The following is a 72089-nucleotide window of genomic DNA, read 5'->3' on the forward strand; positions in this document are numbered from 1 at the left end:
TATTTAAAATTATATTAATCTCCAAACATTAAATGTCTTTAAATAAATACAAAGCTAAACAAAATATTTATGACCTTTCCTTGATACTCATATAAATATATGGTAGAATTTTACTTTTTTTATTTACTTCTGCTTTATTGACTGCTCTGAACCCTTTGACTGTGTGGGCCATAACAAAGTATGGCACATTCTTAGAGAAATTGGGATACTGGTCACCTTATTTGTCACCCAGAGAACCTATATGCAGAACAAGAAGTAACAATTTGAACTGAATATGGAATAGGTGACATGTCTAAGACTGGGAAATGAGTACTAGATTGTATATTGGCACCCTTCTTATTCAATTTATATACTGAATATTGGCACCCTTCTTATTCAATTTATATACTGAATATTGGCACCCTTCTTATTAAATTTATATACTGAATGTACAATACAATATGTTTGGTGAGATGAATCAGACATTGGAATCAACATTGTTGTGAGAGATATGTATTTGATACCACGCTAATGGAGAAATGTGAGGAGGAGTTGAAAAGGCTGTTGATGAAGGTGCAATAGAAGGTACAAAACCTGATTTGTTTCTCAGCATCATAAATCCTCCAGATTATGAAATTTGGCTCTCTCAATTCTTTTGCAAATAGATGGGGAGGAATTGAAGGTAGTGACATATTTTACTTTCTTGGGCTTAATGATTTTTGCAGATAGTGGTTGCAAACATGAAATTAAAAGACACTGTTTTTGTGTTAAGAAAGATATGCCAAATCTGGAAAGGATTTTAAAGAGCAAATCCATGTCAACAAAGGTCTGTACAGCCAGAGTCATGGGTTTCCTAGTAGAGTAACATATTGCTGTGAGAGTTGGACTATAAGTAAGGCAGTATACCAGAAAAGTCAATGCTTTTGAACTGTGGCGTTATAGAAAACTTTCGAGATTTCCATGGACTATAAGAAGATTGAAATAGTACCAGGACTTAAATATAGGGTATACACTGGAAGACCTGATAGAAAAACTAAAACTTGAGTACTTTGATCACATAATATGAAGATAGGTTTTACTAGAGAAGACACTGATACAGGTAAATATTGAAGGCAAAAGAAGAAGGGGGCAGCACAAGATAAAGTGGTTGGACAGCATTATTGAAGTAATAAATCTTAACTTGACAAACAGGTCTGGAGTGCTAAATTCTTTGTGGTGATAAAGATTTGGATTCGACTAAATGACTAAGCAGCAAAAGCACTCAGTATCAATCCAGACCTTGAGATGGGGGGGAGGTATTAGTTTACTTGAAACTGTGGCTTATTCACTGGCTTCAGTATTTAAAATTGTGCCTAATCAGACAGCTTTCTCATATGAAGCCTGGTGGAAATCAATGTGTAAATATCTTTAAAATGATAAAAAAACTGAAAAGACATTCCACAAACTCATCACATTATAGACAGTAAAATTGTTTTAAGTAGTCATCTAAATGGCTATACAATCAAGTCAAACAACATCCTATAACTCTCAGAAAATTCATATATAGATTTCACCCTTTAAAAAAATGGATTTCATCTATCTTTCATACATCTTTTAAACCAGGTTTTGTTCAATAAAAGCAGTAAAGTTAGTACATAGTTGTTTTACTGTTCAAAGGGCCACACAATTTTATTGATACCTTCATGCAATTTTTAGGCTGGATTCAAGTGACTAGATATTGATTGAAAACTTGAAACAATTTCTGACAGTAAAAATACAAGTTATGTCAGGAAAGGAAAAGGAACCATACATAATACCTTGCTTTGATAATATCAGAAAAAATAAATTTAAATGCAAGCCTCTCTAGCCTAAAAGTTGATTTTATTAAACATTTCAAAGGTGAATTAATTATTTCATACACGGACAATGATTAACTGTCCCAATCTTAAAACCCAGAAAGTAGAGATTTTTACAAGGAAATTTCTATATGGAATTTTTATTATATGACGTGAAACTGCAAAAGTATTATATTTAACTACATCGCCATTTCACTTAATCGATAAGAAAATAGTCTTTCATTTAATCTAAAACTCATTTGATTGACATTATTTCATTGACATTTCATACACATAAGTTTTTTTGCAGGAGGGGGGCTTTGCATATTCTATACCATGTCACACTTTTCAATGAAATGAGCATCAATCAAATGTAGTGTCGATCAAATGAGTTTTAGATTCAATGAACTACCTTTTTTCTTTGTTAATAAAGTTAACTGACAATCAAATGAACACAATCCCTGCAAAATATATAAATCACAGGTGTAAAGGTAATTAAAAACAGTTTTCAACACATTTTATGAGTGTAAAATATTAAATGACTATTGTCAAAATAAAAATCAGATATTTATGAAAACATTGTAGTCTGAAAATTGTAATATATCTAAGCATTTAATTCTGTTTAATGCTCCAGTCTCTGGATGCATGTGAAGACATAATATCCCTTATTATGTGGTATTCTAGCAACAGCAAGGAAAGTTATTACTAAAAAGTGGAAAAATGCAACTCCAACTTTTCATGAAGTTTTAAACAGAGCCACTATTATTTGCCAGCAAAGAATAGAGATAGAATGAGCTCAAAACCAAGTCTTTGCTAAAGGAATGTGGTAAAGAAGTTTAGAACCGACACTGATTAGTGGATGTACTCTACCATGTAATAATTAAAATGTTCAACACAATGCCATACTGGCAAATGGGTAGAAGTGCCTTGCTATCCTCAATCTGGCAGGCTGTCAAAGCTAATGATTCCTCCCACTGCCTGTTTGTTAAGTGCTGTGTTACTGAAATTATAGACTTTTTTCCACAGTGCAGTATTCAGTAGAGTATCCCTGTATAAATAGTCTTTAGTTTTACTATTTAGAGGGAAGTTTGTGGTATTTGTCCATTTGGTATTGAGCTGACCATGCACCCAGTACTTGATATAGATCTGGCTATTTTTCTCCCCTGTCTTGATGGATTCAGATACAGTTCCCCCATCCCTCCCATCTTCCCTGTGTGTACCTAAAAATGAAACAAAAAAGTCCAAACATATGCCTAAGCCTACGGCTTGTGACTCCACAGCAGCCTTCACTTTTGGCAGGCTATCAAACCACTCACCTTCTGTTGCCTCCAAATCCCCTGGTGTTATGACAGTACCACAGTTGTGCTAATGAGGGTTAAACCCATCCTTTGGAGTTATATCACTGGCTGCTTCAGGTATGGAAGAAACCAAACCCTTTAGGTGCAGAGAAAGTCAGGGATGCAGAGTCCATTACCAGTGTTGATATATTTGCCTCTAGAGATTCTCCTAGTTGTGTAGTGCATGTTAAGAAGAGGCAGAAGACCCATCATGTGGTGGGACAGCAGAATCTGACTGATATTTCACCTGGTTAAAAAACACAAAAAGAAAAATCTAGAAAGATAGACTTCTAACTGTGTGATACCTTAAACCTCTTGCATCAGAGGCCTCATGGGATATATGCAAATCACTCCTTAAGGATATTAGGTGTTTCAGCTAAAAGTTAATTCAGAATGTCCATGACTTTTTCTTTTCCTTTTATTTTTAAATCTATTTATGGACAATTTCATACCATTAAAGTCAACCCCCTCTAGCTGTGGACATACATGTTTTTGCCTTCTTATGACATCATCAGCACAGCATAAGAGGAATGCTTGACCTTTGGAAACACAGAGTTATCATACCCAGCTGATATCCATAAACATTAGGGTGTCTACAAAATATCTCAACTAACAAACTAAAACAAGAGTAAAAAGGTCACACAGCTAACCATCTGGTTAAAAAACATAAAAAGAAAAAATCTAGCAAAGCTAGACTTCTAACTATGGGATACCTTAAACCTCTTGCATCAGAGACCTCATGGGATATATGCAAATCACCCCTTAAGGATACCAGGTGTTTCAGCTAAATGGCAATTCTGAATGTCCATCTTTGTTTTAGTTTGTTAGTTGGGATATTTTGTAGACACCCTAATGTTTATGGATATCAGCTGGGTATAATAACCCTATGTTTTCAAAGGTCAAACATTCCTCTTATGCTGTGCTGATGATGTCATAAGAAGGCAGAAACATGCATATCCCCAGCTAGTGGGGTTTGGCTTTAATGGTCTGAAATTTTCCATAAATAGACTTAAAAATGAAAGTAAAAGAAAAAGTCATGGAAATTCGGAATTGCCATTCAGCTGAAACATCTGATATCCTTAAGGAGTGATTTGCATATATCCCATGAGGCCTCTGATGCAAGAGGTTTAACATATCACACAGTTAGAAGTCTAGCTTTGCTAGATTTTTCTTTTTTTGTTTTTTAACCAGTTGGTTATCTGTGTGACCTTTTTACTCTTTGTTTTAGATTGATATCCCACCTGAGATGGTGGCCATGGCTAGATCCATTATTCCGGCAGTGCATTACATGGTCCAGCCCTGGATTATGAGTAACAGCAATGCTTCCAACAAATATCAGTCATCTAAGAATCCTTATTGTGATTGGGATGCTGAACCTAATATTTCTGACCTGTCTGAGTCGTATCAGTTGGATTCTTCTGACAAAGTACAACAGGACCCCAAGCAGAAGTTTCCTTTTTCTCAAATGCTGACTAGATTTAGGGATGTATTTAATTGGGAGCAATCATCAGCTGTCCCTGAGATTAGCAGGGTTTATGATCTTTTGGAGTATGAAGCCTCAGATTAGAGACCTTTCTTCCACTGATCCCAGCACTGGAGGGCATTTATAAGACAGCTTATAATTCTCTTCAGCTTATTAAGGCTCTGCCTAAAAAGGTATTTTGCCTGGCCTCCAAGACTCTTTGTCTGTGGACCCTACTTTTGTGTTCCCAGTGACCATGGACAATAGGAAAACTATGTCTTCTTCAAACCCACTCCCTCAGATAACAAATGGCTAGAATCCCAGAGAGAGAAGCTGACACAGTCCAGCATGGTAGCTTTTAAAGTGTTTATCTACCAGTGTTTTATGTGGAAGTTTGTGTTGAGATGTATGTATAGTTTTGAAGAGTTTGCTGCATTGTTACCTGTGGAGCAAAAGGACTATGTCAAGGATATTGTTTCCAATGTTTCTCAGGTGTCAAAACATGCTTTAAAAAGTGCCTTGGAGAAGCTGATACTAGTTTTAGAAATGCAACATTGTCAGTGGTGATAAGGAGGTGTGCTTGGTCGTACAGCCAGAATTTTTCTGATGAGATGAAAAATGAGATTATGAATGCTCCTCTTTAGCTTGGTTGTGTGCTTGGTACAGCAGCCAGTTAGATCCTTAAACACTGGGATGACAGAGGTAAATTTATGCAAGGAGTGTAAAACATGTTCCATATTCCCAAGTCCTGCTCCTTTAAACAAGATAATTTTTGGCAGCCTTTCAAGTAGAAGTCCCAGCCAATCAAAAGCCAAAGTAATTATAGAAAATGACAGGAAAAAAGCTCAGCCAAGCCTAATAAGAGGGGTTAATTTCCCATATAGGATAACCCCAGTTCAACTTCTGATGTTGTTCTCAAGTCTCCCACCAGGTGTCATGTCTTTAAAGTTAGCTCTCAGCAAGGCAGCCTGGCCATCATTGGTTTCCAACAGATGGGGGCTCAACATTGTTGACAGGGGTTGCAGATGGCAGTGGAAAGGATGTCTACCTCTGTTTGGTAGGGGGGGTCTCCCCTCATTTGCCAGACCAGACATTATTATTCCTTCCTATTCTTCCACGAATGCTGGACTCATGGATCATAGAGCTGATCCCTCCTTTGGAAAGAATGAGAACATTCTACTCCAGAATTTTCCTGGTTCCCAAAAAAGAGCTGTTGTGGAGGTCAGTGTTGAACTTTCCTTTCTGAGTACATTTGTCAAGGTCCTTAAGTTCAAGATGCTCACCCTACAGACAGTGCATCCCCTGTTGCTGGACTACAGTATTCACTCTGGACTTGAGGGATGCATATTATCCTATTCTTAGTGCTCATCACTTCAGGAGATATATGAGATTTGTTGTCAGGTTCACACTCCCAATACTCCGTATTGCCCTTTTGGTTATCCACTACACCTCAAATGTTTGCTAAATTCCTTACCTGGGAGTGACATACTGTTGGACTCTTGGCATTCACATTTTTTTCTGTACATTGGATGACTTGCTAATCTCTGAGTACAAGTGTTTGGAATCACTAGAAAAGGTCTTGGCCTTACTCTCCAAGCTAGGGTTCAAGTTGAATTTACTAAAGTCATGTCTGACACCATCACAAAAATTTCTCTTTTAGGGTGCTTAATTGACTCCAACAAGAAAATAACCTTTCTCCCCAAAGACAAGATCCTGCCTTACAAGAGAGTGTTTCTAGAATTCTTCAAGAGAAATGTTGCCTTGGCAAGAGAATTCCTAAAAATTCTGGGACTGACGGCATTCATGATTCTCATACCACTGGACTGTCTTCACATGAGAAAAATTCCGTTGTATGTACAAAACTATTGGACTCAGCATCTTCACCCCTTGGATTCCCATTTGCCAGTGCTAACCTTTTTAGACAGGAGTTACTATGGTGGAAAGAACAGCTGAGTAGTAATCCAAACCACCCCCCCCCGTGCCAGTGTAATTGGTCCAAATGGATTCGTCTGACACTGCTTAGAAAGCTGTGTTGATGGGGGTACAAGTGCAAGCCACTTGGGGACCAAATACACATGGGAGCGTGATTCATGCCTTGAAGGTCCTTCACCACCCATGGGCTACATTTCCTCTTTTAGTGGTTGTGGACAACACCATGGTTCCTCAACAAACAAGGGGGTATGTGGCCTTACCCTCTGTACATTTTGTCAGAGATAGCCTGGGAGCTGGTCTCTCAGTATTCTCTGACTCTTTAGGTATCATACAGTGCAGTGCAGAGCATTGTGGGAAACAGATTAAGCAGATCCTGGACAGACCTGCATGAGTGGAATATCAAGGCAGTGGTATTCCAGGATCTAGTTCAGATGCGGGCAGTGCTTCAAATAGATCTGTTCACCTCATTTCAAAACAGACAACTGGAAAAATTCTGTTCTGGATATCCTTGCAGCCATGCTTGGATGACTGACGCATTCTCTTTCATTTGGAAGGGAATATTCCTGTATGGATTTCCTCCCTTTCCACTGATTCACAATGTACTTCTGAAAGTTCAGAGAGAAATGCAAAAGATCATTATGGTGATATCCTATTGACCCCAGCAGTCTTGGTTCTCCCTTTTAATGGTATTGGCAAGGACAATTGCCACAATTCTCACACTCTAGATCTGCTCACACGGTCTCAGGGATGACTGGTGCAGCCCGATTTTTAGAATCTTCAGTCAACAGCCTGGATGAGTCAATCCTCATTCTGTTTAAGCACCTATTTCATGAGGATGTGCAGCAGGTCATAAAAGAAGCCTGTGTTCTTTCCAGAGCCTATTTCATAACTTGGATGCACACTGGCAGCTTAGGTATTATCTTAACAGAACTAAGTTATTTAGGAAGGATGAAAGGCTTTGTATTTCCTTTTCTGGGGCAAAGAAAAGTCATCCTCTCTCTAAGCAAACCATTGCATGTCGGTTGTCCTCTGGTATTGTTTTTTGTTATGGCACTATGGCAAGTCGAATCCAGGCAAGGTAAAGGCACATTCCACAAGGACCCTTTCCTCTTCAGTAGTGTATTAAAGGAAAGAATTCCAAAGTATTCTGTAGGTATCAACTTGGCCCTCTGTCCATACCTTTGTAAAGCACTACATGCTAGATACCTTTTCTAAATCCAGAGCAGGCTTCACAAGAACCATTCTTCAGGGGCTTTTGGACTCTTAACCTTCTTCTCCCAGGTTCAGTAAGCTTTGGGAATCTACCCATATGTTAGTAAGACAGTGTGTTTGTTGAACATAATACAGCTGCTTAAGTTCTACTTACTTTAAATAGCAGATATTTGTAACTTTACTGTAAGCATCCACCCTCCAGCCACCTATTGTTGGGTGTATATTGTTTGTTGTTGGAGTTGCGATGAACTTTGGTGAGCAACCTTTTGTTGTGTATGTGTGTTTTTTGATTTGGAACAGCAGGTGTTCACAAAGCTTTAATTTTTCATTTGCTCTTCTTGTTGGGCCTTGGGAAACTGAATGGGGCCTTAGAAAACTGAATGGGTCTTGTCTGCTGGTTTGAATGGCAGTCCTGGTCCTGCCAGTTGATTGGTCCTTCACACCCACAAACAGGCAGTGGGAGGAGTCCTAAGTTTTGACATACTGCCAGAGGAAGGATAGCTGGGCACTTCTGCCCATATTCCAGTAAGGCAGTGTGTTCTACATATATCACCTGTTACAGATAAGTAGAACTCATGTAACTGTACTTTATATCTTAATAAATATCAGATCAAGATGTAAAATCCATACATAAAAATACTTGTTGAAATGGTTAAAATGTTGCTGTTGGTTGTTTGATAATTTTTTTTGTTAAAACAGACATTTTTGTGGTGAAGACATTATTACTTTTAGATTCAGAATTAGGGTTAATGAGAAAAAGTTAAATCTCGGAGACAAAAATACTGTATGATGGCTAGTATTAATTGTCAGCAGTTATGGCATATTTGCCTGACTGTGACTCCTACTCTTTCCCTCAACCGTGTATACCTTAACTTGCTCTCTCCTCATGTTGATGTTGCTGCCATGCATTTTAAATAAGGCATGGTGCAAAATAAATAAATAAATAGAACAAATGACTAATAGCTACACTATGCATCTATTTCTTACAACAAACATTTTGATCAACTTAAACTTACATTAAAGCTTGAAAGGATATTGCTAATAAAGAAGGATTTTCAGGAACTTATGAAGGTTTATTGGGGATAAAAACAAGTCTTGGTTCTACCACCAAACTTTTGTTTAACTTTTCCTTTACCCTGCATTATCTCATTCTTTGGATGAGACTTTAAACTGAGGTCCCAGGTGCTTGGGTTGGTGGTAACTCAAGCGGATGTAAAAGATCCCACGACACCTATCAGAAAAAGTAGAGGAAGTTCCCAATGCCCTGGACAAATAGCATAAAATAAAACCTTGGGTATCCCCAGAAAAGAGGCTACTAGCCTTGTGGGACTAAAACAAAAGACAATTAAAAAATAAATGTATTTGAATTCTGACAATTGTATCCCTGTAGGAAGGTTTATTGGCATTACATCTCATTGCTGGATATTGTCTGCAGTGCTTCTTTTTTCTTTTTATATATATTACAGGATATGCAGCATGAGAGCGGTGTTACAACTATAAACACACTTGTTTTATTGTGGTTGTGTGTATTGATTTATTGCATGTTTACTGACAGGTAAACCAAGTGAGACCTGCATATTTTCTTTTTTTTTGCTGGTTACAGAGGGGCTAAACATTAAGACATACAGCATATTGGTGCTGGATATTTTGAATTTACACAAGTGTCATGAACTTTGCAAGCCAAGCAACTGCATTTCAATTACATATTTATGTCTGTCTCTCAACTTAATGAAGAAAGACCTTAGACTTTTCAAAAGTACAAAAATACAGAGAAACAACTGTACATAAATATCACAGCATAAATAAATAAATAGCTAAAAATAGCATAATATACATTATATCATATAACTGTAACTATTATTAGAGCAGTGTCACTTGCTCAGGAAGTTCCTTTTGACACAGGAAAGATCATTAGGCTAAGGGTTCAATTCCCACACTGGATGGTTGTCTCACAGTGTTAACATTTAAATACAGCACCGACGGCCTGCTACACTCCTGTGGTGTCATGCATTGAATGAGATGTTAAACTAAGGTCTTATCTCTCTTTGACACTTTGCTAACTTAGATGGGGAGATATGTTGTAAGTATAGCCTGATAAGCACCTTTGTGATTATTAGTTTCTGTTAATATCTGAATAAGGAATGTGTTTTTCTACTTTCAAGCATTATACATTTTTGATTTCACTGGCTAACCTCAATAGCAGACTTAGAGATAAAATGTTTTTAGTTTTAGAACTTCAGAACAGTATTTTGTGACAATCATCATTGGATTCAATTGGCAGAAAACCCATCCTGTCTAAGATGTAATAACACAAATAAAAATGGCAAAATACAAATAAAAATAGCAGTTATATTGACTTCTACACTGTTTTTTTAAGAGCTATTTTCTTCTATGATGCAGAGGGGCAGGCCCCCCCCCCCGAAAAAAACACCATCACTATTCAAGACAATCTCTAGCTAAAAAAAGACACCACACCCTGCTAATATTATAAAAATACCAGTCTCATGTGCCTAGCAGGCAAGCTTTGAGGTACAGGACAGCACACTGTAAATATGAGGAAAGCCGAAACACTGAAGAGATGAGGTCAGAATGCATGAAAAAGAAGAATCTTCCCTAACAAGGATACAAATCAGTAAAAAGAGCAGTGAAAAGAAGACAGACAATAAAATGCCCTGCAAAGAGTAACAATAAATTCACAAACACAGTAAGAGTAACAATACATTCACATGGCAGAAACTAAAACTAGTGGAGTAAAATGGATATACTGGGAGAGTTATGGTGTAGCACATCTGGGGTGGGTCTTCCATACAAGACATTCAGGGCTGGGAGAGATGGACCTTCCTGGGTAGCACCTCCTCCCCAAAACTTGCACCGGGTGAGACATCTGGATATCAGATGTTTAGGCAGTTTATATACACATCTACTGGTGTTGACTGCTCAGCGATTGCTTTCTTCTACTTCCTGAAATACTTTTAAACTCAAGATTTTCTGGTTTGTAGTTAGATAATTATCTCTCTATCCATGGAGTCAGGCCCAGAAAATATAATTTAGCCAATGTTTGTGTTTATTTGATTGTACTGAAGTCAAATTAATTGAATTCACCATTATTGATTACAAATTAAAAAATTCTGTTAATAGGAGCATTTTCATTGAGTGTAATTATAGCAGACATGGTTCTAGATTATTTCTTGGAAAAAGTATATGAAAGTTTCTCACTGGAGCTTATCAGGAGCTGGAACTAGTTACTAGCACACCACTAACAAAGGCATTTACATACAAACTGCAGGAACTCTTGATAAAGAAATTATCATATTTACTTATGACCTAATTAGGTATTTTTTTGCAATGTCTAAAAGTACTAGAACAAATGGAACTATGGTACAGCAAAGCAAGAAAACCAAGAATTATCCCTACTGCCCAAGTGTTTGTGACCTCAGAGTTGGAATATTTGCTTTGTGAGGATCCAGGAGGTTCAGCCCCACAAAAGAGGCGTTGGAGGCTTGCCTCCGAAAAAAATTAAGACATGAATAAATTCATGTTTTGCTTTTCATTTTAAAGCTGTGCATATTTGTAGTGTACAACAGGAAATTCATTCAGTGGCTATATGAACCCAGAGTACTGAATTTGGTTACTAGAACCAACATTTATCACTTCATATCATAACATGAGCACAGTGTTCCCTCTTTACTTAGTATTATTTAAAATATTTTATTCACAAATGTTTTAATTGGAAGACTGCAAAAATTATCTTCGTGAAACATTTACAAAAGAGCTGCCCCTGAAAACACCACACTTGGGCTGTAGCAAAGTGCAAATATAAACGTGTACCTCCTGAATAAAATCCATCCACCTACAACCCCTTTTTCACAATTTTGCACATGGGGTTGGGGTGTCACTTCAACAGTGACAATCATCTAGATCCAAGGTTTAGACTTCCAAGTGGCTAGCACTGCCACAGTAGTTCTTCCACACCACACACTCACAAACACACTCACACGTATGACCAATTTAGAGTGTCCAATCCACCTACTGCATGCCTTTGGAATGTGAGAGGAAACCAGAGCACCAGGAGGAAACCTATGCAAACACAGGGAGGACATGCAGACACTGCACAGAAGGCACCCCAGCCAAGACTCCAACTGGGGACCTCTTGCCATAAGGCAACAGCACTATTCAGTGTCCCGCTGCACCACTGTGCAACTCCCTGAATAAAATAACAGATTGTAATTCTTCTGTGTTAATGAATGTGAACTGAATTTCAGTGATAACTATACATTCTGACTTTTACTACAACTGTTAAATCCATTTCATTTGCCAACTATAAGGGCTTAAGTATTTCATCAGAAGCAACATTCTTAAAGGTTAGTAAGATGTAACTGCAAAATAAATAAATAAGACAATTTCACCATCAGTATGGACAAGATTCTAAACTGTGGTGGAGTCAAATTCTTTGTAAAGAATTCTATTTAGCTGCACCAAATGCAATTATTGTTCTGAATTGGTTTTGTTAGCAAATGCTCAAGGAAGTGATAATTCCAAAAGCAAAAAAGTCCAGCAAAAGTCCTAGAAATAAGGTGCTGTAAGTAAAACGAATAGATGCAGGACAAACCCCAAATCCAGTGGAAAAGTCAACAACCAGCAATGCAAAACCAAAAACGATGGCAATAGATAAGCTTTCCTTGAATCAAATGTACTTTATTCCATGTAAGCGCTTTCATAATGCAAAACATTCCTTCTTCAGACACATAAAATCTTTACACCTGATACCTCTCATTTGTATACACGCTTATTAAAAACCATCCAATCACATCATCCAGATTTCCCTCCAAACTACAAAACTAATTGATCTAAATAATTCAAATAATTTAAAAAGACATGTACATGTAAAACATTGTCAAATACCTATATACTACTAAAAGATCATGTTTTTAAATACAAAAACATTTCTAGTCCATATATGAAACATTAGACAAACAGTAATAATAATAAATCAATGCTTCAATTTCCTGTTTTTTTAATTGGTTTAATGGGAACCATATCATTCAGTCCTGACCCCCGATGAGCTCCTAAATGTAAAATCCATTTTAATTCATGGGATTCAGTCTTGTTAGATAAGTCACCCATTCTAGGGTTGTCATTTATCACCTGAAGGACCTGAAACATGAAAGTATGAGTATCCCCTTCTAGCAATATGTGCTTAGCTATAGAGCTGTGCTCCTGTCCTATCCTCACACAATATGTTTGGTCCCTAATCCTCTCTATGAGCCTACGGTTCATTATTTCTACATAAAAATCTAAAACACCTTGTGCAGTGAGCAATGTATACTAGATTTTTGGTGTTACAATCAGCAGTGCACTTAATCTGCCATAAATGTTTGGTATCAGTATGTCTAAAATACCTGGACTCATCAACATATATGCAAAAATTACATGCCCCACATTTCCGTGTACCTACATTCAAATCAGTGAGGGATTTCAGCAATCGTGGATAACATAACTGTTGCTTAAAGTTCAATCTGTTCTTATATGTATACCTAGGTTTCATGCCAACTATCCCGGTAACCTCTTCATCTGTGAGTAATATGCCAGTTCTTGCTTATAATCTGTTTAACCAAATGTACATCCTGAGCAAACGATAAAACTACAGGAACCTGCATTCCTTCACTTGACTTGCGAGACACCATCCTATGACCATCAGAAAAATAGGGTTTCCCCCTCCCCTGTCTTTCTTTTCTCACTCTTGTGCATGCACGTACCACCTCCTTCCTTGAATAGCCTCTATTAATAAAGGATTTATTCAGATATTCCAATCCCAATTCAAAATCAATATTTAAGGATGACAACCTAGACACCCTTAATGTTTGCCCTTCTACAATACTATTAAACATATGTGGTGGGTGCATACTACTTCTTTCCAAGAACCAAGGATGATAACATTCCTTCCTATGTATACGGGTACAAAACTGCATCCCCTCTTTAACAATTGTCACATCTAAAAAATCAGTTTTAAAGCCTGAACTCTGACAAGTGAACTTAAGAAAATCACAACTTATTTAGAACTTCAACAAAGGCATCCAGTTGTTCATGATCACCTTTCCATCATATAAAGAGTTAATTTACAAACCTGCTATAAAATCTAACATTAGATGAACCTCCTACTCTATTAAATCATTTTCCCACTCCATCATCATAAGATTTGCATATGCATTAGCACAACTGGTTCCCATTGCTACCCCAGATATCTGCCAGTTGTATTTGCCATCAAAAAGAAAGGCATTATACTCTAACACTATTTCCAACAGCATACATATGAAATCTACTCTTTATTCTTCGTATACACCATAATTCATTAAACACACTTTGACCATTTCCAAATCTTCCTTGTTCGGAATACATGTAAAAAGAGATACTACATCTAGGGTCACTAATAAATCAAATTTACCTTCCACATTATCTGTCATGAATGCATACAAATGTTCAGTATCTCTAAGTACAACCTGATAGTCCTGTAGAACCTTCCTAAGTTCCTTATCTAAGAACACAGAAATGGGCTCAGTAAGCCACCAAGCTCCTGCAACTATTGGTATAAACTTGGGCTTTAATGGGTCCTTATGTATTTTAGGGAAGCCGTGTATTTGAGTTATAATGGGACTCTCTACTGTAAAAAAATCAAACTTAATCTAAATTATTTAGATTAATTAGTTTTGTAGTTTGGAGGGAAATTTGTATGATGTGATTGGATGTTTTTTAATAAGCATATATACAAATGAGAGGTATCAGGTGTAAGGATTTTATGTGTCTGAAGAAGGAATGTTTTGCATTATGAAAGGGCTTACATGGAATAAAGTACATTTGATTCAAGGAAAGCTCATCTATTGCCATCGTTTTTGGTTTTGCATTGCTGGTTGTTGCCTTTCCCACTGGATTTGAAGTGATAATTCCACTGAGTTTCACAGCTCAGATGTTTTGATTGTACTGAAACATTTGTGTGAATATAAAAAATGGTTCTAAGTAAGACATGTTTTCTATCAGCATTTTGATCCTGCCAGGAAGACGAAAAAAGAGAAATGGAGTTTCTTTTGATTGGAACCTGAGGTATAATTTATTCATTTGGTATTAGAGTCACAAAAACAGTAAATGTTGGAAACTGAAATTAGTGATTTAAAATGGGACAGTTATGGTATGGCACATCTGGAGTGGGTCTTCTATACTACACATTTAGGGTTAGGAGAGATGGACTTTCCTGGGTAACCCCCCCCCAAAAAAAAAAATACATGGGGTGGGACTTCTGGCCATCATTTGGTATTAGTTTTATGACTAAATCTTGAAAAGCATTTAGCAACCCAACATGTCTTATTCACTGAGGCAAAAGCAGTTCTTGCAGTAGGAGTGTGTGGTACATGAACCTTTGACTTATTCACCTATTTAATGGTGACGATGTTTTTCTTTTTGCTGATTCTAAATAAGTAGTTGTTAACTTAATACATCCTAAGTCCATTAAATTGTAGTTGGTTTCCAGGATCTCATTTCATTTCTGAATATGGCATGGATTCAGAAAATATCAGGGCATACTAAAAATCATAAGAGCACAGAGGTCATTTAATCCACATGTGGTCCATGGGTGGTTTGTGCATGATTCAGTGATCAGATGCCTGCATATTTACTGCACTCATAGTGCACCACAATAAGCAGGGCTGTGGCATACCAGACATCTGTTCCAGGCTGCTGTTTAGTCTGTGGCATTAAAGCCATAGTCAGAAGATATCCATAAATGCATGTATACACACAAATGTATTGTGGCAGCAGCAGGCAAATTATGGGACTCAGAGATAGACTGTTTACAGTAACTCATATGTATTGTAAGACTCCATAAATATACTAGATGCATTGCCTTTTGACATCAGTGGCCTGGATGCCTTTTCGTGTGAAGTGACTTGTACATAACCCTGGAGGGAAGCCCAGTTTATATGTGAGACACTAATGATTGGCAATCTTTAGTGTGATCACTAGTGCGCAGCTACCAAATTTTGCCCAGGAAGATCAAGTTTGCGATATTCCGGGAACTTCTTTTCCCAAGAGGCAGAAACCGCAGAGTTATCATATGTATGTAGTGGGGAGATAGTGGTACAGGCATCACACTGGGGATACAGGGGAGTGTTCCACCTCACAAACATGGTTTGTTACTTATATTTTAATTGGAAATGGTGTTTGTATTTGAGTTATATCTCTTTTGTGTGATTACAGTTATGTACAGTGATCACAAAATAGTTCATAGTTTGTTATGGAGCTTATCTGAAAGATGAAGGTTCACTCAGGGAATCATACCCATGCAGGAATGATGAGTCCTATTAGTAGCCCAAAGTCATAAGCATCTGTGATTTACATCTAAGTCAGATCATTATTTCACTGACTCCATGTGCATGTGCAGCCCCAAAACAATTCTGAACAGCAGGGGTATACATTTAGGTTAGTCAGATTGTTACATCACTGATTCCATGAGCAGATACAGCTTCAAAACAACTGAAAGCAGTGATTTGTAGTCTACAACTTGTATATGAGCCATCTTGATGTGTCGAATGTGACATAGCGACTGCTGAACCTGGAAACACACTGCTTGTGCTGGTGTTGTGTCTGCTAATTGTATATCAGACAGGGTTGTCTTTACTTAAAGGTTTGCCATGGAAGGGACTGCAGAGTTTCTGCAAAATGCTGATCGGGCAGGTAAACCAGAGAGCGGCTTTCCATGACAGCTAATGAGGAACAGGTGCCTGCTGGGGGGTCAGTCATGGCCATTTTCTGTTAAGGAAATCTGAACTCTGAGTTCTGGTTTTAGAACAGTTTCAAAATAAGGAGCCTCTTGGGAGCTATGTGTGAAGAATGAAAACAGTCTAGAGGGTGTTCCTGCAACTTAGAGAAGGAATCAAAACTGTTGTCCTTCAAATATAAAAAAACAATGGAATTACACCTGTCAGTATGGTGAAGTGCTGAAAGAGAAGGGATGGCATCTGTATTTCTATTTTCTCTGACCAACTTTTGAAAAAATGCTGTGTATTTATTAAGAAGGAATACTGAAATTATTCATAGGTTCATCCTCTTTTACAAAGTGTAAAGCTGAGTAAACCATGTAGAAGCTCAGCCATATCACGCCGTACTACTAAGAGACTAACAATGTCCTCATATCCCCAGTAAAAAAATTGTGATCACCCATCCAGTCATCCAGTCTGGTTTCAAAGATTGCTAGAAAAGTACTCTGCTTGATAGGTAAGGGCAGCCTATTCCTGAAATGGTGGATACATTGAGTGAGATATCTGACATGCTAAATGGTGTTGTGATCTATTAACAAAATATAGGTTTTGGTCTCTAAAGTGGGTGTTTGCTTTACCACTGGTTCTATTTAGATAAAGGAGCTCAAAGAGTCCTGTGCCATTCATAGTACAGAAGGCTAAGCATTGATCACCCCTCCAAAAGTGGCTTTTAGTCTAGCAGAGTAATTGTGGTACTGAGACCTGAGATCTTTTTGGTGAGGAAACACTAAGGTCTCTCAAGCTGATGTAAGTGTTTAGGTGTTTAGCAAAATACATCCAGAATGGTGCATTGAATGATTGGCCTGGTAAGGGATCAATAAAGTGGAATTATAACTTCTTTTAACAACGAGGAGATACCACAAATTACAAGCTGTGCAAGATAGAAGGATTTCCTATCCATCACAGACACATGGTGGTCAAAGGAGGGTCTGTTACCAATACATATTCATGTCCCTAATGACCATGTGGAATATAAGTGGAATGCTGTCTGTATGATAAATACTAGTAGTGATGCTAGATATACAAAACTATGCTGCCTGAGGGTAAGCTCATGGTTAATGCGCTAAATATTTGTTCAGTCTATCCCTTGATGGAGAATTTGATATCGACTGAAAAGAGGCCACATTGTACTGAACTTTAGAAATGCTGTAAACAGACTAGATATTATAAACTTACATTTACAAGGCATTTTGTTGAAATAGATTAATAGTGCTTTTTTATTACTCAATTTTGCAAGACAAGCTTTTTATTCTTTGTAAGTAACTCTCAATTTAAACCTAAAAAAAGTATGTAAATTCAGTCTTTCTTTCTGAAATCATAAAACATTTCTAAACACAGTTTTTTTTTTTTTACAAACTATGAGTTTCCAAAGTAATCTGATTGCAAATGTTCTAAGTTTTCCATCTCTATCACAGAAAGGAATACAGGTCTTTTAGAGTAAATTGTTAACTCTTAATGTGGTAATTATTGGCTTGGATTATTGACAAAATGAGAAGCATAAACACCTATATGTTCATATGAAGATTTGCTCCAACAAAAGAGTTTCTTAAGGCAATGAGAAAGGTTGCTTTGAGAATAATGTTTTGTTGCCAATTGTTTTCTGTGAAGCTAAAATCGTATGCATACTAAAATGGTAGCTCCTATATTCTGTTTACAATGGAAACAAGACAAACTGAGGCTTTAATGAACTTTACTACAGCTCTTCATGAAGGAAGTGTGGCCACTGACCAACACCTGCTCGTCTTCTGACAGCTATGGACTGTACTAAACTAACCACCCCCCTAAAAACAGCGCACTATGGGGAAAATCAATAAAGAAAATTATGTGGACGCTTATCTGGTAACATTTGGCGAGATATGCAGCTACAGAAAACTGTCTCCATGCTGAGTGGCCAGGACACCATTCTCATATCTGACTGGGAACTCAATACTAGCTTATATGGACCTGCTGATGCACGCAACTATCAAAAACTAAAACAAAAAAATTCTCTGTAGGGCTGGGGATTCACCTGAAGCACTGACTTGAATTTCACAACTGCATAAAAAGTATGGGAAGATGAGTAAAACCACAAATGGCTAATTTAAGTGATATTTTGAAATTGTACCTACAGACTCATGTAAATAATGTAAGCAATATGGCTCATAAATTCATTTAAAAAAGGTGCTCACTAGCAACTAAAGAAAATGAGTATTCCTGAGTGAATCTAAATCTTCTGAACAGCTAGTTGCTTTATAGAATTTGTTTATTTAGTTGAAATTATAAACTCCATGCCAGACTTGCATGCACCAAGGTAAGCTTTTACTTAAATATGCTCATTTGCTTGCAATCAAGAAGAATGTGTTGATTTCTCATTTGGTTTGTTTTAAATGTTCTAGAAAAGGGTACATAGAAATATAATGCAGAATTAAAGACAATACTGCACCTTAAAAAATGTTACTTCTCGTCAACAAGCTCAGCTGTATGGGAATGCATGCCTATAGGTTCTGCAGAATATTTGATCAGCAGATATAGTATTCACAATTGCAATTGGCTGAACATTCAAATTTGTAAGGATTTTAAATATACTAAGCTTGTACCCTCATTAGAGGCACACAATAAGAGTAACTTAAAAATCTTGGATTTTATCTCAACAATTATTAATAGCTTACCCAAGAACACTTCATAAATATCTATTATTTATAAAATTCTCAGAAATTATTTTAGCAAAACAGATTTTTTTTTGGAATTTTTTTAAGTGAAGTTAATAGACAAATATTCCCAGAAAAAGATAAAAAACTTTGTTTACAGTCGGTGAAGGGATCCATATCTTCCCTGTTCTGGTGCGTATACACATGGACATTTTTACATAGATGTATTTTCACCCCACATAGACTAGCAACTATGTACAAAAAAGATGAAATGAAGTGCTGGAGATGTGGACACCCTGATGCTGACTGTATTTGTATGGTTGTTAATTGCAAAATAATTTCCCCATTCTGGTTAGACTTTAAATATCTTTGTAAAGCTCTATGGAATGACAACTGTATAATTTCTGACTCCCTTATCCTTTTCAATATTCCTGTTCCTGACCTGAAGTCATTCCTAAAAAACAAACATTTTTACTATGGTCTATCCTCTCTATAGCAAGGAAAACTGTTACTAAAAATTGGAACCCCAATCTACTCCTGTCTTTAAAGTTGAGTTTATTCATCTTATGAAATACATTTGTAAGAATGAGATTGCTACTATAAAAGCAAGGACTAACAACACAACTCATCATTTAATTGCTTGGACAAAATTGTCTAATCTGTTACAGAAATATTAAGTGTTCTCAGATGTATACTGCTTTTTAGTTGTTATGGATATTGTATATAATTTTTTTCTTGCTACTATACTGTTAAGTTATTGTGTTATAAAATGAATAAAAACAATTTGGAAAAAAATTTGATAATATTGAAGCATTGTCTACTACAACACAGTGTTATTGTTAAACATGCCATTGAGACTAATCTGCTGGAAGGAAGAGAGATACAAAAGCTAGCTTCAGGGTGCATGATTACCATAGTTAGGTCACAGCATATTTACAAACACAAAATAGCTAGTAAATAGAAAATCAAAGTAATATGTATACATGGAACACACGTATAAATGCAAAACCTATTAGTCAAAGTGTTACTCCCAGTACTTCTAGTGCCTAACTTAAAATATTATGTGATAATTGGCCAAGAGTTTCCCTAATTCAAAAAAGCATTGGAAGATATGGGGAGGGGGAAGGTTCAACTGAGCATATTACCAGAAATATGTAATCCCAGTAAAGAAAAAGGTGTAAGGCTAGAGGAAACAAAACAGACTAAGATTTTGTTCTGGGTAGAAGGATTAGCTGCATCTAATACCGAATCCAACCAAAAAGCTCTAATTTTTCATGTACTGCAAAGAGGTCAGTATGGCCGTTGACATTAAGGGGCAGAAAGATAATTAAGCACTAAAAGAAAGAAATTGGTGCAGAAACTGAGGAATAGATAGATGAATCTCATACTGAAGAAAAAGTGAACAGGAAATTAAATGTAATACTAAGCTACTCCCTGGTACACCAAAGCAGACAGCCAGTCAGAAATAGTAGGATTCTAAGGGTAAATAAAGTTAAATAACTGCCAAGGAAGAGCAGACAAATCTACCAGTACCCCAATGGAAGAAAATTATTTTTCTGTAGCCTTTTATTGACAATGAATTAGATGAAAGGGAGAACATTGTATTTAGATTTATATGAGCACAGGCCATAGCTTCCAATTCTTGTCAGATTTCAAATAGAAATAACTCTGGTCAGCTCCATGGCATACAGGGGTGAAGCTCTAATTATGCCACAGATGACCTGAGCTCAAGTAGTAGCTTGGGCACCTATTGGAGCTGGCTAGGAGGCATGGCTGTTCACAGGTATTGTTGTCTCATCTATTCTGGGGGATGGGAGGTGACCATGGTTTATCACAAGAGTGATGCCTAGCAGAGTTATCCAGTGGAGTTTGATCTAGATGAGACTATGCTGTCATGATCCTTTGCACCAGTGAAGCTGAGGGGAATTCAACATGTGAAGGCATGCTTCCTCTTGGTGGACAGCAATAGCAAGCTTGGGTGAGCTGAGAAAGTGATTGGGGAGTACTCATGATGGGGCAAGGGATGGTTACATCTTTGCCCCAGCAAACTGGACCACTTTCTACCACCCAGCTATCACCAGAGAAGGGAAGGTCTGATTGGGATTCCTGGAGGGGAACAAATGGGCCATAGGTCTCTTGCCCAGCTTGTGAATGCCCAGTTCCTGTGTCACCTGAATGAATGGACCAACTAGCTATTGGTAATGTCACCTCTGAGCAAGGTTCTGAGTGGGTGGAACATAATAATAATAATAATAATAATAATAATAATAATAATAATAATAATAATTTTGATTTAGCTGATCTCCAAATAAGTCATGCCAGTTTCAATAAGGCAAAGTGGGAAGGCAAAACAGTATTTACAGCAAGACAGAATGTAGCAAGAATAGTTGGGGAAACAAAATAACAGAACAGCCCCACTTCATACTTTGCAGTAAGAAGTGACCTTGTTCGTCAGAGAACCAAAGACAAAGAACCGATACAGAGTCAATTATTAGCTGTAAAGCCTTTTAGATCAACTATTCACTTTCTATGTGGTCATTTAGGAAAGGATAAGACAACATTTAGAATTTTAGATAGATTTTACTGGTCTGGAATTATGAAGGACCTATAGAATTTTAATGCATTTTGTCCAGAAAGTCAAAGGACAGCACCCAGCCAAGGGTATAAGAGCCATTTGATACCCTTATCTATCATGGAAGTCCCATTTGAAAAAAACAGTAATGGACATTGTTAGTCTGCTTATAAAATCAAGTACAAGCTTTCTATTTATTCTGGTAATTGTTGGTTATGCAACAAAATTTTCTGAAGCAGTGTCCCTGCAAGGAGTTAATGCAAGGTTCATAGCAAGAGAGCTAGTGTCCCTGCAAGGAGTTAATGCAAAGTTCATAGTAAGAGAGCAAGGACTGCTTTCTTATACAGCAGTAATATCCTGAAAAGAAAGAATCTTATTGATTGAGGCACTATATTCATGTCCAGAGTAATACATGAACTTTGTCAATTTTTAAAGTGAACCAGCTAAGGAAATCAATGTACCACCCTCAAACAGACGGACTTTCTGTGTTATGAAAGATTATACAGCTGTATAAGAGAAACTGGGACCAAGTGTTTCCGTGTTTTATCTTCGTTTTAAAGAAAGTGCCACAAACCACATATCGAGTCACAACATTTGAACTGTTATACAGCAGACACCAATGACGATTGCTTGGTATAAAAGGAGGAACATGGGATGAGAAAAACACCCATATAAATGTATGCAGACCTTCAAAACAAGTTAAGAACTATAATGTCTGTAGCAAAAGAATATATGACAACAGCAGAGGAGAACAACAGAGAGCTCACAATGAAGTCCTCATGTCAGAAAATTCAAACTAGAAGATAGAGTACGCACTGTTAGAAACAAGTTTCTTGAAAAGTGGTAAGGAGCTTTTGAAGTTGTAGAAAACGTGAATTCAATTGCAAGGTAAGACAGTTATGAAAATGGAAACCAGAGCACATGTACAACATAAATGTTCCAAAGCCTTGGAGAGAATCTGACATTTTTGTTGAAGGTTTGCTGCAGAAGTTAAAGCCTTCATGACAGTTAGATGGGACATTATCAATGTGTAATACACAAGAAGTAAAGGCATTTGTACTCAGGAATGCATATTTTCATAGCTGTCTGGCTGAATCATTTTATCCAGTGCAGCATGGAAACCGTGTTAAAGTAAAATTTGAAACCATACTGAATACCAAAGTCCCAGCAACAAGCACAAAAAAAGTACAGAACATGCTCAAACTTGTAGTCATGTAAGAATCCCTAAATTAGTGGAATTGCTCCATTGTACATGTTCACAGGCCTGATGGGTCTATAAGGTTTTGCACTTATGTTTGAAAATTAAAAAGCATATCTAAAATTGATTCATATTTCATTCTCCAAGCAGATGAACTGATTTAAAAGCTGGGCAAGCTTATAGTATGTCCGAATTTGGACCAAAGCAAATTTTATTGGCAAGTTCCACTAGTCCCAGAAGCTAGGGAAAATGGCATTTTCCATACCAGAAGGACTCTTCCATTACAGAATTCTGTATTTTGTTCTCCACAGAGCACTTGTAACATTCCAGAGGCCGATAGACAAAATTCTTAGACCCCTTACCAGACAGACAGCAGCCTACCTAGATGATGTAGCACTTTTTGAAAAACTGGTAAAGCTATCTCCATACAGTTTAACTTTTTGGACTCTCTTAACCAACATGGGCTGACTGCTAACCCAGGTAAGTGCAAATTAGGCATGGCAGAAATCCACCAGTCAAGCTATCTAGAAAGATAACAGCTGGTGAAACTGCAGACCAAGAATGCTGAAACAGTGCAAAACTGTCCTATGCTAACCACTTAGAGACAGGTTAAGGCTTTTTCGGCCTGGTTAATTATTATTATAGATTTCTTCAATAAATTTGCTACCATTGATTGTTTTCTGTTTGATCTGACCAAGGGTAAGGCTTTCTTGAACCTTAAGTAGATATTTGAAAAACAACCAATACTAATAACTCCAAACTTTTCTAAGCAATTGCTAGTGCATACAGATACTTCTATGGAGGCATAGGTTACAATTTATCTCAACTATAGATGGGGATGAGCAACCCGTATGTTAAGTAAGTTGAAAACTTAACAATAGAAAGCGATGCTATTCAGCTACAGAGACAGACAGATTTGGAGAAAAGAGAAAGAGAATGCCTTGCCACAAAATGAACCTCTACAAACTTAAACTTATTCACTGAGTATGGAATTTGTGTTAATTATTGAGTGTGCCTTTCTACAATGGCTTTATTTCAAAAAAGTTTGTAATTCAATAAAATTGTCTAGATACGCTTTGACCTTCCAACCATCTAATCTGGCTGTGCAGCTTTGCTGTAATTTATCTATATTTGGATTGGCTTAATGCTCACTCAATCCCTGAGGAGATAGCCAACATATTATAGCCTTTCTCTAAATGACATCATTTCTGCACTCCTCCAACAATTACCTCCAAGGAAGTCCTAAAGGCTTTTTCTGATATATAAAACAATATCTCTTTGTGGCCTGACAATTTGCCAAGGTGCTTCCTGGTCAGTATGAATAACTATTGCATCAACCTGTTCATGAATCTATTCAAACTCAGATTCTCAACTGGCTTTGAGTCAGAGGCATGGAGTACAGGTGGGGGTCACTCTCTGCCACATTGATGGATCCACCACTTATCCTGGCATCTATAGACCACTAAGCCATACTGGCCTTATCCGTATGATAATGAAATGCATCATTATGAACCTCATAAACAACTATAAACAACCTCTTTATTGGTTTGCAAAGGCAGGGTCTGCCTGCTTAATATAGAGGGCTTCTTTGAAAAAGCCATTGTGGCATTGAATGAAGGAAATCAAGTTGGCTGACAGACAAAACCCATCAAGTTAGGACTGGGGCCACATTGTTAACTAAAAGACTCATTATCAGTGGGCCCTCCAGGACTTGGTACTGGAGATGCTCCTATTTTTTGTTTACTTCTCTGATGTCAGAGCTGAGGACAAGGGACTTTGGCTGACTAATTTTACAGGTTTTTGCAAACTTAAAGCTTTAAGAAGCTCTTTAGAAGGTTTAGAAATCCTAATAGAGGGACTAACACTTGCAATCAAATAGCGCTAGGACCATGGTCTAAAGCCAGATGCTACGAAGTGCAGTATCATCTCCTTTAGAAAATATGCTTATCCAGGCACCTACCACATAAAAGACCCATCACCTCATCAATACATTTATTAGGAAACTGGGCATTTTTTAGGCAGTGAACTCTACACCAACCACCATCTATCTACAGAAAAAAAATCAAAATTCTTCCACCTAGCCCAGCTGATAATAAAAAAGTATATCTACTAGTTCCAATGATATTATCATATCTGTCTGCTCCTCATCATTGGGTTCATAATAGAATATAATGCACCCTTTGGCACGTACCTGTCCTGACACATGATGCACCTTGAAGGACCACAGTTTTTCCCCACTGAGAAAATCAAGGGTCTTAGCTCCATGACCTACACAATACATGGATGACATATGCAGTATATGTCAAAGCTCTGCCTCTTGTTTCTGTCTCATACAGATTTCTATGGGGATACCACTGCCTCAAATATTCCTATCCTGGGTGACCTGATACATTTTTACAAAACCTATAACACCACAGACACCCATACAAAAGACCTAAATGTTCACTGAGACATCTACAGAACCCGATGATGGGTTTATATACCGTTCCCAAAGAATTTCTGTACTCTAGAACATACTTTCTCCTCTTAATAAACAAAGTTAACTCCTTAAAACTTTTCTAATGCAGCTGGGCTGAATGGATGGGAAATCATAAATACATCCCAGGCTTGGCTCTGTAATAACGTATTGAAGGGAAAAACAAGCAGTGGGCTAGGCTTCAACCAATTTATCTAATAACATCTAGCAACAGCCTATCAACCTAAAATGTTAAAATCCAGCATCATCCAGGCTGCACTTAATTCAATATGACTGAACTCCCTCAGGATTACATCTCATTTGATGGTACCAGAACCAGTGGTTCTACATTGGGGTGAGGGGAGAGGAATCATGTTGCTTGTGGTGGTGTTGTGTCTGCTATCTTTATACCAGTTAGCACTGCCTTTAATAAAAGGTGATAATGAAAGGTAATTGGAGTTCCAGCAAAATGCAGAGAGACCAGAAAAACAGAGAGAGAGAGAGAGAGAGAGAGAGAGAGAGAGAGAGAGAGAGAGAGAGAGAGAGAGAGAGTCTCTCCATTGCAAATAATAAGAAGCAGGTGCCTCTTGGGGGATATCATGCTACTTCTTCAGGGAGTCAGATTTCTGACATTTGGGTTTAGAGAGAAATTTGAAAAGGCATCTACTGAGAGCTACATGCGAAGGACAAAGCCAGTCTGGAAGGTGTCCCTGAAACCTGGAAATGAGATAGGTGCCGTTGTCCTGTAAAAGAGAAACCAATAGAATTATCCCTGTGTATATGACAAATAGTGTTGAAGGACAAAGGTTGGTATTTATTTTTTGCTGGCCAACTTTGGAAAAAAAATGTGCATTCAGTATGAACAAATTCTGAAATGTTATTTTCTGAAAACAGGTCACATTGAACTGAATGTTGTAAACAGACTGAAGAGTATGTACTACATTACAAAAGCATTTTGTTGAAACAGACTAATAGTGCTTTTGTGACTGTGTTACTTTTTCTTACTCCACTCAGTTTTGAAAAAAAAAAAAAAGAAATGTTTTCTTCCTTGTACAGAAACCTTACTTTAAGACTAAAAAGCTAGTTCTAAAGAAAAAAACAAGTTTCTACAGGAAGCAGTAAGATCAGTGTCTTGCTTTTGGCAGATGAATGTGCCAGACATTTACTTTTGCAGTCTTCATTGTTCAATAAAATGGTGCTCTGTGGTGTTTCTCTCCATTATGTTGGGTACAATATATTCATATGCAGCTGTACTGTGTCACAGTGTAGAGTAAAGTGTGATCAGCCCAGCTTTGTCCTCCATACATTTTGCAGCGTGACCTGTCTACCTGATTGTTAATAAAAGAGGCTCTTTTAAATGTCTCATTCAGATATCACTGTACCAATCACATCTGTAGCTAAGTATTTCATATGTACTTCAGGAATGACATCAGTGCACTGTTACTGTTGGTGCCACAGCTGGTCTGAGCACTCAGCTGCATGTGTAACCTCAGACAAGGGCACAATGGCAGCACTATGGGGAATGAACTGCCTCATGGACTATGGCAATGCTGTTATTTGTATACTAATGTATGTTAACACTCAGATACACAGACACGGATGCACACAAACAGTTGCACATGTGCACACACTATTTAACTGTAGCCTCCAAATGGGCTTTGTGCCTCACAAATTCACAAGAGCAGCAGTCATTCCTCTGCACAAAGGTGGGGTATCTACAGACCCTGGAAACTACAGACTCATAAGTCTCACTTATCTCATATGCAAAGCCATGGAAAGAATTTTCATGGAAATGATTGATAATATCATAGGAAACCTCCAGACACTAGACACAACCCAATTTAGTTTCATCAAGGTCAGGTCATGCCTACTCAGCCTGGTGGACTTCTTTGAGAGGGTCATCAAAGCAATAGATGAGGGCAAAACTGTTAACATTGCCTACCTTGACCTGGTCAAAGCATTTGACACAATACCCCACTCGGGAATTATTGACAAACTAAAGTGGTTAGGTAAAAACCCTAATGTCACCCGGTGAATAGCCAGCTAGCTCACAGACAGGACACAGGAAGCTATATTTGGGGAGTCCACCTCTACAAAGAGGCCAGTCAAAAGCAGAGTCCCTCAGGGATCAGATTTGGGACTGCTCCTTTTCGGCATTTACTTCTCTGAAGTTAAGGCAAATGTCAAGGGCCTCTGATTGACTAAATTTGCAGATGATTGTAAATTAGGACCAGTCATAGAATTCCCCACTGACAAATGTTCTCCAGGAAGGTTTGATACAAACAAATAACTTGTGTCAGAGCCATGGACTTAAACTAAAAATGCCAAGAAGTGCATAATAGTATCCTTCAGGAAGTCATCCACCCCTGATAACTATCATATTGACAACACACCCATAAGAGTTGATCATGTAGTCAGGGACTTGGGTACACACAGACAGTAAGCTAGCCTTTGACCATCATGAGTCTGCAGTGGTGAAGAAATCATTCTATATTGTGCAACCTATAAACAAAGGTATGGCATCTTTGTTCAAGGAGGTCATGGTTCCACTGTTTTCAGCATTCATCTGACCTATGCATTGAGTACATTGCCCCCTTTGGTATGTACCTAACCAGATTATCCAGCAATTGCAAAGTCTGCAGAGTTTCTTCATTAAAAGAGTACTGGGCATAAGTAACATGTTCTATGCAGACTGCCTTAAGGCTATATCCCTGTATTCTGTCTCCTACTGGCTGTTGAGGGGAGATCTAAACCTGGCATACAAGGCATTATTAGACCCCTGCAATGATGGACCTCCTGCATATCTGGAAAACAAACAGCACCAGAATTACCCTTTCTAAAGAATTAAACTTTGTTTGTTATATAAATAGGACCTGCTGGAGAGACAGGTATGTATTCCAGAGACTACCCATTCTGTGGAATAGGCTCCTTATCCATGTGAAGCAGAGTTCTTCCCTAACACAATTCCTTATATATATATATATATATATATATATATATATATATATATATATATATATATATATATATGCACACACACACACACACACACACACATGCGAACACACATATTTTATATATATATGTGTATTGGTGTGTGTGTGTGTGTGTGTGTGTGTGTGTGTGTGTGTGTGTGTGTGTGTGTGTGTGTGTGTGTGTATGGGTCTACCTGATAACACCGACACGCCAAAACACCGACAACGAAATAAGCGACACGACAAAACCGAAAGTTCAAAAACACAAAACTTCACATGCCCGACAAACCACAATCCCGACACTCAACAAAAGAAATACCTTTCCCGAAAAACTCACACACAACACAAGCACACCAAAAACATTACAAACCTACACTAAACCTTACATACACAACTATCTATGCACTAACCTTAACCCAAACCCTAACCCTAAGGTCCATCACTATCACACACTTACCTTACCCGCACCCTAACCCTAACTCACTTAATCCACCCCAACCCTTAAATCTGTCACTATCGCACACTTACCTTACCTGCACCCTAACCCTAACTCACTTAATCTGCCCCTAACCCTCAAGTCCGACACTATCGCACACTTACCTTACCCACACCCTAACCCTAACACATTTAACCCGCCCCTAAACCTAAAGTCCGTCACTATCGCACACATACCTGACCCACACCCTACCCTAATGTCTGCCACTATCACACACTTACCTTACCCACACCCTGACCCTAACGTCCGTCCCTATCGCACACTTACCTTAACATGTGGGTTTTCTCAGTGTCGGGATTCTCAACTTTCGTTCTTCTCCGTTGTCGATCTTCCAGTGTCGGTGTTGTCATTGTTGGCATTGTGGACTTTCGGCGTTTTCAGGTAGACCCGTGTGTGTGTGTGTGTGTGTGTGTGTGTGTGTGTGTGTGTGTGTGTGTATATATATATATATATATATATATATATATATATATGTGTGTGTGTGTGTGTGTGTGTGTGTGTATACACACACACACACGGAGACAAAGAGAAGGACAGATATACAAGCATGCATGCTTATATACATACATACATACATACAATAACTGTGATTAACTTAAGTACTTATCAGATGAACAAACAGAAGCAATGCTCAAACACATCAACGATTAAAATGAAAAACAACTACACCAAATGTGTTTTATGCAGAGGTGCAGTCCCCTACAACCTAATGAGGGGACAACCCCCCCCCACCAGATTTATTCATACCAACTCCAAGACTGTACAAACTTGGTAATGGGTGAAATATCCAATAAGGAAAGAAAAACTGAAATATCCAATAAGGAAAGAAAACTTGCTGGGGCACACTTACAAACTGCACTGACAGTAACTGAGTTAAAGTAACTATGATCACAATCTAAAGAAGCCCACATAGCAAACCCCTTACAAACCCTGTAGATGTACACCAACACACAACTCCCCATTCCATTCCCAACCGTACATGTTGAACGAAACTTACTACACATTTGAACAAAATTATGTACCTGGCCAGCATTCTAACTACCTGTGCTTTGATAAAATATTGGACAACTATATATATTATATATGATTTAGCATTGTTTGACACAACAAAACATCAGCCACAAAAAGAGTGGCAATAACAAACTTAAATTACTTAACACCAATACCATAATAGTGAAACATGATCACAACTACAAAAATAAGTGCTTAAAACTAAACAAAATAAAATGCAAACACAAGGAGAAAGACATAATACTGTTTTCTGTACCAAATATGTTTTATGCAAGGGTGCACACTCCTACATTCCTCATGTGAGGGGGTGTGTTTCCCACACCCTTTCTACCTTATATACATACCAACTCTGAGATCACACAATGGTGATTAATGGGAATATTCTTGCTCCACATTGTAGTGCAATCTTTCACAAGAGCAACATATCACATTCTTACATTCACCTACACACACCAAGCATACACACAAACCTTTCCCCCGATACTACATTCACCAGAACAATAGCACTCTAAACACATCACTTACTACTGATATCACCAGCATTAAAAACAAGCAAACAAACAAAAAAACACACACACACACAAATCTCAGCAACAACAGAAATAAATAAATACTGGTAATAATTCAATTGCCCCAACTATCTTCTACACATAAAGCACATACTAATCACTAACCACATTTACCTCTAACATCCTATCCCCACAGAACCAAAAAAAAAACACACATTCAACAAACTGGTACAACTATCCATTCATTTGTGTGCATGTGTGTGTGTTTGTGTGTCTTCATTGTTTGTGCGATCCATTTAACCATCTCCGCTATATTAAAAACCAAGAGCAGTTTATGTTCAAATTACTATCTGTGTCTATTACCTAGCTCTAAGATTGCATTCTAATGTATGGCTTACAAGTGATGTAATGACTTTTTATGTCGTGGAATCTTTGTGACAAGTCACACAATGCCTAATTATAAAGCCACTATTGCCACCTGAACATTTACACATTTCTATACTTATTTAATTTTTTATTGCTATGCATGTGTTCATCTTATTAATACCTGCTAAACTACACCCTTTTCTGCTTTTTGTGTTTGATAGAGAGAGGGGGGGGACTGTGTCAAATACAGAAATCATGGAGAAATGGATGGAGAGAGAGGTGGCAAAGAGAGAGACAGAGAGAGAAAATAGAATAACATGAATTTGTAAAGTCAAAATAGGAGGCAAAATGTGTTTTATTAATACACTGTATACTGTATATACTAGAATACAGGGGCTTTGTAATCAGGCCAGAAGTGCTAATTACTATACCATATGAATTTCTGTGTTGTTATCTACACTGAAGAGCTGAAAACCGCTTCATTAAAATATTCTCCAAACATGCTTACTTTTTTTTTTTCAGGCAAGTGTTCTTGCATCTAGAATGTTTCATGTCATATTATCATAGGCATAACATGATTAATTAGGTTATGAATTCACAAAAGACTGAGAAACTACAGTAATAATGAACAGAGAATCAGTATTAGAAATGTTAGGAATTAGGATATATTGCTTGCAGTACCATTACACATGGCTATGTAACCATGGGATGGATACATGCTGGGAATGAGTCGATGAAACTAGACCCAAATTAAAAAGAAAAAGAACTCAGGAGTATTACCTTGAAGTGATGTGATTTTGTTAGCACAGACTCATTTACTATTTGCAGCACAGATCCCATCTGTTCAGCTGCACAATTATTGTAAAATAATTTTAGGGAAATAAAATATACCCATAATTTCTTTAAAAAGGATGCTATTGACAGATGGTAACATACTAACTTATTACATTTACAAGTTTTTTTTTTTTTTTTTGCAAAATATTGTTTGGTTTAGTTTGCTTATTCATTTTGTATGGAACAATGATTTTAATGCACAACCTAGATGACTTTATGGATGCTGCCAGCAGAATTCCTGTTACAGAATGAATGCTGTTTTGAAGTCATTCACTATTTAAATAACAAAGAGTGTTATCTATTATTACATAGAGTATGTTATGGCTATAAATTTGCCACCACTTTGAAAAACCTTGCCATTCCCTTTTGCCAGCTGTTTGAATCTCCCTGTATTCAGTACAAAATGCTGGTCCTTGAATATGTAATTGCTACCTCTACCTGGGTGATGGGCACCTCCCATGACTTCTAGGGACTACCTGACAACTGCAGAACAGCCATTTTAATAGACTCAGAGTAATTTTCCCTGAGAGAAGCCTTAAAAACTCCCTAAGGAGAGATCATCAAGCAGAACGGTCCCTGGTGGAGGATTTATTAACAGACAGGATAGGGAGGTTGATTAGCCTCTGTGGCAGAACAGACATGCTGTCAGGCGGGTCTCTTAATCCAATCAGTTACCTGTCGGAAGGAAACTGTCTGTTTTACTGAATGGAGCACTGAACTAACTTACCCACAGATCTGCATTTCTGTTGTCTTTATTCTACTGAAATTAACAAAGCAGTCTTCATTCATTTGGGTTTTATGAAACACTGAAACTATCAAAACAGGAATTATTTTAAAGTAGTAAACATTACCTTAATGCATACAAATCAATAACTTTTAAACATTTATTGTATTATTTATTGATTTTTTTTGCCAGAGACAAGATATTAGAGAGAGTCATCCCTAATTTTTTTTTTTTTTTATTATGCTTTACCTGTCAGACTTAATGGATATTTTCCATTTTAAGCCAATGGGCACTAAAACAGAAATAATATTTCTTTTCCTTCCTTTCTTCCCTCATGTTGTCTCTTCCTTAAATTCTGCTTATACTTTTTTTATTTATTTCCTTGTTTTAAGAAATAAAGCATCTCTCACAGTTCCCACAATAACACTGTCTTGCCTAGCTAGATGGATACTTTATTAATGGCATGCATTTGCTGTTCAAAGGGTTAGACTACGGTCTACAACAGATCGAAAGTATTTTATTCTATCAGCACGTGATATTGGCATTATATGTGCTATGTTTTTTGCCTTACATAATTTTAAGACCTAGATGAAAGAGTGAGATCTGCTCACATGAGGTTTGCTGAATTGTGTCTTACACCTGATTGTTATCATCATGAGATTAGGGAGTGTTGGGACCTTTGTTCCATGTTAAGAATTGTTGCATGATAGGGACCAAGTATCAAAGAGGATAACGTAGGCTTCAGGGATTAGCAGGTCTGTCAATAGCTGTGGGGAGAGTCCCTGGTGGTCTAGTGGTTAAGATGCAGCACTCTCACCACCACAGCTGGGTTTGATTCCTGGTCAGGAAAACGTCAATACATTTTTGGAATGGGGTTTGACATAATGGTTAAGGTGTTTACCTCATAGACAAAAGGTACAGGATTTGATTCTTAACTTTGAAAGATTTTGGCTAGATGTAAAATGGCCTACAAGGGCAGCTAGCCTAGTACTTACCTATGAATCAAGAAGAAAAATAAACAGTGACATCTTTGGTCAGATTCACAGGTATGGAAGTAATAATCCTCCAATGTTTTGCGACCAGATAATCTGGACAGTAGCTGTGTCAAAGATTTTGGTGCCACAAAATCCATTTTTTTGTACATCAGGTTGGAAGTTGTAATAATGCCTTCCGATTATGATAGTTTACAGCAATGATATGGCATAACATATTCTTTCACCAGTTATTTTTTTGCACAAGGCTTCCCCAATGCATTCTCATGATATGTCTAGAAGTGGCTTGTAGCACTAGAATGTCAACAGTGAATTACCTGTACCTTTCTTCCTATAGGTTACTGCCACAGCTCACAGCTTGTATACATACTGTGGCATAAGCTACTTATGCAAGGCATGAACATTTCTGAACATTGTCTTCTGTGTCTTCTTGATCATAGTATCATAGGAGGTTACTAGGCTATTGGTCCTAGGGTCTTTAAAAGCCTAGCCATTTTACAGTCTTGTTCCCTTATAGCCCAAGATATATAGTCTATATTTGCAAAGTGAATCTAAGATGTTAAACAATTGCTGCTTTCATTGTTAAACCCTGCATTTGCACATTTCCACTAATAAGATGGCAGGATATAGTTACATACTAAGTATCCCTGTTACATATAATGCATGTATATGCATCTCACCTAAAGAAATAAAACACAAGCACACATAGATGCACACACATACATGCACTCAAACACATGCACCCCATACACACATACATATACAAAGACACACACACACACACACACTCAGAAACACACCCATATGTGGGCGTATGCACACATGCATGCATACAAACACATATATACCATGTAATGCATGCAAATTGCTCCAAGTTATTGTTTTAGAAGTCTTATAATATGATGAAAGAGCAGTTTCATTCACTAGATTATTGATTGATTGTAGCTATTTCTCATTAATCATACCTAACCTTCTTTTTAGCATGACGCTAACTGGAAGTCTTAGATACAAGATGCTTAGGTTGTTCAAACATGCATTACAGGTTTGGGATTCCTTCTTAAAGAAAAAAAAATATCTTGTGTCCTGTATATATCTTATATTCTTTTGCTGAGCTTTCCTTGTGCCAAGGGGAATGTTATATTCATGATTAAGCTATGTAACTTACCTGGAGACCTTTGGGGTTATTGTGCATCTTTTCTAGGGCTACATACAGGAGCCTGGAGGATGGGGCTTCTATCCCCATATGCCCCCCTTTTACAAGGATTGTTAGTGTACCTTATTAGGTTAGAGTAAGTAGTAAGCTGCAAATTAGCTATGTATCCACTCACCTGCATTCAAACTCTGGGCCTCAGAGTTAGTCACTTAATAGGATTTGTAGTCCCAGGTCACCCCTTGAAAAGACATTTGTATCTTGTTGGCTTTATTCTGTTAGCAAATAATTGTAATATTTGTACTGACATTGGCCCTGCTTTAAGCCAGATACAAATTGCCAGCAGGGGTTTGTTACTTGAGTGGTCTTTTTATAGTTCTTCTCAGTACTTACGTTTAAGGGTAAATTCTCCAAACCTGCAGTCATAGCTCTGAACCTTACATCTCCAAAATGAAGAAAACTACTTCTCATAATATGGACCTAATGGGCAAAATGTGGAACACTTACTACCAGCTTCCTAGAAACTGCTACTAGGAAGCTAACAGGATGGTTAAAATGTGTTACTTTTTACTTAGAAAAAGTTCTTTTGATGGAACAATATTTATTTACTTATTTATTTATTGCATTTGTTAACCGGGAAAGTCCACTGGGCCTAGAATGAGCCCATTTTCAGTGGAGCCCCAGGGAGAAAAGCACCACAATAATTACATACAATTAATACACATAAAATATTAATACACATAAGAATAACAAGCAGTAGAATTACAATCATGGTAACATGGACTTAATAACAAGCGTGCATACTAACACACATTAGTGAAAAATACATCTACAAGGATCATAGCAGAGGGAAGTTAGATTCAGTGTAAGAATAGAGGGCTAAGGAGGGAAGAAGTGAAGCGAATGAGCCAGCAAGTAGTAGGTAGGCAGAGAGAAGAGAAAGGAAATTATAGTAATAGAAAAATTAAAGGTGAAGCACAGGAAAGAGATAAGTCAGATGTTGGGGTTGTTTAATTGGGTACAGGAGCATAACCAATGAGAGGATAGATGTAGTTTAAGGGATTTTTTTAAAGAGGGCAGGATTATAAATAGTCCTGCGTGGGGGGATTGTTCCATGCCTTGGTGACAGTATAGGAATACAACATTTGGCCGGCTGATAATTTGGGTTTCTTGACAGACAGTAACATTTTGTTTTCTGACCTGAGGTGTCAGTTAGCATGGTACATGGTCAGTATGGAGGAGAGGGAAGGACAATATAATTCAGTATTATTTATCATGAATATCAGTTTATACATTTATAAGTTCATAGCTTCATAGGTGTGTACTAGGCTAATGGCCCTGGAGCCTTTACAAGCCTAGCCCATAGGATTACCCTGACATCATGCCACCCAACCTTAGTTCCCAGTGCCGCTGTTGAGTAGAGCCAGTGGAGTCATCCCCGGGGTGAATTTTCTATTTCCCATCCACTTATTACGATTTCTCTTGAAGAGGGCCAGTGAGGTGATCTGTTTGACATGTATGGGAAGTCTATTCCATAGCATGGGCAGGCTCTGGGTTATGAACCTGTCCCTCTAGCACATTCTGTTGATTGTGGTAATGAGGTGGAGGTCTCTGGAGTGTGTGGTGCGGAGGGATTGGGATTTCTTTTGATGTAGCATTTCTAACATAGCTGGGTCAGACATGGCTTTGTAAGTCAAGCAGAGATCTCCTCTAAGCAGCTGATATGAGACAGAGAATAGTTGGAGTTTTTTGAGTCTGTCCATATAGGACAAGTATTTAAGGCCTAGGATCCTCTTTGTGAGGTACTTTTGTGGCCTCTCCAGTTGTTTCAGGTGTCTAGTGAGGTACATGCCAAATGTGACATTGTACTCAATGATTGGCCGAATGAGGGAAGAGTAGAGGGAGACAATGACCTCTTTCTTCCTGGATGCAAAACCATTAGTAATGAGATGTGCCACATAGAAAGACTTTCTGACCACAGTGGCAATGTAGTGGTCAAAAGAGTGGTTGCTGTCAACCTGTGTTCCCATATCTCTTGTAACTCCTTCTGTGTTCAGTGGACTACCATCCATGTGGTAATTCATGGGAACCAGTTTTTTCCCAAAAGGGGATGACAACACATTTTTTGGCATTGAGCATAAGGCCATGGTTCTGACACCAGTCATTGGTCTCAATGAGGCCTTTCTGTAGGATGTCAACATCACTTGGGGAGTTAATAATAGCTCCCAACTTGCAATTGTCTGTGAACTTTGTCAGCCAGTCCTTTTGTGTTGGTCTGGACTTCAGAGAACTAGATACCAAACAGGAGAGGATCCAGGACTGAACCTTGTGGGACTCCACTCGTGACAAGTCAGCATTCTGACTTGGAGTCAGCTACTTTCACACTGTGGGTGCCAGTTTGCAACCCACCTAGTGATATATGGGTTGATGCCTAACTCAGTGAGTTTTTCTATGATTCCTGAGTGGGGAATGGTATCAAAGGCCTTGGCCAGATCAAGGCAGGTTGTATGAACCACCTTGCTTTCATCCACAGCTCTGGTGGCTGACTCAAAGAAGCTGACCAGGTTGAGCAGGCATGATCTACCCTTCACCAAACCAAACTGTGTGGGATCCAGAGTTTGGAGATTCCCTATATCCTTGTTTATTAGGTTCATGATGATGTGTCCCATAGCTTTGCATATCAGACTCATCAGGTTAATGGGGGTGATAGTTCCCAGGGTCTGTAGTCACTCATCCTTTGTGGAGAGAGATGACTGTAGCAGTGCTCCATTTGGTAGGGACAAAGCCTGAGGTGAGGCTGTGATTGAACAGGCCACACAGGTGTGGTGCCAGTTCACTCTGTATTTCATGTAGAACACAGCCAGGGATATTGTAAGGTCCCATAGAAGCTGTATTCTTGGCCTTGGACAGTGCTGTTTTAATGTGTGCAGCAGTAATTCTGGGTGTCTGGCAATCTACCTGTAGACCTTTTCAATGTAGAACAGCAAGAAAATGTACTTTTTAAGACTCAAACAAGGAATGTTCCTCACAATGAGGTACACTTGGGAGGTATTCCTGCAGTGCAAAATGACAGAAGAAGAAAGATGTATATGTACTTTGATGCATGACAGCCCATCAGACTATCCTGCTTTGAAGCCTCCATGATAACATGGGCTGACTTAACTAATTTCCATCATGACACAGTCAAGCCACAACTCTTCCTTTATTCTCTCCAGAGTAAAACACAAAGCTGATTTCAGTCATTTGATTTATCATTTGTACTCAGCCTTACATATTAGGACCATTAACTGAATGCAAGTTGCCATTGGCAAAGATGATTGCTTGCATCCATATGAGTACGAAAGAACAGGTATCTTAGAGTCACACTGAAAATTCAGTCATGACTAAGCTGGTTTGTAATTAATTGACAATGATCATGGAAAGCACAAAGCTCCAAAATATAGAATAGTGAGCACTTAATGCCAAACCTCAAAAGGCTAATCAGCATATGAAAAACAGCATCTCTTATAAGAGTTCAAGTCTTTGGGGGCTGTCTCCACACCCCCTTCAGTATTCCTACTCTGAGGTTCTAGCATAATGATGAAATTGCCTTTTTACTAACTGATTAGTTTATCCTGTTTGATTTTTATGTGTTATAATATGCATTACAGAGTCTTTGGTTTGGAATTTGTGCTTTAGGCATTTCATAAGCATAAGTTAATTGGGTTTCAATTCTATTTCTTTCTCCTCTGGGCAGAGGCTTAACACAGGCATAATTACTCAGACATTTTGTTATCAACCAAAACTGGAAAAAAAAAAAACAACAGAATAAATAAATAATCATGAGAAGCTTTTTTCAGGAAAGTAACTATACAGCTGAATGTAATCTAATTGTGCTAATGGAGTATTGCATTCAGTGCAGCTCTAGAATGAATTTGTTTCTGCTCTGTATGTATCCATATATAACTAGCTAATGTTATTTGTAGTCATACTGTACGATAAAAGGGTTGTGTGCAGCTCAGCTATACATCAGTATGATATACAGTTTTTAATGCACTGGGAATGCATGAAAATATGTGCACATTACATTATACATAAAAAATGTAGGAGATCAGATTGGTTGATATCTGCTGTGTATGCCATTTATAAATGTATGCACTTTCAGCGCATGCTGTGCTTGGGAAGTGCTAGTAATGTGGTTTTGTTAATAGGGTAGTAATCTCACTGACTAAGTCAAATAAAGTTAATAACTACCTGTCCACGGAGTTGGGATTGTTCACACCTTTTTTTTTGTTAGGGTGACATTTTATTTCTTTTGTTAACTACATAAGGCACACACAAGACAAAGTCCTCCTCATTCCAGGGTGGTCCAAAAGCCTTTGTCTGTTTAAGGGTCTTATGAATGTCTTATAACATTCTGTCCCTGCCACTCCTCCTGAACCTGTCTGGCCCCAGGATCTTTACGGATGTCATGGGTTACATAGGGAGCATAGCTCTGGAAATGTGCATCATCCTAAAAGCTGTGTCTTTGCTTCTTGATTTAAGTAGTGTCACTCAGTTGTAGAACTGTGTGTGTGTGTGTGTGTGTGTGTGTGTGTGTGTGTGTGTGTGTGTGTAGTGAAGCATGGGAAAGTGTGTTGCTTTGTCATCCATTTAGTGATGTGTTCAGCTGTATTTTGCAGAAGGGGAGGGTGACAACTTGAAATCCGTTGCTTTGTTTTCATTACGACTGCCTAATATGTAAACCCAAGAGTCCTAATTCACATAAATGGCTTAATTTGTACTGTTCAGTTCCAAAATGTTAGAACATAATGCAGAAGTACCAGAAGTGCATACTTAGATGCACAGCAGTATATTTATTTGCACTTACCAGCAAGTAATGTTGTGTATGTAACATAGTCATTTAAGCTGCAGTTCCCTATTTTCTTTCATTTTTATTAGCATTTACTTTTACTATCTGAACTAATTGGGAATTCACCCCTGGTCTGCCCCATGTCTCTGATAGACAGAGGCAGACAGCGTTGCCCAAACTAACATATCCCCCGTAATTTCTAGAAGCTTTATTATTTATTTGTCATTTGTTTACTGGGAAAGTCCAACTGGGCTACAAAGAGCCCATTTTCAGTGGAGTCCGGGGAGAAAAGCTCCAACAGAGATAAAATGAACAAACAGTAGCACATGTTATGCAAGTGGTTACTAGCATACATGATTAATAATAACTAATGTAATTCAACATAACAGTACAAAACTTAAAAAAAAAGATGTTTTAGTGAAAGGGCAGTTAAGATAAAGAAATATACTGTGTTTTCATTTAATATATGTTGTTTAGTTCCCAGACTGTTTGTTTGTTCCTTCTCCATAGCTCCAAATCCCAGTTTTAGGCAGTCATCCAGTATTAGTGCAGCATGTTTACATCAGGTTTTTGGGTTTCCTCCAGGTGGTCTGGTTTCCTCCCACATTCCAAAGACATGCAGTAGGTGGAGTGGACACTCTAAATTGGCCATACATGCAAGTGTGTGTATGAGTTTGTGGTACAAATTAACTACTGCAGCAGGGTTCACCACGCGGCCGTGTAAACCTTGGCTCGAGATTATTGTCGCTGCTGAATTGACACCCCGTGCAAAATGGGAAAAGGAGTTGAGGATGGATGGATGGATATAACAAGCTGACATGAAAAAAATGAAACAGAAGTTATTTGTAAGTGAAAAGGGATGTGACAAGTAATATTAGGTTCAACAATGGACAGAACCCATTTAATAGGGTGCTGAGGCCTGATGATGAGTTGTCTTAAGAACATAGAAGAAGACTTCAAGAAGATATGGGTACCATGCTACTAGGTTTATGAGGTGGTAACTATGCCACATAGCTGAAAGAGGAGTGAGAATGACAGTCGATTGTACCGTTCCAGCTTGCTTTACTACTGTTCATATCACATGGGCATCATTGCCCAATCAGCAAGAAGTAACATTTTTGTGTTTGTGGATTCAGTACCGTGGTATTCCCTATCCTAATTTCACCTATATAAAAACTAATATTAATGCATGCAAGTATTTAAAAAATATAAAATAAAACTGATATCTAAAATTATTTTTTTTTCAGAAATATGAAGAGCCATGGCTATAAACCGGTTTTCTTTTTCTTTATTTCCCATATTCCACAACTGTGGTATGCACTTACAAACCAGACAACTGAAAAATAAGTCTTCATTTTCTTTTCAGGCTTCAAGGATAGGTAAATTAGTAATGCAAAGTGAAATGTAAAGTGTTTTCTCCCAAAGATGAAAAGATCAAGACATATTTATATTCCATGTTGCACATGAAACGTCTTTTGAGAGATGATATGCAGATAAGTTAGAATAGGAGACGGTGAGACAGTGCAAGAAACACTCGCATCATTATTCTTTTACATGTAAAACTTAGTTTTATCCTACGCTTTTCTGCCTGTAGAAATAATATGCCTATGTAAATGGAAATGTGCATTTTATTCCTCTGCTTTACTAAAGGCAGCAGTGAAAACTCGTACCCGGATTGTTCTTACCTCAAGAGATGAGGGTAGTATGGATTTGACATCAGAACAATAACATTACACTTCACTGTGCATGCCTGTCTACTAAACTGGTATTTCAGATGGTGACAGGAGCTGCAAATATAATCACAGGGGAGCCGTCAACAAGTGATTTGGGAAGGTGTCCATTCTATTAAACTGAGGATGACTCATGTTTGTAGTGGAAATGGCAGAGATGGGAAAGTGCCCAAACCAAAGGAAATTGGAATAGTGATGATCAGAATGAGAGAGTCATTTGAAAGTACAATTGTTTTTTTTTTTCAGTTATTGGTGTAAAAATGTCAGAAAACTAAATGTGACAGCAGTGCATTAGGACAAAAACTAATGACAGATGGCTTGCTGTCTGCTAAGAAGCAGCAATCATGTCTTGGGATTCTGATGAAAACAAACCTCCTGAGGTTTATGGTGTCAGTACCCCCTGACAAAGCTAATGCACCTTAACAGATTCAGAGACTGTCATTATTCAGTTTACTGTGATTAGTGTATTAGAAGCAAAAAACTTCTTACAAATAAGAACTGTTTCTTTGCCCATTCTCTATCTCTGCCTTATCAACATTATTACTGGAGATTACACTTCAGACACAATTCTTTTATCACTTCAGATTTTTTCCATAGTAATCCCTTGTTTATGTGAAATGCATTATAACCAAAGCACTCCCATTACTTGTACATTTCTAATAGGAGACTGTTTCACAAATTATTTATACTTTTTAAAGAGAAGTGCGTTCTCTTGGCTATTATGATTCTACCCTTGTTCTACATCATGGGATATCTTGATTATAAACACTATTTTCTCAGATAACAGGATTGACATTTATATGCTATGAAGTATTAATATTATTGCTCTAAGGTCAAACCCAAATACAAAACTAATGCCATGATGAATTCTCAGCTCTGTAGCTTTTTTTGTTTTTAACATGCATCTTTTAAAGTTCATGTATATTTCTATGTGACAGATTCCTAAAAGTCTGGAGTGTTGTGAAGAGCCTTCTAATTGAAAAGACATCTATCTCCATTAGGTTATGAATAAGTCTGAATATTTAAACAGGACCACAACTTGCAAAACAAGATTTCTCATAAGTGTTCCAAACTCATTAGTAAAACACTATACTCAAAAAACTTACAGTACTGACAGCTTAGGGGTTTCTAACTTAAAGTTTCTAACTTAAAGAAACATCAATATACAACACAGATCCATAAATGAACAGTTTCATATTAAACGTGTGCAACTATCCACAGCAGTGCTGTGGCTAAAAAGATAAAAAATATGTGCAATGTGCTTCATTTTACTATTTCATAATCAGGTAGGTAGGCTAGTTTAGTGACCATTTTCAATCATGACCCGGTCTCATAAGAGAATGTACAGTATATACATGGTAAAGTAATATTTATACAAGGAACAAAATCAGAGTTATACATGGTAATGATTTATTGGTGCAAGTATAATAAATATGAAAACAAAAATGAAACTGGCATCAGCATCAAACCCCCCTTCCCCATTTTATACATGTGATGAAGGTGTCACATCAACAATGCCCATCACCTACGGCCAATTTTCACAAAATGAAATATGTTTATAAATATACAAGAAATTAACAAAAATGAATAAATGAACGTTTTGGTCATGGTGTTATAAATGGTAATAGAAATAAATGCATTGCATTAACTGAGGGATTAGAATAAAAGTCAGCCATTGTCTTGAAAACATTTATATTTTGCTTATTTAAACAGATGTTCCTTGAGTATAGTTTTAAAGTCCTCCAATGCCTATTGCTTTCTGACTTCACCAGGTAAATAATACCCATGTGGTTAGTCCCAGTCTGTGGAGAGCTTTTTCACTTAGTACTGTTCCAGCTGTCATTATCACAATTGTAATATAAAAAATGTTTTGATGTGGCCAGGTCACATTTGGAGAACACAGTGAGCATCAGATGACACTACAAGCAACAGGTGTAATAAGAAAAAAGAAATTAGGGGGTCAAGCAGAGGAATGCACAAAAGGGATGTGCATAGGTCAGTCTAAGGGGAAGCTGCAAGGATGGGATGGTAATATTTTTGTAGGGTGAGGGCCTGTTTTTATATTATGCAGAAAAAGATTGTGTGGGGAAAATGAGGAATAAGGGGGAATGGTAAATGGATATCAGGTAAGGCAGCAAGTAATAGACAGATGCAACAAATAAGACAAACAGGGAGTGGAAAACACATATCAGGTACGGCAGCACAAAACAGATAGATGCAGCAAACAAGGCACTTACAGGTAAGGCTAATAAAACTGTATGAGCAAAACAAGGAAGGAAAAAATACAAAGAATGAACAATGATCAGAAAAGGACCAGAAAAATTAACTTGTTATCAGATCCAGCACATAACGATGGGGTATATGCAATGAGCATGCATGCGTATAGTATGTATGACATGTGAATAAGCACAGAGTACTCTGTTTACATACATGGACATGTCTGTACATCCACGCTTCCATACAACACCATGATTTACAAATATATCCTTTGGAAAAGCCAGTTATGTGTATATTGCATTATTAAACGTAATGTGAAAAGGTGTACTGAAGCATGCATCATATCTGCACTATACAACAATGTACTAGCAAACAGTGCCAAATTCCGAAGGGCAGCCATCAGGTTGGAACTACCTGAGCGCTAATTGGATATGGGCATATGTATAACCAAAACTTATCATGACTCAAGCTCAATGCCAAGAAGTGTATAGTTATCTTCTTTGGGAAAAAAACATGTACCCATGAATTACCACATAGGTGGCAGTACACTAAATACCGAAAGTGTGATAAGAGACTTAGGAACAAGCTGGACAGTGGTCTCACCTTCGATAACCACATCGCCTCAGCAGTCAGGAAATCCTTCTATGTCGCACACCTTGTCACTAAGGGCTTTTCATCCAGAAAAAGGAGGTCATTGTCCCACTGTACTCTTCCCTCATTAGACCCATCATAGAGTACAATGCCCAGTTTAGTATGTACCTCACAAGACATCTGCAACAACTGGAAAGGCCGCAGAAACATATCACTAAAAAAAAATCACAGGCCTAAAGCAGATGCCCTGTTCTGACCAACTAAAAAAACTCCAGCTATACTCTGTCGCATATCGTCTACTCAGAGGCGATCTCTTCTTAACATACAAGGTCATGTCAAACCCAGAGCTGTAGGACATGCTACACTTAAAAAATCCCAATCCATCAGAGCCACAGGTTCTAGGGACCTAAGCTTTGTCATAACAAAGAACAAAACATGCTGGAGGGATAGGTTCCTGACCCAGAGACTCCCCATACTCTGGAATAGACTGCCCATACATGTCAAGCAGAGCATCTCTTTGGCCCACTTCAAAAGGAACCTTGACGACTGGATGGGAGATAGGAAATTTACCCTGGGGATCATGTCAGTCGCCCTGCTAGACAGGGGTCCAGGGAAGTAAATATTTTTGGAAGAAATAGCCAGGGAATTGTTATGGCTAGGCTTGTATAGGCCCTAGGGCCAATAGCCTAGTACCAACATATGAACCAGCCTATGAACCTATAATGCCCCATTTAACATGTACCTCACTAAACACCTGCAACAGCTGGAAAGGCCACAAAAGTAACTTACAAAGAGGATGCTAGGCCTTAAACACATACCTTGCATGGGCAGACTAAAAAAACTCCAGCTTTTCTCTGTCTCATATCGTCTATTAAGAGGCGATCTCTGCTTGACTTACAAAGCCATGGATGGCCCAGGCCTGTTAGAAATGTTACACCTAAAGAAATCCCAATCCCTCCACACCGCACACTCCAGGGATCTCAGCCTCATTACCACAATCAACAGAACATGCTGGAGGGACAGGTTCATAACCCAGACACTGCCCATGCTCTGGAATAAACTTCACATACATGTCAGGCAGATCACCTCACTGGCCCTTTTCAAGACAAATCTTGATGAGTGGATGGGAAATAGAAAGTTCACCCCGGGGATCACTCCAGTGGCTCTACTTGATAGAGACACCGGGAACTAATGGTGGCATGATGCCAGGGCACTTCTATGGGCTAGGCTTGTAAAGGCTCCAGGGCCATTGGCCTAGTACACACCTACGAACCTATGAACTCTGTTGGATGGAGATTGGCTGATTAAGTATGACCAGCATGAGTGGCTGTGGGATAATACTGTTCAGTGTGTGCACACAGTTAGTGCCCACAACCATAAAATGCAATTCTGACCTTGCACGTCTGAAACATGCATGGACCAGATATGCACCCTACACATGACAAAGAGGCATCTAGAAATGCCACTTGTAAGTGGCCCATCAACGATACTGCTATATGAAGTAAAGAAAGTTTTGGCTTCATTTGGTGGTCATGGCTTCAACCACAGATTTTCTGACATTGGTACCCTCCCCTATGTATTGTATAATTCTTATGATTCACATGGTTGCACTACAAACGTGTTGGGGTGTCATGTAAGGGCACATTCATGTCACATTATTGATGTACTGCAGGATGGGATACCACCACTCGATTTGCTAAGCATGCCAGGTCAGGCATGGTGCATGTGATTACATATTATAAGTCACAGGTTTTTGTGCCACACTTTATTAGAATTGTTAGACACAAGTTTTATGTGTTTCTTGTCCTTCATGAGTGATATAACACCCATGGAGACATGTAGATGGGTTGTAGTTTTAGTTATAACAAATGTATGTGATTCATGCCTACCTATATCTCACCTCTTCAAGTGACTTCTCTTAAAGCCATGTGTAATAGCATAGAAAACCAGGTTATGGCTGAAGGGAATGCTGAACTACCAATTCCATTACTAGTAGCATCCAGGAAGGTGATAATATACATGTGCTGGTAGAGCTGTTCTTAAAATTATTCAGCCTGAACATATTCACTGACTGTGTCACCAATGCTATACTCTAAAAGCACAACTGAAGCAAGGCTAAAAAGATGCAAACAGAACAGAGCAAGTGGTAAGTTATGGAGCAAATCAGCAGCCATGTGCTGGCTAGCATAGCCTCTATGATCTTTGAAGGTAGAAGATTGCTTGACTCATTGTGTGGAGGCTTTTGGCTAGTGCTGTATAGTATGAACCTGCAGCACATCGGAAAATGCTGCTGCCAGGTGTCCAGTCACCTGGATACTTATGGGTTCCATGAAAGGATAGGTACTGGGAGTATAGGACAGGAGGAAATAGGGAAGCATAGCAAGAAGAGGTACACACAGAAAGGAGGCATAAAGAAAAAGCAGATTTTGGGGAGAATCATGGCACATTTTTGGGGGCTGGGTGCCCATTTTTATATATACATAGAGACAGTGAAGCCACAGGTGGCTGTATAGACACACACACACACACACACACACACACACACACACGCACACACACACACACACACACACACACACACACACACACACACACACACACACACACACACACACACACACACACACACACACACTCACACACACACACACACACACACACACACACACGCACACACGCACACACACACACACACACACACACACACACACACACACACACACACACACACACAAAACACACAGACGAGGCGAGAGAGACATTTTCTTGACAGAGACAATCAGGGAGTGAACAAATGGTGATGTGAAGAGAGAACAATGTGCAAGAGGTGAATTGTGGCACTACAGAATTAAGGTGTACCTAGATGGTGATGTGGTTACAGGCAGTGTACTGGATTCATCTTTTACATAAGGATGTCAATTAACCCAGAAGATGGTTCATACATAGTGGGGTGGCTGATGACAGATGCTATATCCTGCTCTGGTGGCCTTTTTACAGTTACCTGCTGATCAAGCACATCTGTTAAGCAATTTTCGAGGGACATGTTGGCAGAAACCTACTGCACTGATGGCTGTCGCAAGACATGGTGCTGGATACTTGCCAGGCAGAGGTTAGATCTCCCCCCATTGAGGCAATCCCAGCCCACTCACCTCCAACACATGCAGGCACAGGGACATTAGCCAGCTGCAGCTGATACACCTGTGGCTTCTTGGTTTCATGACCTGACGGAGGAAAACACAACTCAAAGGATAATATTACTGAATATGTCCAACAAATGGCACAAGGAATATAATACAACATAGTAGATAAGTGACACTAACAATGCTGTACCACAAGTCTCTGCTGTCTCCTATGGAAGCCAACATAGCTGGCCTTCTGCTATGCTTAGTGCTGGAAGATACTAGGGACAAAACAACTGTCTATCACTGGTGTAGGTGTAGGTGAGATTCATATTTCACTGCAAAACAGCATTTCCACATGGATGTGCATGATATCAGTCTTGTAAGCATGTCAACATCTGCACAACTAAGCAACATCACCATATGCATATGCAAGAAAGGTGCATATGCATGTCAGTGTGCCCACAGCTTCATAAATGATCTACAGCCCATGTATGTGCAAGATAATGAAGTAAACTCATGCCCACAGACTCATAATTGAACAGCTTTGCAGAACCACAAAATATGTAGCAGTACCAAGACAGACAGATGAGGAATAGGTGCAGAAGAGAGACAGTCCTCATAAAGGCCACCTGGTAAAGTCTGGTACCTGTCAGGGAAAACAGCCTTTATTATGATCACAGATCTGTCTGACAGAAAAAAAGAGTTTGAATTACAGTTTGAAAAATGTAGCAACTGCAAATACTTGCTGTGTAGTTTAGGTATTTCTGGCCTACGCTCTGCTTCTCACTGCTGGAGATCCTCAGGGTGGCAGTGCCACAGGTAAACATGCTGGTGCCTCCATTGCACATTGGGCCTGGGCATGCCAGTAGCTTTACTAAGAAGCTCAGTAATGTCATATGGTGCATCTGTCTTATGAAAAGAACCCTAAAAGGGTCCATGAATTGGCTGTGCAGCATGTAGAGCATGGTCTTGCTCTTATTAGGACACCAGGCAGGTGCTTCTCAAGGGGCATTAACATCAGCAGCTGTCACTATGAATAATCTGTAAAACAAAACGGTGGCTTGGGTTCATGCTGTAAGCCATGAAGTTTGAATCATGAACAAAAAGAATAGTGTACCCATAAGGAAAATGCTTATATATGTATAGGCAGCATGCATGAACCCACACCCAAAGAGCTATGTACTGTGTATAACTTCACCCTTGCATTTTACAGAAATATACTAACTCATACACATATGTAGAACATAGCCTTTCTGAATACATGCCACAGAAACTTTAATTTAGTTGTAGCTTAAGTGGGTAGTCCACTATATTTAATAACAAACCCTGCAACAAAAAAGAACAGCTGCACCTATACAACATTTTCCAGCAACTATCAGCAAATAAGATGAGTTTTCAGAAGACAGATCTCTAAAGAGTTATGCTGCAGTCATCTGCAGTACTGGGCTGAGTTATATCTCTGATGTGATGTACGTGTCAGCCCTTGTCGTGGAACACAGAATAGTAATGTATATTATTATGTGATATTATTTTCATGCACACTGTGAGACATATACCCCTTTTGTTCTGTATGTAGCCACAGCTCTACAATGTATGTAAGGGAACAGAACCACTATCAGGACTGTATACTACTTTGATTATCCTGCAGAATATTCTACAAATACCTGCTACTAGCCTATGATGTGGGGATGGCTGTTGTGGGCACCACATGTATATCATGGGAACCCACTCTCTCAAATTACTGAATAGTTGTCCTCCACCCATGCAGCAAGTGTGACACACCCTTTTCCTGTATATCCCTGTGAGCATTTATGGTAGTCACTCCAGGAGCAAACTTGCACACATGCACAGGTCCTTCCCTATCCTTACTCAGTGGTATCATAGAACACCCTGTTGTCCATAATACAACATATCTGTGGCACATATAGTATTAACATACTTGTCCAAACCTGTATTTTTGTGTATACCTATGGAAATCCACTATTAGTAATTGGTAGCCTACCATTCTCAGCAGCCACCAGCCTAAAGATGTGGGTTTTGTTCCCATAGATGTTCTTATGTCCTCCTGGAGGTTTGATATCAGAGCTTGGACAACTTCAGTTGAACTGAGAATCACATCCTGCCACAGGCAACCAAGAGTCATGGGTACCACCTCACTGGAAGGGGGGGGGTGTCCTCAACACCCCATGTAGTCACATCTAGAAAACAGTGGCTCATGATATGACTGCAGCTGGTGTGCAGAATCATACAAAACACCAGTGTTGGATGCATGTCACATACTTGATCTGGCAGGCTCGCAAGAAGGCACACAATATAGAAGCACAATGGTCAGCAATGCGGTGGCATCTCAAACTGCAAGCCTAAGAAAACTTGGACCGAACCACAAAAGGAGGGGGAGTATCAATATTCGTCAAAGATACCCACACCTCCAGGTTGGTGGCACAGCATGAAGCATCAGAAACTATCCATGTGCAACTAACAGTGGGTAAAACTGCCTTCCAGTTTATAGCCTGCTACAGACCACCCTCCCAAACCCAGGAACCCCACTCGGCCTTCCTGAGAACACTGGAAAATATGAAGGTCTCTCCAAACACCATTATATTGGGTGACTTCAACTACCCAAACATAGACTGGGAGCATTACTCTAGCTCCAACACCCTAGCCCAAAGGTTCCTAGAATTTATAAACTCAAATGCTATGGAACAACTTGTTACCACTCCCACAAGAGGGGAAAACATACTGGACCTGATCATCACCAACATGGGGACTCTATGCTCCAGACCAGAAGTGTATCCCTCACTGGAAAGATCAGACCATAAACTAATCTCACTGGATATTCACATCCTGACCCCACCCCCTGCCCAGAAAACCACAGTGAAAAACTTCTCTAAAGCAAATTTCACACTCCTCAAAACCGAGGTGGAATCCTTCAATGCCTCCGGGCCTGTGGAAAATACGGCCCAGACTGCAGAATCCTTTATAAATGCATTCTATGAGCACCTTCAGGAATGCATGGATCTTGCAATCCCAAATAAAACCAAGACCCAATCCTCCAAAGGCAGACGTCCTGTCTGGTGGACCCCAGCCATAAACAAACTATACAATAGAAGGAGGAAGCTACTACATGATAGAGCAAAATCCCAAAAAGTGAAGGCATCTCTGATCAGTATTAGCAAAAAACTATGGGCACTCATAAAATCGTCTAAGGCCAACTTCGAGAGAAAAATTGCACAGGACACTAAGGATAATCACAAGGCTTTCTTTAGTTATGTTAGGAACCTTGGTGGGAATTCCCAGATATGCTCAGAATTAGTCCAAAATGACAAAAAATACACCGAACCCACAGACATTGCCAACATCCTAGCTGACAGGTTCAGCGCAAACTTCTCCCCCCCCACCAAAAGGGCAAATATCTATCCCAGCAGAGTGCTGCCCCCCTGACATCTCAGATGCTCAGGTAAGAGCCGCCCTCTCCAAAGCAAGAAACACAGCATCAATGGGACCAGACGGTGTCCCGGGCTGCATCCTACATGAACTCCAAGAAGAGCTAAACCCAAACATAAAACTACTGTTCAATCTCAGCCTTACTACAGGATATGTACCCAAAGAGTGGCGTACAGCAACAGTGGTCCCTCTCCCCAAAGGTGGTGCCTCAACGGATCCTGGAAACTATCGCCCCATAAGGCTGACTAGCTTGGTCTGCAAAGCTATGGAAAGAATCATCATGGACCTCATAAATAAAGATATTGGGGACTTACAAACACTGGATCCTACCCAGTTCAGCTTTGTTAAGGGCAGATCCTGCCTCTTAAACCTGGTTGATTTCTTTGAAACAGTCACCAAGGCCATTGATGAGGGGAAGGTGGTCCACACAGCCTACCTGGACCTCACAAAAGCCTTCGATACAATACCCCACTTGGGCATTATAGATAAGCTCACCAGCTTAAATATAAACCCCTATGCCACTAGATGGGTTGCAAACTGGCTCAAGGACAGAACCCACATGGTTAGAATTGCTGGAGCCATGTCAGAATCCAAACCAGTTACAAGTGGCATCCCACAAGGCTCAGTCCTGGGACCTCTCTTGTTCGGTATATATTTCTCGGAGGTACAGGCCAACATGGAAGGACTGTGGCTGACCAAGTTCGCAGATGACTGCAAACTGGGTGCCATAATCGACTCTCCAGCCGACACAAGCATCCTCCAAAAGGGCATCATAGAAACAGACAACTGGTGCCAGAGCCATGGCCTCAAGCTAAACGCCAAAAAGTGTATAGTCATCCCCTTTGGCAAAAACAAAGTGCCCACAAATTACCACATAGGTGGTAATCCATTAAGTACAGAAGAAGTAATTAGGGACCTGGGGACCCAAGTTGATAGCAATCTCTCATTTGACAACCACGTGGCCAAAGTGGTTAGACGATCATTTTATATAGCCCACCTAATCATGAAGGGATTCACATCTAGATATGGGGAGGTCATTGTGCCTCTTTACTCATCCCTCATCAGGCCCATAATTGAGTACAATGCCCCTTTTGGGATGTACCTTACCAGACACCTGCAGCAACTGGAAAGACCCCAAAAGTACCTCATCAAGAGGATCAAAGTGCACAAACAGATGCCATATGCTGCCCGGTTAAAGAAACTCCAGCTCTACTCAGTGGCATACCGCCTGCTCAGAGGCGATCTGTGCCTGATGTATAAAGCCATGTCCAACCCGGAATTAATGGACATGCCGCACCTCAGAAAATCCAAATCCCATCGAGCTATGCCGAGACTTGAACCTCAGCACTGAAATAAATAGGACATGCTGGAGGGACAGATTCATAACCCAGAGGCTCCCTTCACTCTGGAATAAAATCCCAGTCCAGGTTAGGCAAAGTCCCTCATTGACTCTCTTCAAGAGGAATCTTGATGAGTGGATGGGGGATTGTATGTTTACCCCGGGTATCACTTCTGTGTCACTGTTAGACAGAGGCACAGTATACTAACCTCAAAAAAGGGCATAGCAAAATTAATTTAAAATGAGTGGTGAAAGCCAAACACACTCTGGCTAGGCTTATAAATGCCCTAGGGCAGATAGCCTAGTATGAACCTATGAACCTATGAGAAAGGGGTTCTTAGTGTCCCTACAAAGAGATGATAGAGGCACAGGTATCATAACCGGAGTGCTGGACACAGGTCTTGGGAATGGACAACCTGCATATGTGTGAGCGGGAGATGTACCAAGATAGATACTATTCTGCATGTCTGTATTGCAGTTGTGCATTGCATGATGGCAAGACACAAATACCAGTGCATATTTTTCCCCAGGCATTGCTAGTGCATAGGTGCACAGGAATGGCAGGTGAAGTTTGTGTCTTTTATATATCCTAATAGTCTCTGCCTTTGTTTGCATAGATAATGTAGGCCTTATATGTAGTTATTTATTTTATTTAGCTTTTGTTGACTGGATTAGTACAACTAGGCTAGCAGCCTCTCTTCAGTGGTTACCCAAAGTGGTATTTTTAACCTTACGGGAAATTTGACAAGGCACCAGGGAACTTCCTGTTTGGGGGAGAGTAAGTAGAGCACTTACTGCAACTGCTAGGTGGCAGCAGAGGCTGCTACTGCAGTCCTGGAATTCTAAGATGGAGGAGAGTGCAGCAGAGATTGAGAGAAGCTCAGGAGAAGACTTACTGAAGGATGAAGAAAGAGACAAAATATTGTTATGGAGTTGAAAACTGGAGGACTGGATATACCAGTGCTGGTAGAGTTGATGAACTAGACAGAGCCAAAGGAATGAGAGAAAGTACAATGGAGTGACACAGTGGAGAGAGTATTACAGGAGGAAGAAACTGAGAGGTTGGAAACAGAAGTAACAGCTGGCAAAGAGAAACACTGGAGGTATTCTTGCCTGGTGGATTAGCCAGTTTTAAGAGTTTACCTCTGCAACACTGTTTTTGTTACAAGAAAGAAAAAGTTATGCAGATTCAGGAAGGCAAGGAAGAATGGAAGAAGGATCTGAGAGGGATAAAGATTTGCAGTTTCTCAATGACTAAAGAGAATATGTCAAGTGGAAAAAATAAAAAAATAAAAACAATGGTAGTGTGAACAGGTATGACATTATGGATACTATTATTTTACCACTAGGGTTTGACATTAAAGACCTAAGAGCATTAATTCATATGGAAGATGAAAACATTTTGTAAAGTGACATCTGAAAGCTTTAATTGTGTGGAAAATACTATGACTGGCACTGAAAAATACAGTTGCATCATGGAAAGAGTATTTCAGAGCTTGGGACTACAACTAAAAAAGAAAATAAATGTGCAGTTTAGGACTTTAGGTATGGATGAGCATGAATTAAAACTGTTTTTCTTTCAATATATAGTGAAGTACATGAGTTAATAAATACATGATGAAAGCCATTTATGGACTGAAGGTTGAGAAGTGTAGATAATAATGGATGTTAAGTATGGGAACATTCAAAATATTTTAAATAAAATAATTGTGAATGGTAAGAGAGGATTTGTTAGGTATTGGAGCCAACCTAAAGCATGCTATCTCTGTAGGGATGAAAATCATTTGGTACAAGACTGTAACAAACAAAGGTGTGGCCAGTGTGTGGATGGGAACGTATAACCAAAAAAGAAAAAAAAGTAAGCTTGTTTGTAGAAAATGTAACAGATTAGGACACTTCAAGATTTACTTTCCCATATTAGTAAAGGAAAGAGTAGATGAAGAAGAAAGCTCTGAAGAAAGACAAACAGTAGACAATATTACTACATAAGGTTTTGAAAGAGGAGATGGTATGGGAAAGGTGATACTGAAGATAGGTTAAGGAATGAAGAGGTAATTAGAGAAGAAACAACAGTTCAAAGTAAGGATATTAATGTACAGGAAGAAGAAGATTTAAAATTTTAGAAAGGAAAAGCGAAGAAGAGGAAGAAATTGATGCAGGAGAAGAATAAGATCAAGACAGTGAAAAATCAATTACTGGGAGACTTAGGAGAAGGAAAATAAAAATAAGATCTGAAAATAAAACTTTTGTAAAAGAAGAAAATGATAATATAGGAATGTTAGCATTAAATGTGAAGGAGGTGATGGAATGGTGTAACACAATAAAAAATGGATGTTTTTGCTCTCTAGATACCAGATATGTGTTCCTATCAAATAAGGGAACAAACACATTGTCAAATGTGATACAGTCAAACCCATATCACTGACAATGAGGTTTGTTGAACAAAAATTAACACAAACACAACACCTTTACACACCACAAAAACTGCTATTACTATTATTACTAATCTGCTTCAAGATCACATTACAGTGGGGAAAAAAAGGCAACTGTCCTAATCCCTACCATAATGTTATCTCCCTCAGAATAGTTCAACAGACTGCATATTTGATGGTATAGATTTGACCATATCATGTTCAATGATAATTTGATAGGAATCCATGAGATATAACAAAGAAAAAGTAAAACAGACAATAATACAAGCAGTATTGGTTGCCAAACTGGTTGGAAGGAAATAATACATGCTCTGGAATAGGAATTCTTGTAAAAATGAAAAATGTAGGAATTCTAGATTTAACAATAATAGTACCCAGAAGGGCAGTGATATGTAACATGAGAAAGACAAAAATGTATAAGATTAATAATGATTTATGCGTATACCAATGTGTTGGAGAGAAAATAGTTGTATGAAGACATTAAAACAGTTGTATTAATAATATATGTCAACAGTGATGGTATGGAATTTTAACTATAACCTGAGGAAAGAAAGAGAAAATTAACAGAAGATATTGAGATGTTAAGGTTATTAATAAAATGTGGAAATTTAAAAGTAGGAAGGAATAGACAATGGAAGTTAAAGATTGAAACTGATTATATAGTTTAAAGGTGTGAAAGAAAATAACAAGGAGAGTACAGGGAATTGTTATGGCTAGGCTTGTATAGGCCCTAGGGCTGATAGCCTAGTACCAACCTATGAACCTATGAACCTATGAACCAGATGGCAGAGTTTTCAGATCATAGAGCAGTACGGACTAGAATAAGGGAAGACAGAGAAATAATAAAGGAGGAAAAGGATGTGGAGATTGACTCTAGAGTTTGAAAAGAATGAAGAAATGATAGAGAGAAAGAAATATGGAAAGATCATATGACAAAAAGACCATTTTATAAAACATTGGCCACATTGGTGGATAATGCATATACAGAAGTATAAACACTATATTTAGAAGTGGAAAGAAGAATAACAAATAAATAAGATGAAATACAAAGAAATTTTACAGAATTATGAGAAGGAGGTAGAACAAGGAAGTGAGGAAATAAAGGAATGAGAAAGATGTATCAAATTATAAAGAAAAAGGAATAAATATATTATATAGGCAAATACTTTTTTTCTGAAAGCAAAGAAAGGGAGGATCCTCCTTATTTAGAAAAGAAGTAAAAACTAGTGAAGGAAAGATGGATGCTATCTTAGGTGGAAAAGTAGACATAAAATAGAAACAAGAAGATATTATGGAGGTAATAGAGAATTTGGCAGAGAAAATATATAAAAAAGGTGAAATAAATGGGCAAGAAGAATGGAAAGTGAATTTTTTTAAAAACGTAAATATGTTTTTAGAAAATAATATAACAATAGAAGAAATAGAGAAGGCAATAAAAGAAAGTAAGAATGAATCAAAACCAGGATTGAATGATATAAGCTATGAATATTATAAAGAAATTAATAAAGATGAGAGAGAATTTTAATATATTTAATGAATGGCTGAAGGAAGGTCTGATTGAAGAAGACATATGTGTTGAAGTGATAACATTTATATGGAAAAGTTTGAAAGAAAAGATATAAAAATTGGAGGCATATAACACTAGGAAATACTGACTATAAAATATGTATTAAAACACTACAAAAAAAGGAGAAAGTCTTGGATGAGCTAGTAGGAGAGGGGATGTATGGTATAAAAGAAAGAGGGGTGAAAGAAATGTTAATGTTAATGTTAATTATAGAGAAAGAAGTAACATAAATGACACTAAAAGAAAATAAAGAAGCAAGACTGATAGTGTGATGTAATTAATGTCTGATAAAGTGAGTCATGAAGCAATGTTTCAGATTTTAGAGACATATGGTGCAGGAGAAAAATATTATAGGGAGATATATATGTTTGCTAGTCAAATGGAAAAAATAGTTATTATAGATTTTTTGCTTCATTTGGGGATCAAGGCTGAATCTGTTGAGAGGAGAGATAATTTTTAATAAACAGAAGAAGGTGGTTTGAATTAAAAAAATCAATTTATCATCTATGCATTTATTTTGGGTAATAAGAGATAAAAGAGAGACAAAAATAAATAATAAGTAGATGCTATATGAGAAGTATAAAATGTATGCAAAGAGAAAAAGGGAAAGAAAAGAAAAAGGACAGGATGAGACAAAAGACTAGTGAGCTGATCGAAGGAAGGACACTCAGCAAACTCGGAGCTACAATATATAACATTAAGTATCCTGTTTTTTGTTTATTTTGTTCTTTATTTCTTTGTTGTTTATAGCACTTTGTGTACTGTGTATTTTTTCTAGCTAGTTTCACTGTGTGTGAGGTATTAACTGGAAATTGTCAACTCTTATTAAGCATCTGTTGGGTTGTTTGTTTATGATAACTTGTTGCAGTTAAACTCTTTTTTCTAGTGGCTCCTTTAGCTGTTTAAAACTTTCATTTAAAGGCTCACTGCTGCTTTTCAGCTGTGAGTAACATTTCTGCAGTTTGTTCTAAGTAGTGGGGATATTTGTAGCATTTCCATATTCAGGCTTGTATTTGGGCCTAGTGTTTGTGGAGGCTGTGTGTCTGAGCACATAATTCAGGGACATCTTGTTTTAGCCAAAGCCATCAGGCATTTCAGTGAGAGAGAATTGTTTGAGGTCATTGGCTGACTGAGGTCTCCTGGACTACAGCTTAGACTAAGCACCTCATTGGTTCTTTTGAGATTTCTTTCTTAAAAGCTGTCTCAGGTTTCAACTTTCTGTTACCTAAGAAGCTCAGTTGTGAGTGTTCAGCCATTTTACAGTGAGCTGATCAAAGGAAGGACACTCAGAAAACTCGAGCTACAATATAAAACATTAAGTATCCTTTTTTTTTTTTTTTTTGTTTTTTATTTCTTTGTTGTTTATAGCACTTTGTGTACTGTGTATTTTTCTAGCTAGTTTCACTGTGTGTGAGGTATTAACTGGAAATTGTCCACTCTTATTAAGCATCTGTTGGGTTGTTTGTTTATGATAACTTGTTGCAGTTAAACTCTTTTTTTCTAGTGGCTCCTTTAGCTGTTTAAAACTTTCATTTAAAGGCTCACTGCTGCTTTTCAGCTGTGAGTAACATTTCTGCAGTTTGTTCTAAGTAGTGGGGATATTTGTAGCATTTCCATATTCAGGCTTGTATTTGGGCCTAGTGTTTGTGGAGGCTGTGTGTCTGAGCACATAATTCAGGGACATCTTGTTTTAGCCAAAGCCATCAGGCATTTCAGTGAGAGAGAATTGTTTGAGGTCATTGGCTGACTGAGGTCTCCTGGACTACAGCTTAGACTAAGCACCTCATTGGTTCTTTTGAGATTTCTTTCTTGAAAGCTGTCTCAGGTTTCAACTTTCTGTTACCTAAGAAGCTCAGTTGTGAGTGTTCTGCCATTTTACAGTGAGCTAATCAATGGAAGGACACTCAGCAAACTCGAGCTATAATATATAAAATTAAGTATCCTGCTTTTGTTTATTTTGTTCTTTATTTCTTTGTTGTTTATAGCACTTTGTGTACTGTGTATTTTTTCTAGCTAGTTTCACTGTGTGTGAGGTATTAACTGGAAATTGTCCACTCTTATTAAGCATCTGTTGGGTTGTTTGTTTATGATAACTTGTTGCAGTTAAACTCTTTTTTCTAGTGGCTCCTTTAGCTGTTTAAAACTTTCATTTAAAGGCTCACTGCTGCTTTTCAGCTGTGAGTAACATTTCTGCTGTTTGTTTCCTACCCTCCCTCCCTGTTGGTATAGTGTTTTTATAGTTGGTGGCTTTGCAGTTGCCCGCCCCTAGTGTAAATTTGATCTGGGACCCTCCTCCCAGTCTAGTGTCATTACCTCATTCTACCCAGTACAGGGAGAGCATTTGAGAAGGCCAATCAGCTTTGTTTCTGCTACTCCTTTCTCTCTTTCCAAAAAAAAAAAAAAAAAAAAAAAATGTATCTGCTTTTACTGTATTTGTGTTTTTTCCTACTTTATTTTGCTTTAAGGCCATCTTAAAAGTACTCAATTGTATTTATTACTGCTTGGTGTTACTCATTGTAAGCCTTTTAGTTTAAGCACCTGGGCTTCAGACCAGTTTTACATTAGGAAGGTTTGTGGTCTGCACTGTAGTGGCAGAACAGGTAGCTTACATCCTTCTAAGTTGGGAACTGCTGATTGAGGGCTCAGTGTCTGTTATTCTAAAAGTGTATTAATTCTGGTTTAAGCACTTGGGCTTGAGGCCAGTTATTTTACATTAAGAGGGTTCGTGTTCTGCACTCTTGTGGGAGGAGAGGCTGGACTCTGTCCTTCTGAGCTGGGAATTTCTGGTTAAAGCTTATAGTGCCTGCATATTTGAACTGCTTCTTACTGAAATTGGTACACCTCGTTTGCTGTAGCATAGACTAGATCCAGGCCTGCTGAATCTAGCTTTGTTTGTATAACTTGAGCACTAATCCAGGCATTCTTTAAAGTATTCAGTTGTATTTATTACTGCTGGTAGTAACTTGATTAAAGTGTAGCTATCATTTCTAAGTCTTTTGGATTAAGCACTTGGGCTTCAGACCAGTTGTTTTACATTAGGAAGGTTTGTGGCCTGCACTGTGGTGGCAGGACAGGTAGCTTACATCCTTCTAAGTTGGGAACTGCTGATTGAGAGCTCAGTGTCTGTTATTCTAAAAGTGTATTAGTTCTGGTTTAAGCACTTGGGCTTCAGGCCAGTTATTTTACGTTAAGAAGGATTGCGGTCTGCACTCTTGTGGGAGGAGAGGCTGGACTCTGCCCTTCTGAGCAGGGAATTTCTGGTTAGAGGCTTATAGTGCCTGCATATTCTAACTGTTTCTTACTGAAATTGGTACACCTTGTTTGTTGTAGCATAGACTAGATCCAGGCCTGCTGAATCTAGCTTTATTTGTATGCTTGTTGTTTGTTTATTTCCCTGAAATGCTAATTCCACCTAAAACGCGGCCTTTTAGCACTTCTGTGGATCCCTAGTGATATCTGCATTGCTTACTGTACTTATTTCCTTGTTTCACTTGAAAGAAAGTTACTGTTTGTCGTTTTTGCTTTTAAGTTACCTGTAACACATTGCATTTAAGTTACCTGGCACTTGCTCACTAAAGCAATTATGTAAGTCAGCTCTAAAAAATTAAAAGCACTACACCCTCACAAACTCCCTTGAGTACCTTGTTCCCCATTGGCCCTTTTTTCAATTATAAAGGAATTCCCAATACTATTCTAGCATGTCCAAAGGTCAGTTGTCAATCTCCTTTCCGGTCCAGCTGGTGAATCTGGGAATCTTGAGGCAATGTTACAACTGCCTCATGTACACAGACAACCCTCTCCTCCTCCCAACAAATTCCAACACATGTGAGAGATGCAACCATATAGCCAAACTGGAGGCTAAGCTCTCTCAACTCAGTACTGGCGTAACCAGTCAGGAGGAGAAGGAAACCACACTCACTACAATTCCAGTCTCACATAGACCTACCACGACAACAAACCAAACACATAAACACACAAAAACATACTCGGAGGCTCTAAATAAAAATCTGCCTAAGCAGCAGATACCTCCAAAGCAGACACACAAGCAACCGCTACCCCAAAACAAAACCCATGCAACACATAGCTCACAAAGCCAGTGTGCCGAACAGTCACAGCCCTTAAGGCTAAACAACACACCTGATACACTTGTAATAGGTGACTCTATCGTCAGGCACACTGACGTCCCGCTCACCAGGCTGAACAAGGAGAAGGTCACGGTGAGCTGCCTGTTGGGCGCTAGGATCCGCCACATAACACAAGCACTCAGGTCACTCCAAGGCAAGTACAAATATGACTCAGTCATTATCCATGCTGGTGTGAATGACCTGAGACGCACCTCCCTGGACTACATGAAAAGAGACATAGAGGAGCTCTCTGAGCATGTAGCCCAGGCCGGTATGACCCTGACCTTGAGTAGCATCTTACCCTCACCAAGAATGATGCCACAATATGAAGACAAGATGATCAATTTCAACAATTGGCTTAAGTGTTGGTGTCATTCAAAGGGGATCCAATGCCTGTCAGCCTGGGATGACATGCTCGACAAGCCACGATGCTTCGCTAGGGACGGCTTGCACCTGTCACCCCTGGGCTTTCGGATATTGGCAAAGGCTCTTGCTACCCCATAGTGCCTTTTTAGGCAAGGCTCAAAAGACAAACCCACCTCCATAGGTATCACAAGGGATAAGAAACTAAGAGTAATGCTACTCAATGCCAGAAGTCTAAACCTCAAGATGCACCACTCGAAACTCTCCTTAGCATGGAGAACATCGATATCTGTGCAGTAACAGAAACCTGGTTCAAGGCTCCCGAGAGCACCCCAGCACTACCAGGTTATACCTCATACCATGCTTTTTGCCCCAAAACTTGGACCGAACCACAAAAGGAGGGGAGTATCAATATTCACAAAGATACCCACACCTCCAGGTTGGTGGCACAGCACGAAGCATCAGAGACTATCCTTGTGCAACTAACTGTGGGTAAAACTGCCTTCCAGTTTATAGCCTGCTACAGACCACCCTCCCAAACACAGGAACCCCACTTGGCCTTCCTGAGAATACTGGAAAATATGAAGGTCTCTCCAAACACCATTATATTGGGCAACTTCAACTACCCAAACATAGACTGGGAGCATTACTCTAGCTCCAACACCCTAGCCCAAAGGTTCCTAGAATTTATAAACTCAAATGCTATGGAACAACTTGTTACCACTCCCACAAGAGGGGAAAACATACTGGACCTGATCATCACCAACATGGGGACACTATGCTCCAGACCAGAAGTGTATCCCTCACTGGTAAGATCAGACCATAAACTAATCTCACTGGATATTCACATCCCGACCCCACCCCCTGCCCAGAAAACCACAGTGAAAAACTTCTCTAAAGCAAATTGCACATGCCTCAAAACTGAGGCGAAATCCTACAAAGCCCCGGGCCTGTGGAAAATACGGCCCAGACCGCAGAATCCTTTATAAACGCATTCTATGAACACCTTCAGAAATGCATGGATCATGCAATCCCAAATAAAACCAAGACCCAATCCTCCAAAGGCAGACGTCCTGTCTGGTGGACCCCAGCCATAAACAAACTATACAATAGAAAGAGGAAGCTACTACATGATAGAGCAAAATCCCAAAAAAGGAAAGGCATCTCTGATCAGTATTATCAAAAAACTACGGGCACTCATAAAATCGTCTAAGGCCAGCTTCGAGAGAAAAATTGCACAGGACACTAAGGATAATCACAAGGCTTTCTTTAGTTATGTTAGGAACCTGGGTGGGAATTCCCAGATATGCTCAGAATTAGCCCAAAATGACAAAAAATACACCAAGCCCACAGACATTGCCAACATCCTATCTGACAGGTTCAGTGCAAACTTCTCCCCCCTCCCCACCAAAAGGGCAAATATCTATCCCAGCAGAGTGCTTCCCCCCTGACATCTCAGATGCTCAGGTAAGAGTCGCCCTCTCCAAAGCAAAAACACAGCATCAATGGGACCAGATAGTGTCCCGGCTGCCCTACATAAACTCCAAGAAGAGCTAAACCCAAACATAAAACTACTGTTCAATCTTAGCCTTACTACAGGATATGTACCCAAAGAGTGGCGTACAGCAACAGTGGTCCCTCTCCCCAAAGGTGGTGCCTCAACGGATCCTGGAAACTATCGCCCCATAAGCCTGACTAGCTTGGTCTGCAAAGCTATGGAAAGGATCATCATGGACCTCATAAATAAAGATATTGGGGACCTACAGACACTGGATCCTACCCAGTTTGGCTTTGTTAAGGGCAGATCCTGCCTCTTAAACCTGGTTGATTTCTTTGAAACAGTCACCAAGGCCATTGACGAGGGAAGGTGGTCCACACAGCCTACCTGGACCTCGCAAAAGCCTTCGATACAATACCCCACTCGGGCATTATAGATAAGCTCACCAGCTTAAATATAAACCCCTATGTCACTAGATGGGTTGCAAACTGGCTCAAGGACAGAACCCACATGGTTAGAATTGCTGGAGCCATGTCAGACTCCAAACCAGTTACTAGTGGCATCCCACAAGGCTCAGTCCTGGGACATCTCTTGTTCGGTATATATTTCTCGGCGGTACAGCCAACACGGAAGGACTGTGGCTGACCAAGTTCGCAGATGATTGCAAACTGGGCACCATAATCAACTCTCCAGCCGACACAAGCATCCTCCAAAAGGGCCCCATAGAAACAGACAACTGGTGCCAGAGCCATGGCCTCAAGCTAAACGCCAAAAAGTGTATAGTCATCTCCTTTGGCAAAAACAAAGTGCCCACAAATTACCACATAGGTGGTAATCCATTAAGTACAGAAGAAGTCATTAGGGACCTGGGGACCCAAGTTGATAGCAATCTCTCATTTGACAACCACGTGGCCAAAGTGGTTAGAAAAACATTTTATATAGCCCACCTAATCATGAAGGGATTCACATCTAGATCAGGGAGGTCATCGTACCTCTTTACTCATCCCTCATCAGGCCCATAATTGAGTACAATGCCCTTTTGGGATGTACCTTACCAGACACCTGCAGCAACTGGAAAGACCCCAAAAGTACCTCACCAAGAGGATTAAAGGGCTCAAACAGATGCCATATGCTGCCTGGTTAAAGAAACTCCAGCTCTACTCAGTGGCATACCGCCTGCTCAGAGGCGATCTGTGCCTGACGATAAAGCCATGTCCAACCCAGAATTAATGGACATGCTGCACCTCAGAAAATCCAAATCCCATCGAGCCACGTGCTCGAGAGACTTGAACCTCAGCACTGAAATAAATAGGACATGCTGGAGGGACAGATTCATAACCCAGAGGCTCTCTTCACTCTGGAATAAAATCCCAGTCCAGGTTAGGCAGAGTCCCTCATTGACTCTCTTCAAGAGGAATCTTGATGAGTGGATGGGAGATCGTAGGTTTACCCCGGGTATCACTTCTGTGTCACTGTTAGACAGAGGCACAGTATACTAACCTCGAAAAAGGGCATAGCAAAATTAATTTAAAATGGGTGGTGAAAGCCAAACACACTCTGGCTAGGCTTATAAATGCCCTAGGGCAGATAGCCTAGTATGAACCTATGAACCTATGAACCTATAAGAAGAAAATGAAATTATGGAAGTTAAAAGTAAGTGACATTGATGGGAAAAGAAAAGAATGGCATAATATGAGTTTAGAAAAATGTTAATGTACTCATGGAAGGAATTAAAAGAAAGTAAAAAAAGAATGTAAGACAGAAGAAAAAAGTCAGACAATTTTTTTACAAAGCAGAGGATTATTATAGAGAATTATATTAGACAAGTTACTGATGAAAAGGAATATGAAATATAAGGCAATGGGGAAAAATGTGTTGATTGTAGTGAAGAAGAAACTATAAAACATTGGTTTTGGATTGCATCAAGAATAAAGAATTTTAGGAAAAGTTTAAAAATGAATATAGACTGGAGGGATTTAAATGTATAAATATGAAAATGATATTATATAGGAAGTATGATAAAGCAAATGAATGTGATATTGATAAATGGGATAATATATTGTTCGTGAAAAATGTAAGGTGTGGGAAAATATGTGAGAATTTGTTATATAACAAGAAAAAAGGAAGAAGATGCTGTATTAGCTGAGATAAGAAGATGGTTGTGGAAGAAAAGGTGGTGGATAGAGTGTAAATATAAAAGAAACAAGAATTTAAGAAGCAGAATAGTTTAGTTAATTTTTTGTGTTGATAACTTGTAAATATTTTTAAGTATGAATGAAAAATGTGTAAATAACAGTTTTAATTTTTTTTTTTAAAAATAATGAAAATTAATAATGCACCCCCTACTCTTTGGAGCTGCTAGCTGGCACAAGAAGGCAGCTAGTACAGTTCCAGCAATCCAAGATGGAGGAGAGTATAACAGCTTGAGTGAAAGAAGCAGGAGGTATGCTAGTGATAGAAAAAGAGGATGAAGAGATGATTGTAATGAAAATATAGGATGGTGGTTTAGCAATACCGATATTAGTGAAACTAATTAATCAAGATGAAGCAAATGAAAGCAAAGCTACCTGGACTGAGATTATAGATCACATTCTAAAGTATGAAATGATAAAGGGATTGGAAAATGGACTAGTAGGAGCTGAAGAAGAAATAATGGAGATAGTCCTGGCCAGTGTAGTAGCCAATTCTAAGGTTTTTATCTCTGCAGCAGGGCTTTGTTTTTAATAATAATAAGCATAAATACATATATACATATATTCATACACTGATGGAGCAAGCCAAATACAACAAGGGAAAGAAATAGTGAATGAAAATAGTCCAGACTTTCCAGGTACTTCACTAACAATGAGAAAGCATCTAGTGGTAAGAATAATAAGTAGAACTAATTCTGATATTAACAGATGACTTTATAAACAAGATTATTTTAGCATTAAGATTTACTGTTAATGATATAAGGGCATTCATATATTTACAACATGAAAGTTTCTGTAAAGTAACATTTGAAAGTTTTGCTCTATTAGAACATTTTATTCCTGAATTTGAAAAACAGAATGCAGTGACACATGCAAGGATTATTTATTTTAAAATGTGGTACTCCAACTGAAAAGAAAGCTAACTGTACTATTCAGGACTTCCAATATGGCTGGATATCAGCTAAAGGCTTACTTTATTTCTCTTTGTAATAAAGTATGTGATGTTAAAATATGTGATGATAGAAATCTGTACACTGGGAGTTGGGAAGTGTAGATAACAAAGTATGTTGAATATGAAAAAAGGGGACATTCTACAAACATCTACAAGCCAATTTGTAGGAAATGTAAGGAGGTGGGCTGCTTCTGGTTTAATTGTCTTGTACTGGAGAAGGGAAAAAAGAATGCACAGAAGACAGAGATAATGTTATAGTAAAGCACATTAATGAAAAAAAGTTATGTGGGCGATGAAAATAACAAAGGTAAAATACACATGGAACAAATGCATAAAATAATAATTCAAGATAAGGAAATATTTACTGGTGTCCACATGAATTATTTGGCAAAGTTTTATGCCTGATACCATTCCTGATGCAACCCTCCCCATTTATCTGGGCTTGGGACCGGCACAAAGAAATGCATTGGCTTGAGCATCCCCAGTGGCTGGGTTTGATTAGTGATCAGCAGTATGGTTTCATGCCAGGAAAGAGCACTACAGATGCAATGTTTGCTCTGAGAGTGTTGATGGAGAAGTACAGAGAAGGTCAGAAGGAGTTGCATTGTGTTGTTGTAGACTTAGAGAGAGCATATGACAGGGTGTCTAGAGAGGAGTTGTGGTATTGTATGAGGAAGTCAGGAGTGTCCGAGAAGTATGTACGAGTGGTACAGGATATGTGCGAGGGTAGTGTGACAGTGGTGAGGTCTGCAGTGGGAGTGACGGATGCATTTAAGGTGGAGGTGGGGTTACATCAAGGATCAGCTCTGAGCCCTTTCTTATTTGAAATGGTGATGGACAGGTTGACAGACGAGATCAAACAAGAGTCCCCGTGGACTATGACGCTTGCAGATGACATTGTGATCTGTAGTGAGAGTAGGGAACAGGTGGAGGAGACCCTGGAGAGATGGAGATATTTCCTAGAGAGAAGAGGAATGAAGGTCAGCAGGACTAAGACAGAATATATGTGTGTGAATGAGAGGGAGGATAGAGGAATGGTGAGAATGCAGGGACTAGAGTTGGCGAAGGTGGATGAGTTTAAATACTTGGGTTTAATAGTTCAGAGTAATGTTGAGTGTGGAAGAGAGGTGAAGATGAGAGTACAGGCAGGATGGAGTGGGTGGAGAAGAGTGTCAGGTATAATTTGTGACAGACGAGTACCAGTAAGAGTGAAAGGAAAGGTCTACAAGAGGGTAGTGAGACCAGCTATGTTATATGGGTTGGAGACAGTGGCATTGACAAAAAGGCAGGAGTTTGAGCTGGATGTGGCAGAGTTAAAGATGCTAAGATTTGCACTGGGTGTGACGAGGGTGGACAGGATTAGGAATAGGTATATTAGAGGGTCAGCCCAGGTTGGAAGGTTTGGAGACAAAGCCAGAGAGGCAAGATTACATTGGTTTGAACATGTGCTGAGGAGGGATGCTGAGTATATTGGGAAAAAGATGCTAAGGATGAAGCTACCAGGTAACAGGAAAAGAGGAAGGCCTAAGATAAGGTTTATGGATGTGGTGAGAGAGGACATACAAGTGGTTGATGGGACAGAGCAAGATGCAGAGGACAGGAAGAAATGGAAACAGATGATCCACTGTGATGATGAATAATTCAAGGTAAGGAGTTTCAGATACAAGGAAAAATAAGTATATCCCATTACAAAGTGAAGAAGTGAGGGAGATATGGGTACAGAGGAAGAAAAAGAAACATGATTAGAAAGCAATTGGGAGAGATACTTAAGGGAGAGAAAAATATAAAATGGAAATAAAAAATTCAAAAAAGGAAAAAGGTGAGATGGGAATTTTAACCTTGAATGTGAATAATATTAAAAATGAAATAAGAGGTTTACTAGTGGTTGAGCATTGTAAAAACTAACAATCAATATGTTTACTGCATACTAGACGTAGTCCATAAGGAAAAAAAGATTTGATGTAGTATGGGAGAATTATTGGACTGATTGAAAACGAGACATGTTCCATAGTAGGATTTTTTATAAAAAAATGAGGAAGTAAAAATACTGGATTTTATTACAGTAGTTCCAGGAAGAGTTGTAATATGTGATTTAATAATGAGACAAACATGCATAAGATTTATAATAATTTATGTGCAAACTAATATAACAGGAAGAAGATATTATGCCATATTTATTTGTGAATATGCAAGTAGTGATGGTGGGGGATTTTATTTGTAACATAAGATAACACAAGGGAAAAATAACACAGAATATAAAGATCTTAAGAGACGTGAAAGAGTGTGGTAATTTGAGGGGGAGGAAAGAATATGGAATGGACATACAAAAAGGGGTATTTTCAAGACTGAAATTGAGCATATAATATATTCTAAACAGATGAAGGAAATACAAGAAGGTGTAAAGATGGATCATTTCTCAGATCATAGACCATATTGGGCAATCATAGGAGAATGAAAAGGTTACTAGTACATTTCAGAAATATAGAAGAAATGAAATGGGAAAACAGAAGATTGTGGAAAGATCATTTAATTATGAAGCCATTCTATAAGAAATGGACATATTGGTTTTAGGCAAACAGAAATATAGAGGAATATGTTTTTCTTTCTCTCTCTCTCTTTCCCATTTACACACCATGTGGTACATAGAACAATGAGTACCTTTCAGTGCCAGTTGTTTCTGTAGTATTTACAGGTTTTATGGGTTCAGGTTGCTAGCCCAAGGCCCAGCCGTCCTTGGAGGATGCACCACACATACTAACCTGCACATACGCACACCTAGGGCCAGTTTAGATTGTCCAATCTACCTACTGCATATCTTTATAATGTGGGAGGAAACAGGTGCACCTGGGGGAAACCCATGCAAATGCAGGGAGGACATGCAGACTCCACACAGAAGGCACCCCAGCTGAGAATCAAACCAGAGAATCTATTGCTGTGCTGTGACAATGTTAACTGCTACACCACTGTGCCACTCTCACAAGAATATGTGGACACAGAAAAAAAGCAGTGCAAGAAATGAAGAAAAATACAAAGATATGACATCTTTTTTATTCTTTCTTTAATTTTTAATATCTCTTGAGGCAGGCAGGATGAATATAAAGGAAATCTAAAAAGAGATATTGGAAAAATTAAAGAAAGAATAAAGAAGATGTTATTTAGACAAATATATTTTTGATGTTTATATTTAGATGCATTACATTTCACTTAATGTACAAGAAAAAAACAGTGCTTCATTTAATCTAAAACTCATTTGATCGACACTCATTTTATTGGCAATTTCATACATGCTAAATATATCTCCAAAAGCTTTTTTGTAGGAAGCAAATTCCCTGCATCCCCAATGTAGGAGGCTTTCCCCCAAACCCCCTAACATAAATATACTAACCTCATAGTTGCACAAACACAGAGAAAAACAGAATGCTCCCTACACACGGAATCAGTGCTGGTGCCCATACCTAAACTTCTAGACATGGTGAGACAACATAACAGAGGGAATTGTCATGGTAAAGATACTGAGCAACACTAATATGGATCATAATTCCTGTCCTCCAAAACCATACCAGCAATCATTTTCGATGCCATTTCATACATTTCAATGTAATAAGTGCTGATCAAATGTAGTACTGATCAAATGAGTTTCAGATTAAATGAACCGCCTTTTTTCTTTGTCAACAAAGTGAACTGACAACCAAATGAATGTAACCCATTTTTGATGGGGAAAAGGTGGAAGTTTTATCTCGTTTATAAAATGAATAGTGAAAGAAGAAAAGATGGATATTATAGTAGATGAGGATAGTGAACAAAATCACAAACAAGAAGAAATTATGGAAGCTGTGGAAAGTTTTGTAAGACAAATATATGAAAAAGAACTAATAGGACAAGAAGAATGGAGAGTGAAGAAAATAACTGAAAAAGTAAAAATAGAAGAAATTATAAAACTAGGTGAAGTAGAGAAAGTTATAAAGTAAGCAAAATAAAACAGTTCTAGGTTTGGATGGCTTAGGATATGAATATTAAAAGAAATAACTGAGGAAGAAAACTGAATTTTAGTAAAGATATTGAATGGATGATGGACAATATTTTACATGTAGACCAATGTGGTGGTGTCACAAATTGTTTGGGAAAAATATAGAAGAAACACAATCATATGGAGGCCTATAACACTAGGAAACACTGGTTACAAAATATTTATGAAATCATACAAGACAAATTACAGAAAGTAATGAAAGAAGTAATAGGGGACAGGTATATGGAATAAAACGAAAGAGCTGACAGAACTGTTTCTAAATGCAAAGGAAGTAAAAGAGGTGATTTTGAAAGCAAATAAATTCAATAGATTTATAGTTTATGACATATAAATAGCATTTGATGGCATAATCCATGAAATACTATGGATAATATTAAAGCCTATGGTATGTGAGAAAGAGGAAAAAATAAGATAATAAAATCAGACTATGAAAAATCATGAGTGCAGATTATGATTAATGGTTGGATGGATAAAAATATACATCAATATAGCAATAAAGCAGGGACGTCCAATGAGTATATGTTTATTTGTGTTAATAATGAATGTAATAGTAAACATGGGTATGATTAATATGAGAGAGAGAGCAGATGGAAAATGAATGAAAGAGTTGTAATACCATTATGTTTATTGCATGCAAATCTATAGCTATTATAGTTAAAAATAAAGGATGGCTAAGTGAGGCTATGCCCTGGACTGACAGCATAGAGGTTAATATACAGGATTACCAACTGGTAGACCCGAGTTGAAAACTTGGTTTGGGCATAAGTGAGCAGTAACAGTATCTGTGTGGAAGGAAGGCCTGGCAATCTACTTCTATAATATGGCAAAAGAGCCTATGGGATCTGCCCATAGAGTCAATATAAGCTGATTTTGACTGGAGGGCATCTAACTTACTTAAGTCAGTTTATAATAAAATTTGAGATCCTATGATACAGTTAAACAAATTGCAGTGTACAGCCTTTGGTGAAATACAAATGTAGGTAGAATGCATTTTACAATGAATAAATAAAGACTCTGGAAGCAGCCTTTGGAGTACATGATGGTACAATAAAAATGGGGAGAAACGCTCGAAGGAATAAAACATTGTTGGCTTGCTGGATACATTTTTATTCACATTTGTTAATTGAGTTAGTCCAAACTGAGTTTGCAAACAAACCCATTTTCAGTGGAGAACCGATGGGAAAGCCCCAGCAAATATAAGTAAAGATAAGGTGACAGTTACAAATATTAAATAACAATCACAATACAAAATAATTGTAAAAAAGAAAAGGTTATTAACTATTTGCATTGCATTGATAGTAAGCAACCCATTTTCAGTGGAGACCCAAGGAAAAGAGCCCCAGCAAACATAAGCAAAGATAAACATACAGGACAAAAACTATTAAAAATAACAATGCAAATATGAAATTAATTTTAAAGAGAAAAACAAAAGAAAAAAATATGAATATTAAGGGTTGCACTGATAGCAGTGGTCTAAATTTACTACATATAACAGTAAAAACAAAAGGATAATCATTGTTAAAAAGAAGGAAAATGTACAGACATTGATAGTAAGTGGGAGAAAGATAAATAGTGTGGAGAATGGGGGGAGAAAGGAAGGGGCTATAGTAGGGCTATAGTAGTAGAGCTGAGGGTTTAGGAGGTTAGTGTAAGCAGAAGTTACTAACAGAGAAAGAAAGTTAGGAGGTGCAACAAGTTATACAGTAGGACAGACTAAGACTACATGTGGTCAAGGCAATAACATATTTCATGTTTAGTAGTGGGATTTAAGCTCCTTTTTAAAACAGGGAAAGGAAAGGCTGGATCTAATATGGAGACGGAGTTTGTTCCAATTTAGTGAGGCAGAGTGTTTGTAAATTAGTTTGTCAGTATTCATTTTGGGTTTATAAACTGAGAGCAGATGCTGATCAGCACTCTGGAGAGGCTGGGGGGTAGAGAATAACATGGGAGGTGAGAGCAGGCCAGGCAGAGGGGTTGTTGAGTATGGAAAGGGTAGTGTGGAGTTGCGATTGTAGGAGAAGATGTTGAAATTCCAGCCACTGAAGTTTGTTTAGTGAGAGGCAGTGATGCGACGAGAGTGGTTGATTTAGAATAAATCTGGCAATTTTGTTTTATGTTTGTTCCAGTTTCTGCATTGAGGTAGTCTGGATATTGGTAAGGATGGGGGAAGTGTTTAGAAGACTGGGTAAGAGAAATGCCTGCGCAAGAGCGCGTTTAGTGGCAGTAGTGAGGAAGTTTGTGTTCCTATGAAGTAGTCCAAGTTTTTGGTGTTTTTTTTGATGGCCTGTTGTATGTGCAAGCCAAATTTTAGTCGGTCATCAATTATTACCCCAAGGAGTTTGGTGTGTGAGGTAGGAGATATAGTGGTGCCATCTAGGGAGGAAAGAGAAAAGTTGGATTTAAGGTGAGAGAGTGTCTGAGGTAGGAAGAGAAGGAATTTATTTTTTTTGGTTAAGGATTAGTTGATTATTTCTCAGCCATTTTTCAACAGAGATAAAGGAATTCTGTGTTAGTGTGCCTACTTCAGAGATAGTACTGGAGATAGATAAGAGAGTAGAGTCATCTGCATATTGTATTACAGATGAGAGACTGCAAGATGAATGTAGATTGTTGGTAGAAATGTTGAGAAGGAGTGGTCCAAGTATGGAGCCTTGGGGTACTCCTATTTGAACAGCAAGGATGGGTAAGAAAGCCTGCTGCCATCTAACAGCTTGTTTTCTACCTGTAAGGTAGGATTGGAACCAGCCAAAAGTAGAAGGAGAGAGGTTTAGGTCTGAGAGTTTGTTAAGAAGGATGGGATGAGACACAGTGTCAAAGGCTTTAGAGAGATCAAGGAATAGACAGGAGATGAGGAAGTTGTTGTCCCAAGCTTCTGCAACCTTTTGAGTAAAGGATAGTAAGGCAGTCAAGGTACTGTGTTTTGGGTGGAAACCATGTTATGAGGGGGTGAGGAGATTTTTGTGAATGAGATAGGACAGTAGTTGAGTATGTATACATTTTTCAAGGATCTTAGAGAGTGGTGATAGAATAGCGATTTGTCTATAGTTAGAGAGTTCAATAGAGTTTCCACCTTTGTGCAGAGGAGTGGTATAGAAGGATTTCCATATTTCCGATATGGAGGATTCCTTAATGGAGCAGTTGATTAAGATAGATACAGGATATGCAATAGAGTCAGCAGCAATTTTCAGAAATTGATGGGGGAGTTTATCAG

This window comes from Protopterus annectens, chromosome 17.part0 (assembly GCF_019279795.1).
Source record: "Protopterus annectens isolate FY-2018-M chromosome 17.part0, PAN1.0, whole genome shotgun sequence".
Lineage (NCBI taxonomy): Eukaryota > Metazoa > Chordata > Ceratodontiformes > Protopteridae > Protopterus > Protopterus annectens.